General features: G+C 36.9%; 2 protein-coding genes, 1 long non-coding RNA gene and 1 pseudogene across 4 annotated transcripts; 2 read left to right on the plus strand and 2 right to left on the minus strand.

The window, feature by feature from the left end:
* Positions 1-27,536: 27,536 nt before the first annotated feature.
* Positions 27,537-30,843, minus strand: LOC133822950 (uncharacterized). Its single transcript, XR_009888076.1, has 2 exons — positions 30,708-30,843; positions 27,537-27,868 (listed from the first exon to the last, which is right to left on the minus strand). It is a non-coding gene; the product is annotated as an uncharacterized LOC133822950 (long non-coding RNA).
* Positions 30,844-30,993: 150 nt separating this feature from the next.
* On the plus strand, positions 30,994-37,727 carry LOC133822947 (ubiquinone biosynthesis protein COQ4 homolog, mitochondrial). 2 transcript variants are annotated; one of them, XM_062255426.1, is made up of 4 exons: positions 30,994-31,135; positions 31,794-31,873; positions 36,276-36,465; positions 37,056-37,727. In XM_062255426.1, exons 3-4 carry the CDS (start codon positions 36,283-36,285, stop codon positions 37,545-37,547), a joined length of 675 nt encoding a protein of 224 aa, XP_062111410.1. In that variant the 5' UTR covers positions 30,994-31,135; positions 31,794-31,873; positions 36,276-36,282; the 3' UTR covers positions 37,548-37,727. The 2 variants fall into 2 exon arrangements, with proteins under 2 accessions (XP_062111410.1, XP_062111409.1); XM_062255425.1 differs by lacking the exons at positions 30,994-31,135; positions 31,794-31,873 and adding an exon at positions 32,036-32,214.
* Positions 37,728-38,376: 649 nt separating this feature from the next.
* LOC133822948 (protein SPIRAL1-like 1) lies at positions 38,377-40,676 on the minus strand. The gene is made up of 3 exons (XM_062255427.1): positions 40,528-40,676; positions 39,249-39,553; positions 38,377-38,804 (listed from the first exon to the last, which is right to left on the minus strand). Exons 2-3 carry the CDS (start codon positions 39,519-39,521, stop codon positions 38,715-38,717), a joined length of 363 nt encoding a protein of 120 aa, XP_062111411.1. The 5' UTR covers positions 39,522-39,553; positions 40,528-40,676; the 3' UTR covers positions 38,377-38,714.
* Positions 40,677-50,706: 10,030 nt separating this feature from the next.
* Positions 50,707-55,073, plus strand: LOC133824634 (F-box/LRR-repeat protein 4-like; annotated as a pseudogene).
* Positions 55,074-72,089: the final 17,016 nt, after the last annotated feature.

Genomic DNA, 72,089 nt, shown 5'->3' on the forward strand with positions numbered 1-72,089 from the left:
TCCTCTTCTTGATGTTATTAAACAAGTACCATGCTATGCCAAGTTTTTGAAAGACTTGTGCACTAATAAGCATAAGTTGGGGGGTAATGAAAATGTTAGTGTGGGGGAGAACGTTTCTGCAGTTCTTCAAAATAAGCTTCCACCAAAGTGTAAGGATCTTGAAACTTTTACTATTCCTTGCACTATTGGTAATAAAATGATTGAGCACTGTATGTTGGATTTGGGAGCCTCTATAAATGTCATACCCTTCTCCATTTATGCTTCATTGAATCTTGGTCCACTTGAAGAAACAAGGGTGATTATTCAACTTGGTGATAGATCAAATGCTTATCTCAGAGGTGTAATAGAAGATGTTTTAGTTCAAGTGAATGATTAAGTGTTTTCGGTAGATTTTTATGTTCTTGATATGGAGAATGAATCCACTACATTCTCCACAGCGATTTTGTTGGGAAGATCATTCATGAAAACTGCAAGAACCAAGATTGATGTGCATGAAGGAACATTGACCATGGAATTTGATGGGGAGACAATTCGATTCAACATTTTTCAAGGCTATGAGGTATCCAAGTGATGTACATGTTGTCTATTCTTTTGACGTTTTGGATATCCTTTCTCAACGAGTTTTAAATTTGCATAATGAAGACTGCTTAGATGTTGCTTTGAGAGAACATCTTATGTTGGATGATGAAGACTATTCTGGTGAAATTATGGATGTCATAGCCACACTTAATAGTGGTTTTAATGAGACTTTTAAGAATGTTTCATTCTTGGGCTTACCGATCTCTAATGAGAAATTGCAACCATCTATTGTGTAAGCACCTACACTTAAATTGAAGCCACGTCTGGAGCATCTTAAATATGTTTACATGGGGGAGAATGAGCACTTCTAGTTATAGTTGCAAGAAATCTCAACAAAGTTCAAGAAAATAAATTGACCAGAGTGCTTCGGGAGTACAAAACAACCATTGGGTGGTCTATCGCTGACATTAAAGGAATCACTCCTTCTATGTGCATGCACTGAATTCTACTTGAAGAAGGGTCTAAACCAACACGTGAGGCACAAAGGAGGTTAAATCCACCTATGATGGAAGTGGTGAAAAATGAGATATTGAAGCTCCTTAGTGTGGGTACTATTTACCCAATTTCAGATAGTCAATGGGTGAGTCCAGTTCAGGTAGTATCAAAGAAGTTTGGAATTACAGTGGTAAAGAATGAAGACAATGAGTTGGTGCCTACAAGAATGCAAACCGGGTGGTGAGTTTGTATAGACTACCGCCTGCTGAATGCGGTGACTCGTAAAGATCACTTTCCATTACCTTTCATTGATCAGATGATTTGAGAGGTTAGCAGATCATCCTTATTATTATTTTCTTGATGGTTATTCGGGATATAATCAGATTGTTATTACTCCTAAAGATCAAGATAAGATGACCATCACATGCCCTTTTAGTACCTTCGCTTTCCGATGTATGCCATATGGGTTATGTAATGCTTATGCCACCTTTCAATGATGTATGATGAATATCTTTTCATCATATATTGAGAACATCATTGAGGATTTTATGGATGATTTTAGTGTTTATGGTGACTCATTTGATTGATGTCTTCATAATCTCACTTTGGTACTCCACTGGTGTATTGAAACTAACATTGTGCTTAATTGGGAAAAATGCCATTTTATGGTAAACCAAGGTATAGTTTTGGGTCATGTAATTTCAGTCAAGGGAATAGAGGTTGATAAGGCAAAGATTGATTTAATTCGTTCTCTATCGCCTTCGACTAGTGTGAAAGAAGTGAGATCATTCCTTGGGCATGCTGGATTCCATAGGAGATTTATCAAGGATTGATGTCAAGTTTGAGTTTAATGAAAAATGTTTAGTGGCTTTCAACTTATTAAAAGAGTCTTTAACTACAATCCTATAATTCAGCCACCAAATCGGGAGTTGCCTCTTGAACTCATGTGTGTTGCGAGTGATTATGTCATGGGGGTTGTTCTTGGGCAGCGAGTTGACAAGCTTCCTCATGTTATATACTATGCTTCTCATACTCTTAATGATGCTCAACTCAATTAGTCCACCACTGAAAAGAAGCTATTGGCGATCATTTTTGCATTGGAAAAGTTTCGGTTTTACTTGATTGGAACTAAAGTGATTGTTTTTACCGACCATGCTGCTCTTCGCTATCTATTGGCAAAGAAAGAAGCCAAGCCTCGACTGATTCAGTGGACTCTACTTCTCCAAGAGTTCGACTTAGAGATCAAGGACAAGAAGGGCTCATAAAATCTGGTGGTAGATCACTTGAGTCGTCTTATTCGGAATGAAGACAATTTACCTATGGATGAAAATTTTCCTGATGAGCAACTACTAGCCATGAAGGAAGTCATTCCTTGGTATGCCGACATTGTCAATTACCTCGCTACAAAGGAGTTACCAAGTGATCTCACACAAGCACAATGGAACAAGATCAAGCATGAAGCTTATGACAGTCAGAATCTCGTGATCCGCAGGGGAAAGACCGGGTAAAAGATGTGCAATCCCACACCGCCTGGGGAAGGTCAAGTGTGATGATTCTAAGACTGTGTAGGTAGGGGACTACACAATTAAAGAAGGCTTAGATGGATTTATGGGTACTACCTATGCCAACAAGATGCATCTTCTTTTCGATAGCCCATCACTTGAGAACTCCAAAGTTAAGCGTGCATGACCTAGAGTAGTCTCATGATGGGTGGCCTTCTCGGAAGTTTTCCTAGGAAGCGTGCGAGTGAGAACAAAGCACGCTGGAAAGACTCGTGTTGGTTTGCTGGGTTAGTCATCATTCCAGGAAGCAGCCATAGTGGTGTGGGCGTTACAATGCTCGTCACTACATATGGGATGAACCTTATCTTTGGAAGCATTGCACAGATCAAATCATTCGAAGGCGTGTCCCCGAATCTGAATTTCGTTCCATCCTTGCTTTTTGCCATGATTATGCTTGTGGTGGACACTTTGGACCCAAGAGAACAACTCATAAAATATTTGACAAAAGTTTCTATTGGCCTACAATTTTCAAAGACTCTTATGCTTATTGTAATGCCCCAAATTTCCTAATAAGGTCTAGGACCTTGATTAGGAGGCCGGGAGGGCCATAATTGCTTTATTATGCTATTTAATGATAATATGCATGTTTAGGTGTATTAAATATGCATGTGAACCCATTTGTGATTAATTGGGTGATTTTCATATTTTGGCCATTTCAGACATTTTTGGCATATATGTGAAATGGGCGTGGTGCTTTGTTATTATCAGGTTATGCCAGGGTTACCCAGCACAAGACGATCCTAGGAGGTAAGCTAGTGGGAAAGTCACAACGGTATTTAAGCTTGACTTGGAGTAAGTCAAGGGGTATTTATAGCATTACCGGGTTATTGGGTAATGGGAATTAATATTTGGTGATAAATTGGGAGTTAGTAAGACCAGGGGGAAATTCCGGAAGTTTTGACTATAATGTCCCCGGGGGTGTTTTCGGGATCTCGAGCATTAGGTTTTATTGGAAGCTACTTAAGCTTGAAGTAACCTTTTAAGGAAATAAAAAGAACGTTCTGTACGTTCTCTCTCCCTAAAGTTCCCTTTTCGTTCCCGATCGCATTTTCGAAGGTATCTTGAGTTCTAGGACTCGGAATCAAGCGAGGATCGAGGCATAGCAATCCTAAGGAGAATTAGAAGCTTATTAGCAGGAGGATTTAGTTGGAAACAACTCAATCGGAGGTAATTCAAGTTTAAGTTTTAAGTTTTTAAAAGTTTTTAAGCTTGAATTGGACTTTGTGAATCGTTGGGTTTTTAGTTTGTTTGAACCTCGGGTTTTGGTGGTTTTGGACCATTGGGGAGTTTGGGAACTTTGATTTGATGATTTGGGAATGTTTAGACATGTTTTTGGGAGGTTTTAAAAGGTTAAAGCGAAGGAAAAATGGCTGCCCCGAAGTTGGGCCGCGGCCCTGTTCTTGGGCGCCGCAGCCCTTGCTCGATGAAGCAGGTGCCTTCTCTGTCCTGCTGGGCGCCGCGGCCCTTGGGTTGGGCGCCGCGGCGCTTGCTTCTGGTAGTGCTGGGGGCCGTGGCTCAGGGTGCCAGGGCCGCGGCTCAGGCAGGCTTTTGAGCCCGTTTGGGTATTTTGACCCCGGAAACATGGTTTTGGGCCTCGGGATCATTCCTACTACCCGGATTAGTGAGGATTGATGTCCTGGAGGCTAAGTTTTAGTTCAAGGGTTGGTTTTAGAACTTGAACTCATTGGATCATCATTTGTGGTTGTGACTAGGTTAACACTAGAGGCTTGGATCAGGATCGTGCTTGTGGCTCATTTGTTGGTAACCTGTGCTTGGACCTAAGGTAAGAAAACTGCACCCCATATGTGACATGCATGGTTATGATTGATGCATGTTGAATGTTTAAATGTAAACATTGATAGCATAATGAATGCTTGGCAATCTTGCCCATTTACATATGATTATTGTTGAGGCATGCTGGATGATTAAATGTGATGCATGTGATGCACGAGAAACATGTGACTAGGGCATGCCATGAATGATGAGTATGAGATTGGTCAGAGCTTGAGTCTCTGAGTTTGTGCATGATTATAATTATGCTAGCAACTGTTTAGTAAGCATGCTGAATGCCCTATTCTTGGATAATTGGCATATGATACACATTGATAGCATTGCTTACCTGTGCATGGTACTGACTAATTAGTCAGAATGGTCTTAGCGTGTATCACGCAAGCCATCAAAGATGAGGTCTATTTGACTATCAGCATTGAATGACTCAAAGAGCATTAATGCCAGACCGACCCCGAGGGTCGATGAATGAAATAAGCGCTTGGAGGCTAGTGGCTTACTCAGCAGCCACTCTCCCATTTGAATTAGTGACGTGCTTGTCAGTCACTCAGTATGGTTTACCAGAACTTATTGAAGGTTAGAGGCTTACCCAACAGCCACCCTTCCATTTGAATTAGTGACGTGCTTGTCAGTCACTCAGTATGGTTTACCAGAACCTATTGAAGGTTAGAGGCTTACCCAACAGCCACCCTTCCATTTGAATTAGTGGCTTGCATGGCAGACACTCAGTATGGTTACCAGAACCTATTGAAGGCTAGAGGCTTACCCAACAGTCACCCTTCCATTTGAATTAGTGACTCGCTTGTCGGTCACTCAGCGTGGTTTATCGGAACCTCAAGTGTTGCGACACTCATTTGATGAATATTATAAGCGCTTGAAGGCTAGTGGCTTACCTAGCAGCCACTCTTCCATTTGGTTAGTGACTTGTTTGGCAGTCACTCATCTGATTAGGATCGACTTGATAGTCCTCCAATCAGAAGGCCAGGATTTCTCATCCTGGATACCCCAGCATCTGTTTGAACTTATTTGCATGCTGAATAGAGCTATGATAGCTAGGCATGCCAGATATGATTTGATATCATGATATGACTGTTTATGAGCATATGAGTTTTCTTGCTGGGCTTCGGCTCACGGGTGCTTTGTGGTGCAGGTAAAGGCAAAAGGAAGCTGGACCATCCTTGAGTTGGAGAGCTTAGGTGATGACGTGTACATATGCAGCTGCTCGACCAATACTTGGGCGAGGTTTGAAAGTGGAACTAGGGCTGAACCCTGTTTTGCCGCTTAGTACGGCTTGTTGTAAATAATCTTTTGTAATAAACTCTGAAATTATATTTTTGGGATCCCAATGTATACAGTAAACGTTCTAGTGAAACGTTTTATTTTAACCAAAGTTTTTAACCCCTAAACCGTTAATCATACTTAGTTACACGTTTATGGCCAAATGACTCGATTAGCGAGTTTAGCACTGTTTGCAATGTGCACTGTAGCGGTCCCTGGAGTTGGGGCGTTACACTTATTGTAAGACATGTCATCGTTGTCAACGGGTTGGTAACATAACAGCTAAAGATCAAATGCCTCAAACTCCAATTTTAATTCTAGAGATCTTTGATGTTTGGGGTATGGACTTTATGAGACATTTCCCATCTTATTTTGGCTATGAATATATTCTTTTGGCAGTGGACTATGTGTCTAAATGGGTAGAAGCTATTCCAACTAGAGCAAATAATTAAAAAAACAGTGGTGAATTTCATTCGTTCCAACACTTTTGTGAGATTTGGTACACCCAAGGCTATACTTAGTGACCATGAAGCATTGTTTCACCGCTATAGTGTAACTCACAAGGTGACAACTGCTTATCACCCACAAGCCAATGGGCAAGTGGAGGATACTAACTTAGAAGTCAAATCGATTCTTGAGAAGACTGTGAACCCAAACCGGAATGATTGAAGTGAAATGCTTGATGATGCCTTGTGGGCTTATCGTACGGCATATAAAACACCTATCGGTATGTCACCGTATCGGTTGGTGTATGAGAAGCCTTGCCATCTACCGGTAGAGTTAGAGCATAAGACTTGATGGGCTGTGAAGAAGTGTAACATGGACATGGTTGCTGGAGGACAACAACGATTGCTTCAAATACATGAGTTAGAAGAAATTCACAATGAGGCATATGAGAGTTTTAAGATCTACAAGGAGAAGACCAAAGCGTTTCATGATAAGCATATTCTTTGAAAGAGTTTTGTGGAAGGCCAGAAAGTTTTAATGTATCACTCTCGCCTTAAACTTTTTCTAAGGAAATTAAAGTCTCGATGGTTGGGTCCATTCAATGTCACCTAGGTCTTTCCTCATGGAGCAGTAGAATTTACAAGTCCAAGTATCTGAAAGTCTTACAAGGTGAATGGTCACAGATAAAGCCCTATTACGAGCCAATGGAGGAAGAACAAGCTACTATGATTCACTTCGTCGATCCAGAATATGTGGATGAATAGTGAAGCTTCAAAGTCGAGATATCGATGTTAAACTTAACTATTGTGTAAATTTTAGTTTTAATTTTCATTTATTTTTAGTTTGAACAATTTTTGTTTTAGTTTTAGTTGTAAATTTAAACCATAAAAAACGTTAAAAAAAAATTGATTTGGTGTTCCAGGGCTCCAGGTCACGGCCAGCAAAAGTGCTAGCCATGACCTAATTCCACAAAATAACTACTTGGGGAAACAGGGGATTTTGGCCGCGGCAAGGACTTTTTCCTGCCGTGGCATGTACGCATTTGTCACCCAGGCCCTACGCATCAGAGGTCCAAGCCACGGCTAGCCAAAACCCAGGCCGCAACTAGGACCCAAATTCTGCCTATAATTATTATTTTTTCTTCAGTTTTTCTTCTTTTCTCCTTTCTTCTCAAACACAAACACTCACATAAACTCTATTGCACATTTCTCACACTCTTCCACTCAAATCCGAAAATCCCTACTCTCACTTCACCATCAAATTTCCCAAACTCCCAATCAACCATCTATCATCTCTTCTCATACATTCAAGTTCAATCCCCCATTTTCAACCCCAAATTTTCTCCAAAACCCTAAATCTAAATATCCTCATTACAAGTCAATATTTGGTGATGTTTTCCTTGGATTTTGACAACTTTATCAAAGGAACAACTCCTCATATTAAGCTTGGAATCATCTTGTTCAAGTAAGTACATTTTCTTCATTGTCACTTGAAGAATATTTGGGCTTATTTGGGGATTTCAGAATTCGATCTTTTGTTTGAAGATTTGTGGTATTGTGGATGATATTGAGCATGTATTGAGACTCTATAGGTTGTGAGTTGTGATTTTTGGGAAGGTTGTTATAATTATATACTTGAAAATTTTCCGCACACAAGGTGTTCGATAAAATGCTTCAGTGAATAATTGTTGTGTTTAGGAGTGAAGTTGGTAGAAATATAGCAAGAACATTATTGTGAGGTATATTGGTGAAGATAGTTGTTGTTTTTTGCAGTATTTTGGCTATCACCATTGGGATTTCCCTAGGCTTAAACTACAAATAGTAAGCATCTTTGGTAATTAGTTTTGGAATGGCACCAAAAAGATTTCGAAAGGATGAAAGTGCATCCTCTTCTGCTCCTGAAGTTACATATGACTCAAACAAGTTTGTGTCAGAAAAAGCTTTTAATGCTTATAAGGAAGCTCTTGTGAAAGGCAAAGCATGGGTTACAGAAAGATGATTTTATTTAGATATGACTGATTTCCCATCTATTATGGCACAAATTGAGAAAAGGAAATGGCAAACATCGTGCTCTCAACCACAAGCGGCAGTTCAGCCTATTGTTCGTGAATTTTATGCAAACGCTGTGGAGCAAGCTAACAATAAAGGCATAGTTTGTGGCGTTCGTGTTAGTTACTATGTTGCTGCTATTAACAAATTCTACAAACTCCTAGACATACCTGATGACAAGTTTAGTCAACTAGAGAAGGATCCAGACCTGGATGCTATCATAGCCACTCTTGGAGTCCATCCAGGTGCTAAATGGCAGACATTTGAAAATGACCAACCGAGCAAGTTCAAGGATAAATTTATGGATTTAAATTCTAAGGCTTAACATAGGTTCATTGGGGCAAAACTCATGCCAACGAAGCATTTTGGTGATGTTGATATTGCGTATGGCGCACTTATCTATGCTATCATTACAGGAAAATCAATTGATGTGGGGAAGGTTATTAAGTCTTCCATCATCAAGAGCATGGAATATGTGCATAATGCCTTTTATCATCCCCAACTCATCATTGCACTTTGTGCTAAAGCTGGGGTGGTATGGGATGAGATTGAGGAACTGTTGTTCCCTATGCATATATTGGATAAATCCAACATCCTTCACCTCATTCCAAAGGACAAGACTGAAGCTAGTTCTTCTGCACCAACACCAATTCAACCTCCAACTGGGAAAGGAAGGATTCTCATTGACTGCGTGGGCACTGTGGAGAAAGAGTTGTACTACATTCCCCTTAATTTACAAGCCCATCGCACAAAATGTCATGAACATCAGCATAGAATGATGGAGTGAGTCAGTTATCGAGATCTATGTTTTCGGATGCATGCAACTAGTATCAGAGTAAACATGTCTGATTATCCTTCTACACCAAATTGGTTGCAGTCGTATCCTTCACCGATCCCAATGCCACAAGAGACTGCCAATGATATCCATGATGAGGAGCAACCTAGAGACATTATTGCTCAGATGGACATGCCTGACCAGTGACATTATTTTGAGGGGGTTTTTTTATCCCCTTTCCTTTCCTTTTACTTTTGTTTGTAATAAGTTCCATTGAGGACAATGTGTTGTTTAAGTGTGGGGGAGGGGAACAATTTCATTTTGTCTGTTGTTAGATTTATTTTTTCTATTTTTCGTTTTTTTAAGTCTGTTTTTTTTATTTGTTTGTGTTTTCTTGTGTTGGTCTTGTTGAACATAATGGTCAATTATGAAAACTATGAATTGTACTGAATGTGATGCTAGATAATGATGAATTCTGTATGATTTGTGTGCTTAACCCATGTGTGATTGCTACTTAAGCTTGAGCTTGTATTTTGGAATTTATGTACACAATTGATTTTACTTCTTATTTATATTGGAAGCAATTTTCGCATGTTGGAAATTTAAAGTCCTTATCACTCTAGAAAGCGTTGATTAATTATTTGAGGTGAAATCATGAGTACACATAGTTAGGGAGATGATTAAGGCAAGTTCTTTGAAAGGTTTGAGCCTTTCAAGCCTACCCTTGATTTGTTATTCCATAGTTGTCCATTCTTGAGCCATAATGACTATTCTTTTCTTCTATGAACCTAGAATCTTGACCTTTGCAACTTTGAAAATTTTAATCCTTTCTTGTAACCCATTGCACCATAGTCATAAGTGAGTGTTATTTTGTGGGATGGAGATTATAAAGAACAGAGGAAAATTATGTAATGGTTCTTTTGTTTGGGTTGTGTTATGAATGAAAAGAATCTCTTATTTCCTTATGAACTGTGAATTGAAAATAAAAAGTTTGCAATGAAAAATTTCAAAAATATATATTGCAAAAGAATAAGTGTGGGGGAAATAGTGAGATTGATGTGAAAAAGAAGAAAATAAAAATATGTTTATTCTAGATTGGTATGGGAAGTTTGTGGGAAGATCTAAAAATTAGAAAAAATGTATGCTATGGTGTAAATTGAGACTAAATGTAACTTTTTCATCTACCTCTAACATTAGCCTTACATTACAAGCATATAAAGACCTTTTGATTCTTGGTTATGTGTATTTATATTAGTGGAGAATAATTGGTGAATGTCTATGGAGTGAATGTTCTTCCATGATAAGTATTTTCTATACAAGGGATACATATGTATATAAATATTTGACATGCATGGATTGATTTTGATACATTTAAGTGGGTAAGATTGATTGTGAATGAGTGTATAAAGATTGAATTTAAGTAGTGATTCACTCTGGGGTTGAAATTCTAATGAGTATGGAATTTGGATTTATTATAGCATTATATATTTATGTGATTCTCTGAGACAATCATCACTTTCAACAAGGTTGTTGCTTAGTTGAGTCTAGTTTATTTTATTTGATGTTATATTTATTTTATTTTATTTTTAGTTAGTTTGCTAAGAGACTAACAAAGTTCAAGTGTGGGGGAATTTGATAAGTTCATTGTTTTATTTATATATATTTATATATATATTGCAAGTTCTTTCGTATTTGGATGATGCTAATTTTGTGTTTTAAGAGATTTTTGCTTCATTTTGTAAGTTTTCGATATTTAAACTAAGTTGTAATTTTTGTTGATAATATTGATATATTTGATGCAATTTTGGTTTAAGAATTTTATAGGCTACAAAAAGAGTAGCAAGATGAAGTTGAGATGTAATTCTAATGTGTTTTGAAGTCTCTAAGCATATATAGTGATGTTGCAGTGAATGAAGCTTGAATAGTGGCTTACAAAATCAAGTGAAGTGAAATTTGGAGTGTTCGTTGCGGCTCAAAGAAGTGCTGGCCACAACCTAATTACAAGGAATTAGAATTATGGAAACAACAAGTTTTGGCCGTGGCGAGTACTTCTTCAGGTAATGGCCTAAATCCAAATTTTTAAGAAATACGTGCACTGGTTGTGACCACTACTTTTCCATGCCGCGACTCAAGGCGGTTTTTCTCAAGCATCAGGCACACTGACTGCGGCAACCACTTTTCCAGGCCGCGACCAGTCAACTTGATTTCAGTTTTTTTTAATTAGATTTCTAAGAGGATTAAAAAGGTTTTAGGGCTAATGTTTTCATTAGTTTTTAATTGCGAATTCTAGAGATCAGAAGAGAGGAGAGGACACCAATCTTTCCTACATTAAACTAGTTTTTCCTTCTTCTCTTTAAAACTCTTTAATTTCAATTATGATTATGTTATTGGTTATGTTTGTGATTATGAAGTAATCTTCTCTTAGGATAAGGGTTATTTCAAAACCCAAGACATGAATTATTGATTTTTAATAATGAATGTTATTTCTTGATTTCTCCAATGTTAAATTGCTTCTATTCTTCTATGATCAATGTTATGAATTATGTGCTATCTTGTTAGATGACCAACTAATTAGGATGTTTCATTATTCTACTATCATCCTAGAATTACTATTCACCCAATAGTTTAGGGTTCTAAGTGTATGGGATAATTTGCAATTGATAGTATTGTCATAGGTATTATTGATTTTGATGAAGTTTAGAGCCTGGGTTAAACAAATTATATGTTAAATTGATTTGTTGCTTAGATTAACCTATCTCCAAATAAATTAATGTTATTTCTAGGTTAAATAGATTACATGCTTCATGGATTCATTGCTTGGTATAAAGATTTAATTATTGAGCGCTTCATCTTGATTAATTGTAATTGAGAGATTAAGATAATTGATTGTTTCAACGTTATCTACGGAGTTAATAATTTAATTGGGAAATCAAAATAATGTTTATTATTGTTGGTCTTGAATGGTTGTGGAGGGTGGAGAATGACTCTTAACTGTTTCTTTAAATCGTAATATTAACTCATTATTGTTTTTATGTTGATGTTATTTAAATTTCACCTGGACAAAAAAATTCATTCTTTAATTTTTGTTGTTAATTCTTGAATAATAATTTGAACGTAGTCCTCGTAGGTTCGACTCGTATTTACCATTATACTAATATAATTGGTGATACTGAAATAAAATATTTAGTAAATTTTGTACGACATACGATACACATCAGTACCCCTAGTTACAACATGGTAAAGGATATCCATCAAGAAAATGTATTTTTAGACCATATTATTTCATATACATTTTGGTTAGCTCCAAAACTTATTTGTAGAAAATTTGTTATCTTAAAATATCGATTAATAATTTTTAGATTATATTATGATGTCTTATTATTTAAGATACTTTGATGTAACCTTTAAGCATATTTTAAAAACTAATGCGTAACAATAAAGTATAACAAATTATCATATAACTTATTAGGAGAATTTTCTTTTAGTATACTACACAATAAATAAATAGTTTTAATACACTTGTAGTAATATGATCTAAAAATGAAACTTTTTTATGAAAGTAACCAATTAGTTTGTTATCGATATCGTAAGCAACTAAACGATTGCCTTTGAAAACCCATAAAATTGAAAAATATGGTATTCTGTAAATTTTTCAATTTCAGATATATTATTTTTTAAATCTGATATTTTTTTTTATGATGTAGCATATTATTTATGTAAATAAAATATCTTAGGTGATTTTTGGAATTAAAATGCAAAAAAACTATAAAAGATGTAAATTCTCAAAAAATGATGGGGGATAAAGTGGTATTTATAAGTTTACTGTTAAGTAAAATGGAGATAATTTTAGTAGGGATATTGACGGCGATAATACACAAAAATTTTCAAAAGTTACACTTTAATACCCAAATCTTTTTTTTTTTGCGGTAATAATACCTAAGTCTACAATTTTGGTGCAACCGTTAGTACTCACTGTTAACTGTCCGTTAAGTATCCACGTGACACATTTTTATACTCGTAAATTTATGTATTAAAGTGTAACTTTATAAATGATTTGGGTATTATCGTCGTCAATATCCCTAAATTCTTTAAATACTATAAAAATCATTTTAAATTTTAAAAATCTAAAAGATTATTAGAAAGTAATTAATAAAATTAAAATATGCAAATTCGAAACAACCCAAATTAAAATTGAAAATCAAAATCATCCCAAAATCCATATTATTAATTAGTTTTTAATAATCTTGTAGAATTTTTAAAATTTAAAATAATTTTTATAATATTTAAAGAATTTAAATAATTTAGTCTAAAATCATCCCAAAACCCATATGTGCCACGTGGATACTTAACATGCAGTTCACGGTGAATACTAACGGTTGTACCAAAATTGTAGATTTAGGTATTACCGCAAAAAAATTGGGTATTAAAGTGTAACTTTTAAAAAGATTTGAGTATTATCGCCGCCAAATAGACTAATAAAAATGTGTCACGTAGATATTTAATAGACAGTTAACAGTGAGTACTAACAGATGTACCAAAATTATAGATTTAGGTATTATTATCGCAAAAAAAAAGATTTGGGTATTAAAGTGCAACTTTTGAAAAAATTGAGTATTATTGCCACCAATATCCCATTTTAGTAGGGAAATTTGAGTTTTTATGCTTAATGAGATGTCCTAAATTAAAAAATGCTAGGCCTTCTAATCATTTCAAAAAAATGCCAAATCTTTTGACAATAGCAAAAAAAAAGATTTTGGTATTAAAGTGCAGCTTTTGAAAAAATTGAGTATTATCGCCACCAATATCCTATTTTAGTAGGGAAATTTGAGTTTTTATGCTTAATGAAATGTCCTAAATTAAAAAATGCTAGGCCTTCTAATCATTTAAAAAAAACGCCAAATCTTTTGACAATAGCCAAAATACCCCCCCCCCCCCCAATTAATTTTTCTCATCCACTTTCTCTTATCTCTTCCCTCAACCTATTCCTCTCAACTCTCACTCTAGAAAAAAAATTCATGGGTAAGGTAAAATATAAGAGAACTCAATGTAATAACAAGCATTCCTTACTTAGGGCACTAAAATACTACATTTCGAACAGATATGTGCATGATTTTTGGGATTTTTTTTTTCAGATCTGAAACTTTGAAATCTGCAGAAAATCGACGTGGTTCGATGGTGCTCGATGCCAGCTCAATGGGGCCTTCAAAATCAAGATTTTCATGAAAAAATCGATGTTGCTCGATGGTGGTTCGATGATGTTCGATGCGATTCTTGCAAGATAAGTAAATTTTTCACTCGGGTGTCCCTTTGTGGTTTTTTTTTTTTATCTTGGGTATTTTTTCAAGATCTACATGTTTGAGATATGTATATACACATTTGGGAAATGTAAATCTTGAAATAAATGCAAAATGCAAAACATGCCTCATGTTCAAGATATGTTTTGGTATGTTTTCAAGTTATAAACTTTGAAAATGTGTATGTGAACATGTTGACCCTGATTTTGGCCAACTGACACGGAGTCAAATATGCTTGATGTGGACAAACACGTTGGAAAGAATATGATGACGAAATGATAAAGAACACAAGGGATTATAGTGGTTCGACCCCAGAATCTGGTAATAACCTACGTCCACTTGAATTGTTATTGATATAGGATTCAAAGGAGTGATCAAAGAACTAGGGTTCAATGAGTTTCACCAACCTCTGAAGAACAAGACAATATATAAAAAAGAATCACTCTAGTCTCAAATAATTCGAAGGCCCAAAAGTCCCTTCCTTGAGCTATCTTTCTCTATTTATAGGCTCAAGGGGGATTACATTAATTTGTTACAGATATTCTTTCCTAAATAATCGGATACTCAGGAAATCATGGGAGTCAATTTTGGGATTGACTAAGATCTTTATAAAAGTATCATGAGGCATGCGGAACCTGCGACCATACTGGTCGCAGGTAAGCTTCAACTGCCTTTTGCTTGTAATATCTCTTCTGGTCAATACCCTAGCAGAATTCCGCCAAGTGTCAGCCACGTGTCCGGGAATCACTTGCCACATCATTCGTGCCTGTTTTTTGGATAACATTTTCCCCCAAGTTTATTTATTACGAGCAATAAATAAACTTTTGAGGAAACGACCCTTCGGTTACCCCACCATACCTGTCAGAACCCTTCGTGTGTTCTTGGAAAAAGCAACCTACCCTTGTCTAATCACGGCTTTTCGCTTCCCAAGTAACGCTTCGACGGCTATCACTCTTCCCCATACTTCGAAAAAGGGGAAGTTGATGATTACTTCCTTTTAATGTTTTCGAACAAAAATATATATATAGCCTCTTCAAAGTTTCCCTTTCCTTTTTATGCAAGCCATCACTCTTTAAAGAAACCCTAACACCAGAGCTCTTGTTTCCCTCTGAATACCATCCTTCGGTGTTCCAAGATTCAGTCCTTAAGCCCTTTTACGCCCGAAAAGTTTCTCAAATTTCCACGATCTTCGTCCTGGTAAGTTTCTGGATTCTTACGCTTCATATTTTTGCCGTGCATGCTTCTGTAGATCGATTGTTGGGTTCATTCGTTTCTGGGTTGAGATGCATGTCAGTAGGGGGGTTTAATAGGTGAAACTGAATGTTGTGTGATATTTCTCTGTTACTAAGGAGTTACGAGTTAGTTTGATAGTTAAGATCATGGCCTTAGGACGTAAAACCGAAGTGAAAATTCGATTTTTATGCTAGCTGAAAAACTAGGTTTTTCCCGCCCTAAGAGGAGTTGAAAAAGCTTTTTTAAAAAAAACTTTTTGCTTTCACTTTTGATCTGTTTATCAAATTGTTCGCGTGAATTTTTTTTTTAGTTTTTTGTTAGAATGCTGCTGTATAAAAGCTTAACTTTTATACTCGACCAGCGTTATTCTAAAAAACTTTCAAAATTCTTCATCCTCACCCCCCCATTCTTCTGTTTGCAGACTTTAATGCCAGATTTGTGGGGAGGTGAACGGCCCATCGACGACGATCTTCTTGCCCAGCTGCTCGAAGGCGAAGAACAACCGATCGACCGAGTTCACGAGATTCCATTTTCACGATCTTCTCCTAGACCTCGTCCATCACCACCTCAAATGGCCCGCTCTAAGTCCTTAGGCAAGAAAAGACCTGACTCCGAAAACAGTCCAAACTCTCCTGCCCAGCCTGATTCACAGGCTAGGGTTCCCTCAACCAGCGGTCGAGAAAATGCCGCCCCAGACCCTCGTATCCAAGTCAGGGTCTGCCCTCGGCATCAAAACCTTCCTGATGTCGAGTGGTATCTCTCCCCCACTAGCCAAGTGGCTCCTCAGATGCTTGCTAATTATCGCAGGAAGTATCCTCTTACAGGAGTCAATCTCACAATCCCGGCTGCTGACCAAAGAGCTAACCTTCCCGAGGGTGCCTATAGCGCTTGGTCCAGGTATCACATAGAGGCGGGGGCTATCCTCCCTCTACATCCTTTCTATCAGGGGGTGGCCAACTATCTTGGTGTCACCCCCTTTCAAATTACTCCAAATAGATACAGAATGCTGGCCGCACTCTATATCCTGTATAAACTTAAAAAATGGCCAGAACCTACCCCTCATGAGGTCAATTTCCTCTTCGACCTTAAGTCCAACCCTCAACAATACGGGACAGGCTTCTTCCATCTCTGTCACCAGGAAACTAGCCGAACTTTCCTAAGTGACACTACCCATATTTCCAATGTGGGGTAGTACAGTAGGGAGTACTTCCTCACGCCGGACATGACTACGAACAACCTGGCCTTCGCTCGTGGAGGTAAATGCTTTTTTCACTGGTCGCTACTTTTCCTTAACAAATTCTCTTGAACCTTTCTAAAGTATATTATGCCTTTCAGGACCATGGTTATGTCCGAACCCAACACCAGACATGGTGTTGAGGTCCAACGCACTGGCCAACATGGCAGACGCAGAAAAAAGTGTCAAGTCCCTGGTCACTGATGAAAATCTGAGGCTATCTGGCCTCCTGGCTCCTCGCCATGAAACAAGAGGACCTGTGGTAGCAGATGCCACGGCCGAGGGGGATCCCGAGCAGCAACCCCCGGCGTCTCCTCCCCGCAGGAGGCCAACGGGGGTTACGATCAGGGAACCCACTGGCGTCCCTTCAGCAGAGAGGCCTTCTGCGCCCCAAGGCAAGGGGAAACAAAAGGCAACAGAGTCTGTCATAGACTTGGATGAATCCTCAGATGAAAACGGTACTGTTGTTTTGCTTTTAAATAGCTTGCCAATTCCCTGTCACTTGTTTGACGGGGACGGCAATTTTACATATACTCCAAATCTAGGGCCAGACTTCTTCGTGCCAGATAGTGAGTGTATGACTAATAGAGTCAGTAGTATAGCGACCAGTAGTTGTAGCTCGGGTATAAAACTTTGTGACCTCTTTTCTGTTTTACCAAGAGTTTTCATCCGCCTTTATCTTATCATCTGCATATTTTTCTTTGTACGCAGAGATGGCCACTCCCAACGTTTTCGATTTGTACCAGGCTGAAGAGGAGGTAGAAGTCCCCCTGGTTCGATGAAAGACATCCAGGAGGCATAATGACGAATCAAGCCAAGGACCTCCGACCAAGAAGGGTCGAACAGAAGATCCTTCCAAGGATGCGCCAACTGGGCAAGCTTCTACTCCTGCTGAGAAGGAAGCTGCTCCTGCTGCCAACCCTCCGCCTACGGCCCGAAGGGAGCACACTCCGCGAGCAGAACTTCCCGGGGAAAAGCTCTCGAACCGCTCCCTGCGATCAGCTAAGGATCGCCTTACTCATATCTTGAAGCATGACCGTTACAGGGAGGCAATGGCTGAAGCTTAGGGCATGTGGGTTAACCAGATCCTCAACAGGGCTCTTAACAAAGTGGCCAGCGTAAGTATTTTTTCTCTTGAATTTTACTTCTCCTTTTTGTAGTGTAGTCTAACTTTTATTTCCCTGACTACAGGCCATGCTGACAGTAACTGCCGCTCGCACCCGTGCCCTTGCCACCATCGATCAGGCTCGGGCCAAGGCCGTCGAGGAGTTCCAGTTGAAAGCCAATGAGGAGCTTCAGGCTGCAGAAGCCAGGCATGCTGGGGAGTTGGAGGTGGTCACCCAGCAGAAGGATGCTGCGGTGGCAAAGCTGGTAGAGGCTGAGTCTTCTAAGGCAGCTATGAAGAAGCAAAGGGATGAATACCAGGATTCAAACTGAGTCCAATATCATGAAGTCAAGAGGCTCAAGGAGGAGCTCCTAGATAAGGACAAGGCCATAGCCGTTCTTGAGAGCCAAGTAGAGCAGCTGAAGCTTACCAATGCTAATAATCTGGAGAGGTACAAGAATGCGACACTTCGGTGTTTCTACGATTTTTGGAAACACAACCGGGGTGCCAACTTTAACTACCTTCCAGAAGATGCCAGGAATGCTGAGTTGGCCCGCTGCACTGCTCGATTGGCTGAAGAAGAAGAGAGAGCAAGGGTTCCTGCTTCCCCAAGCATCCAGCTGGCCGCTGACGCAGAGGAGGGAGGAGCTGTTGAGAATGCGGCCAATCAGACTGCTGAGCAAGACCCTCCTGCTCCTTGAACTCATTTCTCTCTTTTTTCTTTCTTCGATTACACGACCCACGGGTCGTGTTGTAAAGACAATTTTTACTTTTAAATTTAAATTTGCTGCACGGGCTGCAAACTTTTCATTTACTTTGAACAATTACATCCAAGCAGTACTGCTTGCGGTGTAAAAGAATGCCATTTGATATTATAATATTTTTATCTATTATAACATCTATTCGCATGACCGAACTTAGCATAGTACTTTGGTTTGATTCAACAAAATATAAATTTTGAAAAATACTCTAAGTACCGTAGCATGCTTTCACTTATTTTGTTCATGTGTTTACATACCTCTTGGTATGCTTTGCTATCGATGTATCTTATATGCCCCCTAAGTGATCGAGGAGCTTTAGGTCCTTGGTCACTTGCCTTGACCACGACATGTGCGAACATTGTTGCTCGATAGGAAACGTAACACTTAAATACAGCAAAACAACACACGTAATGAACAAATACTTGTAAAATAAATTTACAAAGGTTGGCAAGAATGACTGGCTATGCACAGTCCCTTATAATCTCGTATTAAAAATGGACTAATCATGTCTTTACGAGTGATCTTAGAAAAGATCTTACACTTATAAGCGATTAGCCATACAACGTGGCTAACCCTTTTTCGAAACTTGTAAAAAGTAAAAATTAATACAAGCCAGTCCTTTAAAAATGATTGTTTATTGGTAGTACTTGCGCAGGTGTTCACCGTTCCAATAGCGTGGAACAAGATCTCCATTTAAGCGTGCAAGTTTGTAGGTGCCCGGATGAAAGACTTCTTCAATTTGGTAAGGTCCTTCCCAGTTTGGTCAGAGCACTCCAACATTGGGGTCGCGGGTATTCAAGAAAACTCGTAGTAGCACTAGGTCACCGACGTTGAATTTCATTTCTTTCACCTTTGAGTTAAAATACCGGGCGACCTTTTGCTGGTACGCAGCAACTCGGAGTTGGGCTCGTTCTCGTATTTCTTCAATTGAGTTTAGGGACTCTATCATTAGTTGGCTATTCTGGCTCTGGTCGTATGTAATGCGTCAATGTGAGGGGGGATCTAATTCGACAGGTAACATAGCTTCATACCCGTATGCCAAGGAAAACGGGGTGTGACCCGTTGCTGTTCGATGAGAAGTTCTATACGACTAGAGGACTTCAGGCAGCTGTTCTGGCCATGCTCCTTTAGCGTCTTCAAGTCTTTTCTTCAGGGTGTCCTTAAGCGTTTTATTCACTGCTTCGACCTGCCCATTTGCTTATGGATGCGCGACTGAAGAAAAGCTTTTGATAATCCTGTGCCTTTCGCAGAAATTAGTGAATAAGTCACTGTCAAATTGGGTTCCGTTGTCTGAGAAAATCTTTCGAGGCAAACCATATCGGCAAACAATGTTCTTGATGACAAAGTCAAGAACTTTCTTGGTCGTTATGGTAGCAAGTGGTTCAGCTTCGGCCCATTTGGTGAAGTAGTCGACTGCTACAACTGTGTACTTCACTCCGCCTTTTCCCGTTGGCAGGGATCCAATCAAATCTATACCCCATACTGCAAAAGGGCAAGGACTCTACATCTGTTTTAACTCGTTTGGAGCTATGCGTGGGATTTTGGAAAATCTTTGACACTTATCGCACTTTCGCACAAACTCCATTGAATCTTCGTTCATAGTCGGCCAGAAATAACCCTGCCTTAGAATCTTTTTCGCCAAACTTTGCCCCCTAGCGTGATCCCCGCAGAAGCCTTCATGTACTTCCCTCATTAGCTCCTTAGCTTTCTCTGGTGTAATACATCTGAGCAGTGGCATGGAATATCCCCTTCGGTATAGAACATTATCGACCAGTATATACCTAGCAGCCTGCCTTTGAAGAGTTCTAGCCTTGTTTCTATCTGCTGGTAGTACACCATTTGTCAGATACTCCATGTAAGGCGCCATCCATGTATCTTCCATTCGAATTTCCATACTAGCTTCAATTGCTCGCATGCTTGGCTCACTCAATCTTTCTACTGGCACAATATTCAAAGTATCAGCATCTTTCACGCTCGTGAGTTTGGCTAAGGCATCTGCGTTCGAATTCTGATCCCGGGGTATTTGCTGGAGGGTATACTTCGCGAACTGGGCTAACAGGTCTTTAGTTTTGTTCAAGTAGGCCACCATTTTTAGGCCTCGCGCTTGATATTCCCCTAGAACTTGATTCACTACCAGCTGTGAATCACTGTAAATATCCAGCACCTTTATACTCATGTCTTTTGCCATTCTTAATCCAGCAAGGAGTGCTTCGTATTCAGCTTCATTATTCGACGCGGTGAAGTCGAACCTAATGGCGTAGTGAAATCGATGCCCTTCTGATGTTATCAAGATCACTCCTGCTCCTGCGTGAGATTCTTTTGACGACCCATCTGTGAATAACTTCCACGAAGGAGCTTCATCTTGAGGCTCAGGCTCACTAGGCTGTTCGCACTACTCGCTGTCCGGGAGTTCAATGAACTCTGCAATAAGATCAGCCAAGACTTGCCCTTTTACTGCTGCTCGCGATGAATATGTAATATCAAACTGCCCCAGTTCGACTACCCATTTTAATAAACGCCCAGCCGCCTCTGGTTTTTGGAGGACTTGCCGAAGGGGCTGGTCAGTTAAGACCGTAATGGGATGGGCTTGGAAGTAAGGAGGTAGCTTTCTTGAGGCCAAGATTAAACAGTATGCTAACCTCTCGATGGGAGGATACCTCAGTTCTGCTCCGATCAGCCTTTTGCTTACATAGTAAATCGCTTTTTGTACGCCTTCTTCCTCTCGTACTAGTACCGCACTAGCAGCAACTTCAGTGATCACCAGGTAAATGAACAAAGTTTCTCCTTCGATAGGCTTTGATAAAATAGGAGGCTGTGCCATATGGGCTTTCAAGGCCTGAAAAGCTTGCTCGCAGTCTCCTGTCCATTCAAATTTCTTATTGCCCCTAAGTAGATTGAAGAAAGGGACGCACTTATCCATTGACTTTGAAATAAATCTACTTAGGGCTGCAATCCTCCCAGTTAAACTTTGTACATCTTTGATCTTCTCTGGAGATTTCATGTCGACCAGGGCTTTTATCTTGTTGGGGTTGGCCTCGATTCCTCTTGAATTAACAATGAACCCCAAAAACTTCCCTGATCCAACTCCGAAGGAACATTTGAGAGGATTTAGTTTCATCTGGTACTTGTTCAATACATCGAAACACTCTTGCAAATCCTTCACATGTCCTTCTGCCTTTTTCGATTTTACCAGCATGTCGTCCACGTATACCTCCATGTTTACTCCGATCAATTCTTTAAACATGTGGTTAACCAACCGCTGGTAAGTCGCACCTGCATTTTTCAGTCCGAAGGGCATTACTTTATAACAATATAATCCCGTATCGGTCCGAAATCTGGTGTGATCCTCGTCTGGGGGATGCATGCTGATCTGATTGTAGCCTGAGTATGCATCCATGAAAGAGAGGATCTCATGTCCTGCAGTAGCATCGACCAACTGGTCGATCCTTGGGAGTGGGAAGCAATCCTTCGGGCAGGCTTTATTGAGGTCTGTAAAATCCACACAGGTTCGCCGTTTGCCGTTAGGCTTGGGAACCAGTACTGGATTAGAGACCCACGATGGATAAAACGCCACCATGATGAACCCATTCTCCTTTAATCTCTCAACTTCTTCTTTTAAGGCTCTCGACCGTTCCTTATCGAGCAGCCTTCTTTTTTGTTGCACGGGCGGAAAACTCTTGTCTATGTTCAGGACATGGCTGATAATTGCAGGATCTATCCCAGCCATGTCTTTGTGCGACCAGGCAAAGACTTCCTTGTTTTTCCGCAAAAACTCCACCAGTGCATGCTTCGTGGTTGGTTCTAAGTTTTTCCCGACCTTCACGACTCTGGTCGGGTCTTTCTCGTCAAGTTGGACCTCTTCCAGGTCCTCGACGGGTCCAACGTTTTCTTCAAAATCCCTAAAGCGAGGATCTAAATCTCTATCCTCACTTTGGGCAACACCCTATTTGGTGACTTCATCACTGGATTGGGCTTGTGTATCAATTTCCATCTGCAACCTATCTGGGGGAGTGCTCTTTGACGTTTCTTTCTTCGCCTTCGTGACTGAGGCGTTGTAGCACTCCCTAGCCTCCCTCTAGTTTCCCAACATGCATCCTACCCCTGCGTCTGTCGGGAATTTCATGGCTAAGTGCCACATAGAGGTGACGGCCCATAGATCAACCAGTATAGGCCTCCCAATGACGGCATTGTACGCCGAAGGACAATTGACTACTATAAAAGTAGCGAGTAATGTCCTGGTAGCAGGCGCTGTACCTACTGTCACTGGTAGTCTGATTGACCCTGCGGGGGCGAGTCCCTCACCAAAGAAGTCGTATATTGTTTGGTTGCAGGGCTCTAGGTCCTTAACGAACAACTTCATGCGTTCTAGTGAAGACTTATACAGGATGTTCACCAAACTTCTTGTATTAACCAGCACTCTCTTCACCATCATGTTGGCCATTTGGATATCCACGACCAACGGATCGGAATGTGGGAACCGGACATGTTGGGCATCGCTATTAGAGAAGGTTATTTCGCCCTCTTCTGATCGAGCCTTTTTCGGCGCGCGGTCATCCACAGTCATCATCTCGATGTCCTGGTCATGGCGCAGAGTCCGAGCATATCGTTCTCTGGCCTTTCCGCTGTTTCCCGCGAGGTGTGGGCCTCCACAGATGATTAACAATGTGCCAGTCACGGGGTCAGGCTGCAAAGGTGGCGAGCGTTGGCGTGTGGGCGCTTGCTCGTTGCCACCTGGAGCTTCTCGTTGGGAATTTCCTGAGGCCCATAATTCTCAAGTGTCCTTGTCTAATAAGGAACTTGATCTCATCCTTCAGCTGGTTGCATTCGTTGGTATCATGTCCGTAGTCGTTATGATAACGACAGAACTTGGTAGTGTCTCTTCTCGAAATATCCTTTTGAATGGGGGCAGGCTTCTTATAAGGCATGCTGGAGCTCGTGGCCTGATAAACTTCTCCCCGAGACTCAACTAGGGCAGTATAGTTAGTGAACCGAGGTTCATAACGGTTACCCTTGGCTCGTTTATTATCAGAGGTGGAAGGTTCATTGTGTGGCCGTTTCCCCTCATTTTTGCCATTGCCGTTGCCGTTCTCGTTGCCTTTGTCGTTGCCGTTGGGCTTGGACCCATTGGCGGCTTTGGCGGGCTCGGTAGTCCCCTTATCCTTGCCTGGGGGCTTTCCTTCGTCGGCGATGGCATCTTCGAGCTTGATGTAGCGATCAGCCCGATCCAAGAATTCCTGGTAGTTCTAACCCCATGTTTTTGGAGGCTGTTTCAGAGAGGCGTGAGGCGCTTAACCCCTGCGGTTATAGCCATCATCTTGCCTTCGTCTCCCACTGTTTTTGCTCCAGCAGCTGCTCGCATAAAGCACTGGACGTAGTCCTTCAGTGGTTCTCCATCTTGCTAGCGTATTTCAACCAGCTGGTTTGCCTCAGTCGGGTGCACGCGACCCGCGTAGAACTGTCCGTAAAATTCCTTTACAAAAATTTCCCAGGAAACTATACTTGCAGGAGGGAATTTGAAAAACCACTCCTGTGCGGCATCAGAAAGTGTTGCAGGGAAGATCCTGCACCGAGCGTCTTCGGACACTTTCTGAATGTCCTTTTGTATCTCAAACTTGTTGACGTGAGATACCGGGTCACCATACCCATCAAAGTTTGGAAGCGTAGGCATTTTAAACTTGCTAGGAGTTTCTGCCATAGCTATCCTCTGGACGAAAGGAGTGTCTTTCCTCCTATCGTGGTCGATGTAAGATGTTCTTCCCCCGACCAGCTACTGCACTGCCTGGTTGAGGGCATCTATCTGGGCCTGCACAGCGCCAGGAATTGTCGTGGCCTTTGGTGCTGGGGGGACGTATTCGCCATGCCGCTTGCGGCGATCGTTGAGTACATCTCTTAAGTTCTCATCTCTCCTCCGCTGCTCGCTAGCTGCGAGCCGGTTGAAGACGTTATTTTGTCTGGGCTGCCCCCTAGCGTCCCGTTTGTCGGGTTAGTCATCCTGTGGTGGCTGGCTTCTGCCTCCACCTCTTTCTTCATTCCTCCGACTGGCATTCCCTCTGCCTGAGTCGGCCTCATTATAACCATGGCCATCTCTAAACCTTGATTGGCTATGGTAGGATCGACTGTTCCCTCGATTGCCTTCCCGGGCTGGAACCTCCCGAGCATTAGAGGGTGGTCTGCGTTGGTCGTTAGGTCCCCGTGCATTATCATGCCGTGGGGGGCCTCGGACTGCAGAGCCTAACTCTGAGTTCCTCCTGTTACCAGGAGGATGCTGTCCTCTGCTCGGAAGGTTTGGCTCGTCGCCCCTATGGCGTCTAGGACTGCGAGGCTGCTGCCCGGTCCTATTCTGCCTCTGTTGCGGGGGATTTCCGCGACCAGTTTGGGATGGAGGCTGTGCTTCAGGGTCTCCTAGCGGGACATCGTCCTGAGGCGCCGGTGGCTACTCGGGCCTTTGTGGGCTCGAGGGTTGGATAGGCGGGCTAGGATTGGGACCCCTGTGGGGTGGCCCATTCGTGGGTTGATCAGGCTGTGAGGCAGGTGCAGCCTGATTCCTAGCCAATTGCAAGGCTGCCTCGAGGGCTGGCATGGCCTCCCTTTGGCGACGGTCCATCTCCGCCTGCCTTTCACTCAGTTCCAAGCGCTGCCGTTCAATTTCTTGTTGCTGCCGTGCCATGATTTCAGCAGCACTTTCCTGGCCGGCCCTCAGATTGGCCAGTTCCTCATGTAATGCCCCTAGGGTACTCTTCAACGTCGCGTCGTCCATTTCTTCCTCATCAAATTCCAAATGTGGCTCATCCTCAGCCACGTTGGGAGGAGGAGGAGGGGGGTTAGATGGTGCTGCGCCGGCCGCCTGTCCAGTTTTCCTGGTAGTTTTCGCCATTGCTCTTTCAACGATAATGTATCAAGCTCTCAATGAAAGCACTATAATGTTGACCTTGATTTTGGCCAACTTACACGGAGTCAAATATGTTTGATGTGGACAAACACGTTGGAAAGAATATGATGACGAAATGATAAAGAACACAAGGGATTATAGTGGTTCGGCCCCATAATTTGGTAATAACCTACGTCCACTTGAATTGTTATTGATATAGGATTCAAATGAGTGGTCAAAGAACTAGGGTTCAATGAGTTTCACCAACCTCTGAAGAACAAGACAATATATCAAAAAGAATCACTCTAGTCTCAAATAATTCGAAGGCCCAAAAGTCCATTCCTTGAGCTATCTTTCTCTATTTATAGGCTTAAGGGGGATTACATTAATTTGTTATAGATATTATAATCGGATACTCAGGAAATCATGGGAGTCAATTTCGGGATTGACTAAGATCTTTATAAAGTATCATGAGGCATGCGGAACCTGGTCGCAGGTAAGCTTCAACTGCCTTTTGCTTGTAATATCTCTTCTAGTCGATACCCTAGCAGAATTCCGCCAAGTGTCAGCCACGTGTCCGGGAATCACTTGCCATGCCATTCGTGCCTATTTTTTGGATAACAGAACATCTAAAATGTGTATATCTAAAAAAAATACCAAAAATAAAAAAAAATCATCCCAAACGGACACCTGATTGAAAAATTATGTCTCGATGCAATTCTTGTAAGAGACATAATTTTTCACTCGAGTGTCCGTTTGGGGTGTTTTTTTTTATTTTGTGTATTTTTTTGAGATCTACACGATTTAGATGTTCACATACACATTTTCAAAGTTTAGAACTTGAAAACATACCAAAACATATCTTGAACATGAGGTATGTTTTGCATTTGTCATTTTTCAAGATTTACATTTTCCAAATATGCATATACACATCTCAAACGTGTAGATCTTGAAAAAATACCAAAAATAAAAAAAATCACCTAAATGGACAACCGAGTGAAAAATTACGTATCTTACAAGAATTGTATCAAACACCATCGAACCTCCATTGAACCACCATTGATCAACATCGATTTTTTCATGAAAATCTTGATTTTGAAGGTCCCATCGAGTTGACATCGAGCACCATCGAGCCACGTCGATTTTTTGCAGATTTCAAAGTTTTAGATCTGAAAAAAAAATCACAAAAAAATTCCAAAAATCATGCCCAGATCTGTCTGAAATGCATTATTTTAGTCTCCTAATTAAGAAATATTTGCTATTACATTGAGTTTTCTTATATTTTACCTTACTCATGAATTATTTTTTCTAGAGAGAGTTGAGATGAATGGATTGAGGGAGAGAGAGGGAAGAAAGAAGAGAGAGTAGGTGAGAAAAATTAGAGGAGGATTATTTTGAGTATTGTCAAAAGATTTTGACATTTTTAAAAATGATTAGAAAAACTACATTTTTTTATTTAGCACACCTCGTTATCCATCAAAACTCAAATTTACTGTTAGTATTATCTAAAAATAAAATAAACAATAAAGTCTGAAATTGGAATAATAAAATAATTTACACTTTAATTATTAAAAAAAAAGAATATAATGGCGGTATATAATAATTCATAGATATTACAATTTTGGGTACACCTAGGTGGCGTTTGGTTGGAGGTAATGAAAATAATGGAATAGGAATAGGAATATGAATAGTAATGGAATGGAATAAGAAATGCAATGTCATTATGTTGTTTGGTTAGAATAATGGAATCAATGATTGAATACCTATTTTTATGTTTGGTTGACTATGAAATGGAATGGAATAAATTTATTTTGGACAAAAATACCCAAAGTGCTTAAAATATGATTAATAAATTAAAATAAACATACTAAATATATATATATAGATTTACCAACAATGACGTTACTTTTTTTTCATATTCTTTTTTTACAAAATAATATTTAATAATCCTACTTTTTTTAAGCATAATAATTCCACTTTTGAACACTACAAAATATTAAAATTATCAATAAGAATTTATTTTTGTGAAGTATTTTTTTAATGTCAAATGCAATTTACTTTAATTATCACTAAACACTATTTTATATTTTTAAAAAATAAAACAATATAATAACATAAAAATGTTAAACTAAACATTATAACATATTTATATTCTAATAATCAAAAGAGTTTTTGATTACTGAGATCAAACTTTGTCCATACACATGAAATATCACTAGAAATAATATAAGTATTCATGTCCAATTACTCATATCTATGCTCAAAGACAATCTAGTTTGCAAAATTATGAGCATAAAACATTACATCATATCCAAAAGATTATAATTTGTATACTACTGAATGTCAAAGGCAATATAAATTGTCCTGCAAATTGTAGTAGAGCAAAGTGGACTAAACATGATCTTAGAGAGAGCCATCAAGAAGAAGTGTCACCCATTCATCCTTCTCATTATCTGGGACACTGAAAAAGTAAGAAACTAGAGCATTATCTTGCATAATCATGCAAGCTACCTTATGACGTTGAGCTGTGGTAAGTGTAGTGGTCCTTTCTAACTCTTTCCCAAACCACACTGCAAAAAATGGTCTGGTTTGGTCGGTTTGGTGCAACCAAATCACACCGCACGGTGTATTCTAACTACTACACCGCACTTGTGGCGTGGTATATTAAAAAGTGTTCAAATCGCCCAAACCACACCGTGCACACCCCTACTTTTACGCAAGGTATGGGAGCATTAAAAAAAAGCCCAAAAAATATATTTAATAAGATGAAGGAAATGAGTGTAGTTTCTTGTTAATGGGTTTGGCATACAATAATTGAATTATGTCTTAGCTTCATGCTTGGATCCTTTATAAAAAATTTCCATGCTGTTAATCTACATTTGTGTTTGATAATTTTGCTTTTTTTCTTCTTCATTTTTTTGGATCCTTTTTAAATAATTGAGAATTGCTTAATTATTTTTTAAAAAATTATTGAAGAGATCTGTTTTAATATGTCAATTCAAATAAATTTATCAGCCTTAAGTTTAATTTTCTTGCTAAATAATTTATGTACTTTGACCCAAAAAAAAAGATTGTATAACACAAATGCTATTATAATATTACACACTGCACAACATCAGAAGCAAATTGCATTTGTATGCATATGAAGAGCATAATCTCTAGCTTTAGTTAATCTTACACATAATAAAGAAAAAACCTTAAACAAACAACATCTGTTAAGCAAAAAAAAACCCAAATATGAGGCCAATAAGGTATAGGCTTTAGGCTACATCAAATTTTCAAAAATGTACTCTCTCTTCATTAAAACAAAAAACACAACCTAAATGAACAGTTAAGTCATATTGAGCTAAGCAAAAGTCAACTTAAAAGTGAATACAAACCACCTACTAACATGTACCCCCCTTATCACAAGCATATAACTTAAAAAAGTTTCATACACAGAACCTTACTTTCTGATCTTAGTCATAACAGCCTATTGAAATTATCTGATTGGATCAATGAGTGACATGAGACCTGTCAGTATTTATATGTTGTGAAGACTAGCTTTAGCTCCTAAAAAAATAAAGTTATACTCATCAAATTCAGATATCGGATAGGAGTAGAATAATACTAAAACAATCTTAAGAAAAAATAAACTTACTCATATTTTGGTTACATTCACTGAGTTTTTTTTTTTCTTATAGAATTTCCTGCTTTTTATATGTTGAAGAATGAGCTTTGATTTTCAGATGCTATAAATGATCTCTTTCAGTTCTTTTAAAAAAAGAAGATTGAAAGAAAACATAGACATTGGAGAGTAAAAATGTAGGGAAGTTTTTAATAAACTAACTTATACAATGATTGTATCTTGGCTGCCTAGCTACTTTGCTCTGCTATGACCTATGTTTGATCTAATTTCTGGTGCATAGTAAGACACAAGGTTCATTTATAATATATCGTGAATGGTGATATGGAAACCAAAAGTAGTTACTCAAATTAAGATAAATAAAGAAACAGGATGGTCTTAGTATTACTATCCAGTTATTCAATTTACTATTTCTTATGAAATATGAGCTCAGCACCTGATTTAGATGATTTTTTCTGCAATATTATTGGCTAGTCTGTAGAACTCTTTAGAAAAAGCCATCGAAAACATGTGTCACTGCTTGGATTACACCTCTGTAGTCTAACAGAAAAAGGATAATCATGGAGCCAAGGTTACAAAGTTCACACAGTTCTCAAGTATTGATTGAATTTTCACAAATTGTAAGAAACAGAACAAAAAGTTGGGATACATATAGTGGCTCAGATTTCTCCTGCTGCTTGTTGGTAAACGAGGACTCATTCTAAGATAGGAAATTTTCATTACTTGATCATGTCATTTTCCATTTTGATTGATTTCTTTGAGTTGTGTCAAGATGACCTCTTTAACTTGACATAAAACTGAATGTGTGTAACTAGATAATACTTGGGTATTGTGAGTTTTTGCCTATTTTCCACATCTACAATCCTTCCCACTATATGAAAATTCTTCTAACAAAGTGTTTTTCTTTCAATGCTCTTTCGAAATTTCAACTCATATTGTGAGAGAGTGAAGCTATCCCAAACTAGAAGCTCTTCGAATGAACTTTTCTTATTGGTTTGTGATTCTATAATCCATACAAACGAGTATATTTTAGCATATTTAGCTTAATATATATACATAACCATGTATGATCCCTGCTACTAAAAAATAACCCCATTTGACAGATATACCAATTTATTAATCATCAAAACATAATAAGAAACAGGATCAAAATATTTGATTATATGAAAATGAACAAGATGATTAGGCATATTATCAAGATATCAATGTAGGCATAAGAGCAAGAATCACAAGAAGCTAATTCAGATTTCGGTTCTATCTGAACTTGTTCTCAGCAACAAAACATCTCATTCAACATTTTCTTTGAGCTATGTTTGACAACCAAGAAAATGAAGGAAAAATCTCGAACAGTTACTAAGCTACGAGATACTCTAAATCTCTTTAATGATTAAGTAAATTCATCATTCCATGTTTGAAACGAGTACTTTTGGCTTATTTTCACAACAGAATTTCCCTCTCTCTCTCTCTCTCTCTCTAATCTCTTTTCATTTCATTTTCTCAGCAACAAAACAAGTTCAAAGCCACAAAACTCAACTCAAATCAAATAATTTAAACAAGAGAGCGAGAGAAACTAAGCATAGAAGAATAATGTGCCCTAAAACCAATTTTGATATAAAAATGGTAGAAATTACAGAAACTGTTAAATAAAAGCTAGAGTGAGAAAGGCATAGCCAACCTGATTCGCAATGGGTAGAGCTAGCGGCGATGGCGACGAATTGCGGAAGCTAACCTCAGAGACCTAATCTCAAAATTGTGTAAGGAAGATCTCCGGCTAAAGTGGAAGAGAGAACCATTTTTATCAATCTATGAATAATGAAAAGTCGATATGTGAATAATGAAAAGAAAAGTAAGGAAAGGTATGCAGTGGAATAGAATTATAATTCCACTTACTCAAAAATAGAAAAGTTATTCCGTTAGTTTAAGAAATAAGCATAACAAAACAATCCGGGTTATTAACATTGCATTCTTTTTCTTTCTGCCCATTATCGTCAACCAAACGGCCCTTCTCCCTCTCTCGAAACCGTCTCTTTCTTTCTCAGTTGTAGCTGTAGTTATTCTCTCTCTGGTTCGGAGTTTGGGTCCAGATCTGATCCCACCAACGAGGTATCGCTACTGTTACCCTAGCCCTAGATCTTACTCTCTATGTGCGTATTTAGGGTTCCATACGCGAGGTTATGTTGTCAATTTCACATGATCTTTCATCCATCGCTATCGCTTATTTTGAAAAAATAAAATACAAAAAATCGATGGTTGCATAAATTGATGTTTTCTGTGAAATAATTTGTGGGTTTCTTGTCAAATTATAGGTAATGACTGATATGATCGCATGCATTTTCGTATCTTAGATCTGTTAGTGTTTTTCATGGTATTCTTGTTTCCTTTGAGATTTACTGTCTTTTGTCCTTTGATTCTTTCCTGGGTATAAAAAATTGAAGTTTTTCTGTGTCTTTGGTATAGTGAGCTTAGTTTGCTTGTTAGCTTGGGCATTAAGCTGTCCTATAGTGAATAATCCACGAATAAAAATGATTTATTCAGTAGGTTTTTTCTAGATCCTGATAGAAGGGTGGAAAATATCTAGATTCTGATGGGTATAAGCTCCAGTGTCTGTCTTTGACAAAATTTTATAGTACTGTTTAAACAAAAATAATGGCCATATTGTATATTTCTGTTAAAAATTAATAAAATGAAATCAAAGTATTAAAATACCATTAAAAATGAAAAAATAATAATGTTATTTTTATTTTCTTTTCACGTCTTGCAGAGGGACGGTTTGGTAAGAGGAGCGGCTGCCTTGCAGCAGTCTGGGTGGGTGCGGGTGGACTTGGCTTCGTGACGATCCAGGTGAGTAACACGACTGTCGGTGTTTTGCGTCTGTCTGCTATTTTATTTTATGTATTTATTAATTTCTGAATGGGCAAAGATTGAGGCTCGAGGTTACAAGAGCTGGTGGTGGTGGTGGTGATGGTGATGGTGATGGTGGGTGCTGGGTTGGGCGGGGCGGGGCTACTGTGTCTGTGGGTGAGAGGTGGAGTTTCTAGTTTTGCAGTTGTGATGTTTTCTGAGATTTTATGATGGAGTTTGAGTTTGGTGGTCTGATGGGCTTGGTTGGGTTTGGTTCTGGTTCTGAGCGTGAGATTAGAAGAGGAAGAATGAAGGGTCTGCTAGGCAGTGGTGACGATCATGTAAGGGCTAATTTACAATTAGCATATCTTGATAGTTGACTTGTGTGATTCACCATTATTTTGGTTGATTCCATCATTTTCATTACTTCTACCTTCTGAAAGTTTTGAAAATGAAATTGAGTTTGAGCGGGTTTACGTTTACCCAAACATTATGAATCTCTATTGAATATATTGATTGAAAATTCAATTGGCTTCTGGCAAAAGAAAAATAGCTGTAATTAGAGTAGTTTCCAATCCGAAACCAGTTTTATGTTTTTCAAAACTTGAAAATGTGAGACCTACAGTAATTCTTGATTGGTTGGTTGTTTCTATAAACCTTATTCAAATGCCAATTCTAATTTTTGCTTAGAAAACACCTAAATAACCTTTTCTCCAAATCCTAACCAAAAAAAAAATCCAAAATTCGGTTTTCTTCTTTTATCGTTCTCTCCCTTTTCTCATGTTTCTCTTCAGCACACACCAGTCCCCTGTTTTAGTCATACGATTTCTGGGTGATCTCTCAAGATTCTCTCTCTCGCCCCCCTAGTTGCCCCCTCCGGCCAACCCACTTCCCCGCTGTCAGGTATATCTATAGTTACTCTCTCTATGTATATACACACATACATATTCGTATATGGTAATGCAAAGATCCATCCCTATCCAAAAGGTTTTGGAATGCAAAATCGTGAGGCGAGGCGTTTTCCTTTAGTACCACGAGGCGTAAGCCTCGAAGCGTAACGAGGCATACGCCTCAACAATAAGAACAAATCTACCTAAGATATTATAAAACACATAACAAACAATATATAATTCCATAATAGAACCATAAAATTCATGAAATTACTTGTTACGAGTCTTAAAATCATAAACTAAATTTATTAATGGTTCAAACTTAACATAAAGAAACATATTCCAAGTCAAATGTCCAAAAAAATCATCATTTTCATATTCATCATCACTTCTGCTCATTCCATCTTAAATTCAGCTGCTAAAAAACTAAAATAAACAATATTTCAGCAACTTAAAAACAATATGTAACAAAAAAACTAAACAGAGTAGCAGCAAAAAATAAGACTTTTTATTGCTGGATAAGATAAAATAAAGATCTATGAGGTGCTGCTGTTGCTGTTTGCCGTGACTGAGTGAGGAATTTGGAGAAGAGAAAGATGTTGAGAGTTGAAGGTCAAAATAGTGTTTTTAGGTTTTATTTGGGTCATTAATAACTTAAAAATCTGTTTTAAAAAGCCCAATAAAAGCCCCCAAAAAAGGCCCAGAAAAGTGATTAAAAAAAGCCCTTGGCTGTGTGATTGATGAGGCGTAAGCCTCAGCCGCTTCAGTGATGCCTCAAAAAATTAAACGTCTAAGATGTGCGCCTCAGGGGTATGAGGCGTAAGCACCAGTGAACACATGCAAGGCGTAGCCTCAGAGGTGTTTTTGAACCGCCTCGCCTCAAGGCAAGGCGTACGTCTCAACCGATTTTGAAAACCATGTCCCTATCTACAAGTATATATAAAAAAATCCATCTGATTCATGAAAATTCTCAAGATTTTTTAGAGCAAAATTCTAGTCTTCCTAAAAATTGTTCAGCCAGGTTTTCTACCGAAGGAAGTTGTAGAATAATGAATGATTGGAAAGTTGTACTTTTTAGTAGTTTTGAATGTTGGGAAATCAAACAAAGATGAATTTTTCAATCTGAATAATTTTTTATATATGACATAGAATAGTCCAGTATTTACTTTTTACTTCACTAGAAGGATTATGATTGCTGTTATCTTGTGTTCTATTCAATTATGTAAGTTATTGTTTTCTTTCAATGTTTTAACCTAAATATAATAGGTCTCTCATGCAGTCATGAGGCCATGTTATATTGTAATGCAACAATTACCAATTTCGATGGCAATCAAAGGAACATAAGCTCATTTTGTCCAAAAAAAAAGGAACATAAGCTCATGGTGGTGGTAGTGGTAGTGGTAGTGGTTTGTAATCTTTTGGATGGGTTTAAGTTGCTTAACATTGATGTTGTGAAGTACTATTTCTATGTATATCTCTGTTTTTGTGTGGTGAGTTGAACTAATTTATTGCCCGTATAAAAGTTATAGTTCTTGAAATGTCTTGATTGACCAAATCAAGAGATTGAGAGGACTCATTACATGCCCACCATAACAGAAGTGATGTTTCCTCTTCTTGGAAAAAAGAAAAGAAAAAACAAGATTGAAAATCTCTCGAAGCATATACATTTGGGGACAATTAATGAGTCATTGGTTTTAAAAAACTATTGAGGCTCTCAAAAAACGCCCTGTAGCTAAGCCTCAGCAGGTTTAGTCGAGGCTTATGCCTCAGAGGCTAGGCGTTAAGCCTCACATTGTTGAAGTTTTTTGGGTTTTTATTTTAAAAATGTATTTAGTCTGATTGAGTTTTTTATTTGGACTATCTAACCCATTTTTGGCTTTTAAACTCGGTCTATATGACAAAAATAAACCCAAACTGCAAATAAATAAGATATCTTTTTCCTGCCCCTATTCTCAGCCTCCCCTACTTGTTATATTTGAGTTCTTATTTTCTCCAGCCTCCACTTTTAGAAAATCTCAATAGCGATGATAATGATCATGAATGCAGCAAAAAGAAAGAAGAAAGATAATGGTCGTGCAAATGAGGGCTTCTTAGTCTTTTAAGTTGTTTAAGACTTTAAGCTCTACTCTTATGTTATTAATTAGGTTTTTAATTTTAAACATTTGATTAATTTAGTTCGTGGTTTTATGACTTAGAACAAGTAATTTCATGAACTCTATGACTTTTGTTATGCAATTATGTGTATTTTTATAAATTTTGTGATGTTTTATGTAGTTTTTGTTCTTAATATTGAGGCTTACGCCTCGAGGCCTATGCCTTGCCGAGCTAAAGCAAAACGCCTCAGTTCCCAATAATTGATTATAATTTGTATGAACCTAGTTCTTACCCTTTTACCCTCCTATATATTGTATGTTGTACCAAATTCATTCCCCTAACATTATAAATCAATGAGAATTAATATAAGTGAAACACACACCAGTGGTTTGAGAATTTCGGACTAGACGTTTGGCGTACATAAATACTACTAGTTTCCATCAGTAATGTTGTCATATATTTTCCACAGATTTTAATCTATGATTGTGTGTTTCTAGCTTGATTGCATGGCACGTCTAGTTTGTTTTGGTGTTTAGAACTTTATATTATACATTATTCTAGCTCTTGATGTAAAAGTTGTTACGTTTTGTAGATTTGTTGTAATGGGTTGTCTGATTAGATTTTGTTGTATATGCTGAAATATGCAGATCAGCTTGAGTTAATTCTAGCAATTACACAGTGGCGGCCTTGTATTTTTAGTCAAAGGAAAGAATAGTTAGAGTTGTAATGAGAATATAATGGAGCACAAAGAAATGAGAATAAGCTGTCTTGGTTGAACATAACATTGTATTTGTACCAATTAATGTACAGATGGTTCTTTTGAAAAAATAAGTGCTTATGAGAGAATCATGATGTAAAGTTATGAATTTAATTTAATGTATTAATTTTAAATTTTAATTAATTAAATTAAAATTTAATCTCTAGAAATTTTGTTTTTAGATTCAGTTTATCAATCAGATATTCTGATTTCATTATATTTTCTGATTATTAACCAATCAAGATTCAGATTCTGTTTTTTTTTTAAATTTAAAAATATAGTACAACCAATCACATTTTTATAAATGTATTTTTAATCACTAAATTAAAATTTTATTTCAGATTAATCATTTTTAAAAAATACAGTTTTCAAATCGCACCCAAAAAAAGTTGATACTATATTTGTTCATTTTATATTTTATATTACATTCACTGAATCTCATCACAAGTATCCTCCGAAAACCACTTATCTAATCAAAGAATATGTAGCCTAAGACCCAATTAACTAGTTGTTTACTATAAAAATTATTATGATTCACTTAGCTGCTTGTGAAAATGCTCAATTTTCTATGTCAATTTGGAGCTTTATTTATTAGCTTAAATTATTTTTATTGGTTTAGATTTTGATGTGTGTGTCTCTCTCTCTACATATATTTATGTAGGTGTTCCATGGTAGGAGGTGCTCGAATTCGGCTCAATGGGTGGCAGCGGGCAGCTGTGGCAGTTGGTTCGGCAGTGGGAGCATTGCTAGACCCACGGAGAGCAGACCTTATTGCGGCTCTTGGCGAGACAACAGGGAAACCTGCTTTCGAAAGAGTTCTTGAAAGAATGAAACAGAGCCCCGAAGGCAGGGTAGCTCTTTTATCTACATCTATTTTGATTTGTTTATATCAATGTTGAGTTGATTATGAACTTTTTGAATTTAAATTACCAGATATTTCTGCTATGATTCACTTCAGGTTCTTGTATAGCCCATAATTTTATTGTCATTGGGGTTCCCAATAGCTATTATTTCATAAAGTTGGAGGTGTTGGATTTTCAAGGATGATATTTATATACAAACTTGTTATATTTGTCATGCTCTAAAGACTGGAAGTTCTAAGATTGTAATTCTAGTTACTTGGTGATTAATGGAATGTTGAAGAAACTTATTCGAGTGGTCACATAGAGTTGACAATAATTTGTTTATTTTTTTCAGCAAAACTAGTAGACAATTCAAAATTTGCACATAATTTGATCTTCTTTTGACAATGAGACTTTTAGCCTTGGGTTTTTATCAAAATTCAATATAAATTCTTCCATTTCTGAGAAAATTTTGCATTTGTAAAGTGCATACATTGAAGTATCTATAGGGTTTTTTTTTTTCTCAAGGTTTTCTTTTTTCCTCTTCTCATCTGTTTTACTGCAGAGTTTTAGACCATGCTTGTCTGTTTCTTTTACAGGCAGTACTTCTCGAGCAACCGCGAGTTTTATCTTCAAAAGTGGGGCACGCATGGGACTTCCCGGAAAACACATTTGGTGCTGCCTATGCAAAATTCATGGGATCAAGGAACTTCTCCCCGGATGACAGACCACCGGTGCGGTTCATGGAGACAGACGAGCTTGCATATGTTGCCATGCGAGCTCGAGAAGTGCATGACTTCTGGCACACCCTTTTTGATCTTCCAACCAATTTGATTGGCGAGTCAGCTCTCAAGGTGATTGAGTTTGAGCAAATGTACCTTCCAATGTGTCTGATGGCCGTCATTGGGGGTACAGCTAGATTCAATGAGAAGCAAAGGAAACTGTTCTTCCAGCACTACTTTCCTTGGGCCATTCGGGCTGGTGCTCAGTCCACCGATCTTATGTGCGTCTATTATGAACGACACTTTCATGAGGATTTGGAGGAGGTGCGGAGAAAATGGGGGATAATACCTGTTTCTAAGCAAGCCTGACCAACAAAGATATTATTAGTTTTGTTTGTATAATTTTAAATAAAAGTAGTTTCTAAAAAGATTTTGATAAATATTATTTTTTATTTTAATCTGGTGATGTACCAAATGATAGATTATTTTTCTAGTAGTTTTATCCTACGAGTATCAAATATAGTATTAGAGTCAGCATCATTTAGAGTACTCTTTCTCTTTCTAAAGGTTTTGGTTTACTATTTGCATGCACTGCCTCAGCTCTAGACACAAGGACACTCGTCTTCTATTCTATTGACAAAACTCTTGGAACTTAGTTTTGTTATTAAAATGTTACATGAACCCCATATTTTTCCTGTTTTATATGATTGTGTTATAAATTTAGTTATATTTCTTGTAAAAATAAACTCATATATTCGCTTGAAATCTCAAGTCAACTGGCTGAAAAGAGAAATATAGAATTCAGTAGTCATGCACAAAAAAAATCAATCTGTGGTTTTTTTTAATTAAAACAACATAATGTGGTTAATCGCAGGATCGCACCATTAAACATCATAACCACTAAATCGCTATTGACGACGCAGTTAAACCGTAAAGCTAGAAGTCAAGAATGAATGGTTCAAAATTTTATGTTACTTCACCAAACGGCATTGCACAAACCCCAAAAATTCAGCATATTGTTGTTGCATACATATCCGTCGACCGACGATGGCACTTTTAAAATTACAAAATGACAATTGCCTGGAATTTTAGTACAACTTACTTTGTAGGTCGTTTTCTTTTCCTTCATAGTTTATAATCAGTGTCAAACAGAAGTCACGACAAATAACTCGGCAGAAGGAAAGAGATGAATATGATATGAGAAGAAATGAAAAATTGCATTAGGCAGGAGATATTATTTCCACTGCCAAACATAACATACTAAACAGATTGTGAACAAAGAACATGCACTAGAAAATGTCACTTTGTCCACAACAAATATAGCTGTGTCGCAAATGTCTCAAGCAAGCATCTGAAACAGAGTGCCCTTTGATTGAACAATCCCAACAACCACCACGATTATATTACATTACAAGTCCAGATTTTATCCATTTATATAAAATAAAAAAAATAAAAAGTTGAAAACGACGCCTCATCTAAAGTAGATGATTCCACAAAAATCGATGTAACATTTTCCATTGTGAAGATTGCATTATCTTAGTTACCACCACCACCACCGTCACCAAAGAGGTAACCCAGTGAAGATCCACCGCCAGGGGCAGCGTGGACCTTAGTTGAGGGTCGATCCTGCACCGAGGGGTAAAAGAGATTCAGAAACATTGTTATAATCACATGGTTAAACAGACGCAGGATAGCTTAATTGCATATATAAAACGAGAAATTTTTAAATAAAATTATATTTATATATATACATATATAATTTGAATTTTATTTATTTTAAAGAAGAAGGGGGGGCAACTCCACGTATTTCATAAGAGTTAATCTCGCTTGCAAGTTGTGTTAGCTTACAATATCTCAGTGGAATTTGAAACATGGTTGTTTTTTTTGAAGCAAACCAGATTTTGTTCAAGTTCAGACTTAATGCTTTGATTCAAATAAAACCCACTCAATCCATATCAATAATTCCTTTTAAGATACACATATATAATATATGACTTAAGCAGTTCAAGGACTTGAGAGGATTTATAACGAGCTTATTGTTAAATAGTAGGCATGCAAGGAAAAACATACCGTGATAAAGTTGCCAGTGTTCTGGCCATCAGCCCGCATGTAGTTGTTGGTAGATGTGCTGTGAATACCAGCCGGAATCTGCTTAGCAACATCCACAGGAGGTTGAGGAGCAGGAGCAGGTTTGGCAGCAGGCACACTAGTCACAGCTGGTGCTTCACTTGGTGCAGCTGGAGCATTGTTTGTGGCTGGTTTGTTGGGACTGGGAGCCTCTCCACTTCCAAAAAGATAACCCAACGAACTTTGGCCACCACCACTGCTAACTCCACGACCCATATTCTCTTGTTCTAAGTAGTATCCTCTGAACTCTGGTTTACAAAAGATGAAAATGGCAAAAACGCATGAAGTTTAATCCAGACTGAATTTCACGCACTAAATACCAAACACACCCAGCTCATTTCTTAAGCAAGGCTCAAACAAAACCATGATTTAGCGACCAGTAAAGAAACATTCTCAAAATTCACAACAACCATGTCGTTGTTGTCCCCAGTGTCATGATTACCAGTACCACATCTTATATACTTTCACGCTGTAGTCAAATAATACAATTACAAAGCTACACTCCATGATACCAGACTGATTTGTCCCTAAACCATCAAAGACTTGGTAGACGACACTACTAAACTTTCCTTAAAACTTTAACATTATCGGGTATTCCAATCACGCCAATAAATTATTATGATTAAGGAAGTTCTCTTAGTTGCTTCACTTTAAATCCAAAGTGTTGAGATAATTATAGATATGACTTATGAGGTCGTCACAACAACAAACAACACCCATCAGAGACACAGACACTGGAGCTAATACCCATCAAAATATAGATATTTCTATCAGGATCTAGAAAAAACCTACTGAATAAATAATTTTTATTCGTGGATTATTCACTATAGGACAGCTTAATACCTAAGCTTACAAGCAAACTAAGCTCACTATACAGAAGACACAGAAAAACTTCAATTTTTTATACCCAGGACAGAATCAAAGGACAAAAGACAGTAAATTTCAAAGGAAACAAGAATACCATGAAAAACACTAACAGATCTAAGATACGAAAATGCATGCGATCATATCAGTCATTACCTATAATTTGACAAGAAACCCACAAATTATTTCACAGAAAACATCAATTTATGCAACCATCGATTTTTTGTATTTTATTTTTCAAAATATGCGATAGCTATGGATGAAGGATCATATGAAATTGACAACATAACCTCGAGTATGAAACCCTAAATACGCACATAGAGAGTAAGATCTAGGGCTAGGGTAACAGTAGCGATACCTTGTTGATGGGATCAGATCTGGACCCAAACTCCAAACCAGAGAGAGAGAGTAACTACAGCTACTACTGAGAGAGAGAGACGGTTTCAAGAGAGGGAGATATAAAGGTGTACCCAAAATTGTAATATCTATGCGTTATTATATACCGCCATTATATTCTTTTTTTTTAATAATTAAAGTGTAAATTATTTTATTTCCACCCCTATTTGGCTATTTTTGCTTCTTCCCGTTATTATTCCTATTTTAGAGTTTATTGTTTATTTTATTTTTAGGTAATACTAAAATTATCTCCATTTTACGTAACAGTAAACTTATAACACCACTTTATCCCCCATCATTTTTTTTTTTAGAATTTACATCTTCTATGATTTTTTTTGTATTTTAATTCCAAAAATCACTTAAGATATTTTATTTACATAAATAATATGCCACATCATAAAAAAAGTTATTAGATTTAAAAAAATAATATACCTAAAATTAAAAAATTCACATAATACCATATTTTTCAATTTTTTGGATTTTTAAAAGTATTAGTTTAGTTGCTTACTATACCGATAACATACTAATTAATTACTTTTTCATAAAAAAATTCATTTTTAGATCATATTACTACAAGTATATTAAAACTATTTATTTAAAAGTTACTGTGTAGTATACTAAAAGAAAATTCTCCTAATAAATTTTATGATAATTTTTTATATTTTATTGTAACGCATTAGTTTTTAAAATATGTTTGAAGGTTACATCAAAATATTTTAAACAATAAGACATCATAATATAACCTAAAAATGACTAATCGATATCTTAAGATAATAAATTTTCTACAAATAAGTTTTGGAGCTAACCAAATCGTATATGAAATAATATGGTCTAAAAATAAAGTAGTTTATTAAAAAAAAAAAAACCAATCGTCATCGTAAGTAACAAAAATATTATTTTTGAAAATCTGAAATTCCGTGAACTTTTCTATTTTAGGTATATTATATTTAAAATCTAGTATTTTTTGATGTTGTGGCAATGTATTTTTATAAAAAAAATTGTTAAGTTATTTTTGTAATTATTTAATGTTATATGTATCTTAATTTAAAAATCCTTTATTTTTTTTATAATGTAAATTGGCAAAATAATTATCTTTTGATAATTATTTGCAAAATGATCTTTGTCTCGAATTCAAATAAGGTGTCAAAGTGTCTAAAATGTTATTTTACAAAAATTTATCAAAAAAAATTACTATACAAAATGATTATATATATAACTATTTTGCCAAAGTTCCTTTTTAAAAATTAAAATATATATTTTTGTTTTGAAAAGTACTAATAATATTAGATGTCCATCAATTATTATTTTTAAAATATATTATTTTGATCCACTAAGGCTAGTTCATTCAAAAATTAAATTAATACTTAAATTTTTTGTAACGCTCTTCTAATCCAAGACCGTTACACTGTGTAATTAAAATAGTACTTAACTCGCGAAACGAGCCATTTAGACTTAAAACGTGTAATTGAAACTAACACAAGGTTTTAAGTACTAAAATTTTTGCTCAAACAGTAACCACTTCATTAAAAGAGTTTAAATTTGATACACATGATCCCAAAAGAGTTTATAAACCAAACTAGCTAAAAAAAATACAAGGGTCGACTAATGGGTGTCGTATGCCGTATCAAATTTAAATGTTTATTTTATCACTCACTTATACTAGCTATTTCAATATAGCGGTAAATAAGGGCCGAACCCAGGAGGACTATGATCAAATTACTATTCAAAATAAGAACTAAACTGAAATTAGAAAGATATTTCAGTTTTAAAAACAGAAAACATAAAATGAAATAGTGATCAAAGATTAAATAAATAAGGATAAAACAATATTAAAGAAATAGTCAAGATTTACTCTCCACAATCACAAATAATATTTCTTATTCCCAATTAAACTATTAACCCCACAGATAACACTTAAGCAATCAATTATCCCAGTTTCCTTATTATAATTAATTAAAGCTAGACACTCTTAATTAATTCTTTCTACCCAGCAATAAACCCATTAAGCACGCGATCTATTTAATATAGTAAAAGCATTATACTCGATGGAAACAAGTTAATTTAGGCAACAAATTCATTAAGCATGCACTTAATTTAACCTAGGTTCTATTTTTCATCACAACCAAGATACCCGTCACAATATCCTAATTGCAATTTATCACTCTACTTAGAATCCTAACTATTAGGTGAATAGTGTTGTACCCTAAAAATTAGCATGAGCTTAATTACTCAGCTAGGGGTACAGTTGGCAGATAGAAATGTGAAAAAGCAGCCAAGTAGAACTTCTAGTTAATAATGATGTGAGCAGCTCGAGTTGGGACTCGGAAATACGGCATTCAGGTTATTATCAGGCCGCCTTCTAGGATAACGATCCAGTTCGAGACCTATAGTGGCCATATCCTCCTTTGGGCGCTCTGAAGTTAATTCGAACTAAGGTTTGGATAATCTTTGATCACCAGCTCGATGAAGATATTCAGCTCGTGGTAACCTGGTCAGAACGCATATGAAGGATCCCAAAAGACTCGGAGACTCTTTATACGCTCATTAATGCCCAGGATGTATTGCATATTTATCATTTATTATTCGAGATAGCAGGAGTATATTCTATTATGTTATCAAATCATATCCCAATGTAAATAAGAATAATCTGTATTAAATGTATACCATATTTATTCACTCGGTTACCCAAACCTGTCCAGGGAATTCCCCTATAAATATCAGGGATAATGGACTGGGAAGGGGACTGCCTTTTTGCATTGCTGAAACTCTGCAGAAATTGTGAGAGAAAAGCAATAATACTGTCTCGTGGACTAGGTGTATTTTAACCACCGAACCACGCAAAAGTTGTGTGTGTATGAAAGGGTTCTTATTATTTCATTACGGTTTACAAATAAGCACTAACATCCTTATTAGATTTCTAAATCTACTATTGGCCACAGTTTGGTGCTTTCGTTGAGAGGAAATTAGTGCTTTACAAGTTTCATTTGACATTCATCATGGTGCTTACTCGATCGATGTATGACAATTAAATGGAGTAGCCTGGTGGGCAGGAAGCAATACCGCTTTTCCCACTGAAAGGGGCCCAAATGTTCAGCAACATCCTGGGAAGCAGCTGGTGGGCCAAGACGACGCTGGGAGTTCGGCGTCACTCCCACCAAATCCTAATCTAGGATATTTGACTGCCGTCGAGATGGAGAATGCCCAATTAAGGAGCCATCTCGCTAGGGAAAACAGACATATCGAGGACGTGCTGGCTTGGTTATACACTCTTGTAACCAACGTTAATGTCGGAAAGAGGCAAAGTGGATCTTCCAAACCTAGTCGTTCTGTCAGGATCACCACTCCGAGCTCTATACCTTCAGAGCAAAACCACCGAAGTGCTCAGCCCACTGGTCACCACAGGAATCATCATCAGCATGTCAGTTGGTCGGTTATAACTGCGACCCCTAGCTCTGTGCCTTCTGCACAGATTCCCGGGAATGCTCACAACAAACGGACAGGGCGAGCTGGGACAAGTTCATGGAGACAAAATGCCCCAGCGAATCCACCTGTGCCGCGAGTAGAACCCTAGGCACAGAGGACTCGTGACATTGGAGTAGAGCCAAGGCGGGCAAATTTAGTTCGTCTTGATGAAACGAGGATAGCCTCACCAATAAGGCATCCGCCATCACTGGTTAGACTTCCTACACCACCACGCCCAAAACGATATGCTCTAGCTCGTGGGAATAGTAGGAGAAATCATCCCCCGTCAATAGATACTTACGCCCCATAGGCACGTGTTGAGAATCCAGGTCCTCGATCTCAGCCACGAGCTGTAAGTTTTGCAAATGGAAGTTACTGGACGAGGAGCCAGCTTGGAGACAGGTTAGAGAGCAACCTAAGAAATCACCTTAGCTCAGCACAAAGTCCTCAGTACGATCCACAGCCCGACCTACGTGATCATTTGAATTCACAAAGGAGGTATCCATCTCGTAATGAGGATATGAGTTATACTCGACATGAGGATGGTTCGTCTATCATACACGACAATGGGAATGTCCCACCTAACCAAGCTCGGACTTGGAGGGACAACAACCCATCAAACACATACAATAGGATGGGAGCTGGTGAACAACCCCCTACTAACCTAGAGACCAAAGACCTAACCCTTAAAACAATTGGCCTTGATGGAGGAGCAAATGAAGAAGCTCTTATCCGAAAAGGGGGTTGATGATTGTGACTCCGATGAGGAGCTCAAACCTTTGCCCCAAATATTGCACCAGTTGTGTATCCTATTGGCTTCAGGATGCCGAACATGCCAACATTTGATGGAAACACAGATCCATACAGCCACCTCGGGATGTCAATACAATGATGATGGCCCACAATGTTGGGTTCGTTCTAAGATGTATCTTGTTCCCCGCGACTCTGGTCGGACCTACCAGACAGTGGTTTAAAAAGTACAAAAAACATTCGATAAGCTCATGGAAGAAGTTGTCTTCCGAGTTTAAGAGAGCATTCCGAGCTACACAGGTAGCTCGTGGAGAGGTCGACTCATTGGCCAATGTAAAACAACAACCTAGTGAATCCTTGAAAGCATATCTGAGCAGATTCACCAATGTTGCAGCACGAGCTAGGGACGCTGATGATAGTTCCAAGCTCATGGCGATGAGGACATGAATTATGGTGGGAGGCGACCTATGGCAAGAACTTCAGCGAAAAGGATTTAAAAGTGTAGATGAGCTATTGGTCCGAGCTCAGGAGTGGATAAATCTGGAAGAGGCGCGATCTGCTGTCGCAGGAACCAGCCAGGGCCCTATCCAACCTGCTGGAGCGGTGACAGGTGTTGCAGCTACGGCTCAACCTGTTACCCAGAATAACCAGGTGGGAAACAACAAGAGGAAGGAGAATGGTGATGGCGACTAGAACGACATGAAGAAGAACAAGTCTGTGGAAAAGTTCAAGCCCGTTTATGCCACCTACACTGACCTAACAGATACAAGGGAACATATCTTCCTAGCCAATTCTAATCACCTTCCGTGGAAGAAGCCAGAACCTTTAAGGCATCAGAGAGATCCCTCAAAGTTTTACCGATTCCACGATGAAATCGATCATAATACCGATGATTGCCGACAGTTGAAAGATGAGATTGAGACTCTCATTCGGGCTGGACCATTAGCCCAGTATGCCCAAAATCGGGTTGCTCCCAATCAACCTGTTGGGCAGAATTCTCATCCAGCTCTAAAAGCTATGGTAGGTTAGCCGAGGACTCAAGTGGATTAGATGAATCAGGGCGACCCTCCCCCGATAGTAGGAGGAGATATGACTAATATTGTTAGAGGACCTCATTTGGCGGGCATGAGTAGTGGGGCCCAAAAGAGGTATATAAAGGAGCTGAAAACTCATAACGGTGTGGAATTTGTCCCAAAGAAGTGGTTATCAAAACAACAGCGTTTGGAAAAATAACCAATCATTTTCACGGAAGAGGTCGCTAGCCACGTTCAATTCCCGCATATTGACCCGCTGGTGGTAACCGTGCAACTCGCTAATTGAAGGGTGCGAAGGATATTGGTAGAAAATGGAGCTCAGTAAATGTGCTTTTTCAGGTCCACCCTAGAGAAAATGGGATTGTCCATGACCGATTTAAAGGCGACCTCTATGATGTTATACATATTTTTCAGGTGAAGGGATGACGGCCATATGGACGATCAGACTGGTGGTTACGCTGGGAGATGAGGCACAAACTGTTTCTAAAATTCTTAAGTTCGTGGTAATCGATTGTTTGGCTGCATATAACGCGATTTCGGGACGACCCACACTGATGGCTTTTGAGGCCATCACCTCGATCCGACACTTGACAATGAAGCTCCCCTCAACCTCGGGGATATGCACCATAAGAGGAGACCAGATCGCTGCCAGAGAATGCTACAGCATTGCTATGAAGGGAAAATCACAACCCGGACAACAGGCGATGGTCATAGGTGAAAAGGTGAGGAGTCCCGGGTAATGGAAGTTATCTGTGGGATGGAGGAACCTCGAGAAAGGAGATGACGAGGTCGCCCAACGGGACGAAATTAATCCATGAGTAGGCAAAGATAGATGTGAGCTCAAAGCAATAGAAGAGCTCGAGGAAATAAATATCGATCCAGAAGTACCTTTAAGAGTTGTAAGAGTCGGAAAAAATCTTGAAGCCGAAAGAAAGAAGGAGCTGGTCGAATTCCTAAGGAAGAACCTGGATTTCTTTGCCTGGTCACATGAGGATATGGTGGGAATCAGTCCGAGTATAGTAATACATACTTTGAACTTGGACAAGAATGTGCCTGCAAAGTCCCAAAAACGAAGGCTTTTGGGGATAGTACGATCTGAAGCATTAGAAGAAGAAGTAGCTCGCCTACTCAAATATGGATTTATCAGGGAAGCAAAATACCCGATTTGGGTTGCTAACCTCGTGCTGGTCCTGAAGCCAAACAGAAAGTGGAGAACTTGTATTGATTTCTCCAATCTCAACAAGGCTTGTCCTAATGACTGTTTCCCACTACCAAGAATTGATCAATTGGTAGACGCCACAGCCGGTCACGAGCTCATGTCTTTCATGGACACGTATTCTGGATATAACCAGATCGTGATGAACCTTGCAGATTAAGAGCATACCAGCTTCATGACTAAGCATAACGTATATTGCTATAAAGTTATGCCATTCGGGCTGAAAAATGCCGGTGCTACATACCAACGGTTAGTCAACAAAATGTTCGCTAACCAGATCGAGAGAAACATGGAGGTGTATGTCGATGATATGCTCGTTAAATCAAAGACTGCTAGTAACCATGTATCTGACCTGGAAGAATGTTTTGGCATATTGAGAAAATATGACATGAAGTTGAATCCCCAGAAATGCACTTTTGGAGTTTCGTCGGGAAAGTTTATGGGGTTTATAGTCAACACAAGGGGGATAGAGGCGAATCCAGAAAAAGTTAGGTTGTTGTTAGAAATGCCTTCCCCTAGGTTGCATAAGGAAGTACAAAGCCTAACTGGAAATGTGGCGAACTTAAACCGCTTCGTTTCAAAATCCACTGACAAGTGTCTCCAATTTTACAACTTGCTCAGAGGAAACAAGAAGTTTGAATGGACTGAAGAATGAAAACATGCATTTCGCGACCTGAAAATGCATCTAGCTGAACGTCCAACACTATTAAAACCGACGTCCGGAGAGTGTCTGTTTCTATATCTGGCTGTGATAGAAAATGCACTCAGTGCTGTGTTAGTTCGAGAAGAAAATCGGGCACAGAAACCCGTATATTATGTAAGTAAAAGACTTCTCGGAGCTGAATCATGGTACCCATTGATAGAAAAGCTCACGTTATGTCTCATTTTGGCTTCAAGGAAGCTCAGGCCATACTTCCAATCCCATTATATTCACGTCTTAACCGACCAACCTTTAAGGCAGGTTTTGCAAAAGCCTGAAACGTTGGGACGCCTATTAAAATGGCCCATCGAACTCAGCCAGTTCAAGATATTATATATGCCACGTGATGTCTGGTATATGCACGTTTATATTGGGTGGTTGACTTTATAAGGATTTGGGGGTGTCAGACCTCTGATGCACTACGAGCTTAGTGTGGCACTAGCTCGTGGCTTCTATTATGTCGACACAACGGCTCCACGCACAGAGCAGCTAAATGATCCATCAGCTCGGGCTGGTTGTTTAGGGGTCCGTAACAAACAGCTCCGGGTGGACGGTTGACATGTGGCAGACTAATTTAGGCCCTTTTCTAGCTCGCCAAAGTGTGTGCGAATATTCAGGGTGTACATTTATATATACATATTTGTTGCATGATTAATAGTACTGTATGATAATGTTTTTGGATTGTTTTCTAAGTCATATAAATTGTTTATATGATTAATGAAATTTTTTGATTGTTTTTGTTCTGTTGTTCATAAACAATAATGGGCCCACCACGCATGAGTTTTCGCTGCATGCTCTGAATGGTTTTCCAACACAAACTTCAAAAGGGCACCATTCCAAAGGTCAATCGATCACCCAGCCACGACGCAAGCGAGGTAAGAAGTTATATTTGTTAAATAAATTGTAATTAAATTTCTAGTTTGTGTACCTTTTCCTGAAAGTAAGCCTTCTTACATTACAAATTAATTCCAGTGAGTTATTTACACTATTTGTTTTAAATTTTCTCATGTCCTCGTTAATAAAGGATGGCCTAGACGAAATGAAATAAAAGGGTTCGAAGGACCATCTGCTCAACGAAACAAAAAAATTGCATTGCCTGTAACCATTTCCTCTTCGGAATCAAGGTGTCTGATCTGAAGATTTACATGACCCACAACACTTTCCAAAATCTGATGTTAGCATGTTGTTTAATTTACGGAGTGACATCGAGGAAATGAAGTACAAAGGTTGTAGCCATTGTTGTCATCAAGCACCGATTGAAGCCACTAATGAAGTTTTTTCACCATCTCCACCCTGTCGTTCTTCTAAGAACAAGTAAGCGAGGTTCGGATAACACCGCTTGTCTATTCTCTACAATGTTCTTTGATCAAGTTAAGTTATGGTTTTTTTTTTGTTAGTTTAAGTTGTGGGACAAGTCCAAAAAAAACAAAGAAAAAAAATCCTATCTTCTATGGAGGTTGTATTTTGAACATGTTTTTTAGCATGTAGAACAAATGTACTGATGTTAAACTGAAAGGTATGCCTTGTTCATTTCGATTTCAACATGTGCATATAAATTTATTTTGCCTTCTTAATGCTTAGGATTAGATATTTCATTTTTTTTTTGTGAAGAGCAGTTCAATGTCTTAGTGTAAAAATGCAATTTAAATTACACAAATATGGTAAAATAGAAATATATATAATTGACCTTAAATACAATGGTATAGATTACAAAAGTTATAGGATTGAATTTATTTTCCTCCCACTATAAGAATATGATATTGAAAATTAATTTGTATTATAATTCTGTATTGAAGTTTATAAAATGAAGCACATGGATTTCATGGAAACTTTGTAGCCACGTCTGTGCTATTTAAGAATATGTACTTGTCAAGGTGATTAAATACTTATTCATTCGACTAGTACTTAATTAAATTGGGTTGGTTAAATTGGGTTGGTATTCTGAACACTCTTTAAACATGTGGGAATACAAAACAAAATAAGTAGCAAATACATGTTCAGTTGACCGATATCAAATATTGTATTCAATTTTTAATTCTTTATATACATGGGTATATTTATTGGCCAAAAAAGATCTTACTAATTACTACATATGTCTTGTATTTAATATGAATGAGGCAGTTGACCAAACCAAAATATAACCAACACGCAAGTAAAATAAATATTGAAGTAGAAAAAATTGATTGCTATATGGTAGGTGAAGCTGTCCTAGTGCACCTTATTTAAACCATGAAATTCCTTATACCAGGTTAAAAACCATCAATAGGAAAATACAAAGCTCTCCATTCGGGTAGAAGGTGGTCCAAACAGTGTTGTTCATTTGCCGAGAACAGTTATTCGAAGGTTAATCAATTCACATTTTACATTATTTCAAATAAGGTAAGCAACCACTCAAATCATAAAAGGTCACATTTTAATCACTTCCCCAGTTACTTGACACACAATCTATTTCATTATGGTACACTTTGCTTTCAGGTAATTTAGAAATTGAAAAATATCATATCACTACACTAAATACCCCTTTCCATAACACATGAATATAATAGTATTGAAAAAGTATTATAATACATCAAATAATAAAATAACATGTGGGAAAAAAAAATTGGCTGTACCAAAATTTAGGAGCCAAATTATCTTCTACTTTTTACTTTTTTATTTGCCTCTATTTTTTTTATTTCCAAAGCTCTAAACAGTTTTCTAACACACTTCTGGCCATCCCTCAAGCGATTCCCAGTTAGGGTTTCAGTATCAGCCACCTTCTTCCTCTTCTTCTTCTAATAACAATGGTGATCCCAATCCTGAAACTTCTGATCTCAGTCATGGGGCGGTCGAGAAGGAGAAGGAAGAGGAGGTAAGCGGAGCTTCTATTCATCAGGAGCTTGCTGGCAAAACACTCTTAACCCAACCCAACCCAACCCAACCGCCTACTATACCAATTCCTTGCTTCCTTCTATTTGTGTCTACATACATACGCACACCTTCTATATCTACATACATATACATATTTATATGTATAGATAAATATAAAATTTCCCAGCCTTTTATTTAACTTGCTTTCCTTCATTTTATTTTCCCGGAAAATTCTTCTCTAGGATTTCCCATAAAGGTACAGTTTGGACTCATAGAAAGGATTGATCTAAAACCATAAACCAAAAAAAATGCGAGGTCACGATCAGATCAACACGTGTCTACCAGACGAATTGATCGTAGAGATCTTCTGCCTGCTTGATTCTAAACCCAGTCGTGACGCCTGTTCCCTCGTCTGCAAGCGGTGGCTAGCCCTAGAGCGCCTCAGCCGCACCACGCTCCGGGTCGACGCTACCGGCAGTCCTCACCTCTTCGTCAAGCTCCTTGCCCGTCGATTCTTCAATGTTCGTAATGTTCACATTGATGAGCGCTTGAATATTATGCTCCCCGTTCAGCTCGTAAGATATTTTATTTACCCCAAACTAATTGACCTTCAGTTTCTGCCCGATTCTAGATTTTGATTCACCCGTTTCTTCCTCGTATAATTTTTTTTCTCTAATTCTGGGTCGTATGATTGGATTGAATTAGGGCAGATGTGGTACAAATAGGGCTAAGCTTGTTCTTGTTTATCGATATGACCCAGTTTATTGTTTATTATTTGATTATGGGGATAGGGAAGAAGGCGCGGGAATAATAATAATGTGGTTTCGTCTCTTCAACTATATGCTACTGAGAAAAAGGGCCTGAAGATGTTGGATTTGAGTCATGTAGTTTATCTGATATTGGGTTGATTGCCCTTGGCGAAGGCTTTCCGAAACTTGAGAAGCTGAGCTTAATCTGGTGCTTTAACATCTCAAGTTCTGGCTTAATTGCACTCGCCAAAAAGTGCTCATTTTTAATAGCTTTAGATTTACAGGTGAATTTTTGGTCTACTATACTTGAAATGTGAAGTGTTTTATGTGGGTCTTATCTGTTTCTGTTAAAATAAATGAAAATATATTCATCGTTTACCTCATTTTTCCCAAGTTTTTGTGACATATCATTTTGGTATGGTTTTCTTTAAGGGTTGCTATGTTGGAGATCATGGTCTAGCTGTTGTTGGACAGTCTTGTAAGCAGCTTGAGGATTTAAATTTGCGATTTTGTGAGGCCTTAACAGATGCAGGTTTAGTTGAATTAGCTCTTGGTTGTGGGAATTCATTGAAAGCTCTTGGTATTGCTGCTTGTGCTAAGATAACTGATGTCTCACTGGAAGCAGTGGGCATACATTGCAAGTCTCTTGAGACCCTTTCTTTAGATTCTGAGTTCATGCACAACAAAGGGGTGCTTGCTATAGCCCAAGGATGCCCATTTTTGAAAGTATTGAAGCTACAATGCATCAATGTTACTGATGAGGCTTTGAAAGTTGTAGGAACTTCTTGTGCGTCATTGGAGTTATTAGCTCTATATAGTTTCCAGAGATTCACAGATAAGTTAGTGCCATTTTTTAATCTTTGTCGCCTCAGTTTTTACATCTTTATTTGATATGTGTTTTTGGTCATTTATTGTCGAGCAATGTGCTATCTCATTACAAGTATGAAGAATCTGTAACCATAGAACTCGTTGGAACAAATTAAATCTTGTGTACTTTTTTTTTGTCTATTTCATTTGCTCTTAGGTTCATTTTTCAATTTTTCTATTGATTGCCTCTAAATGTTATTGGGTACCTTAGTTTATAAGATAGAAGAGATGTGATAACAGCTTGGCTTTTTTTCATATCTTTATTCTATTTTCTAGTAAGTTCAGTACTTATTCTTTCATTTCATCCTGATTTTAAAACTCAGGGGTTTATGTGCCATTGGGAATGGATGTAAGAAGCTAAAAGATCTCACTCTAAGTGACTGCTATTTCCTAAGTGACAAGGGTTTGGAAGCTATTGCCACTGGTTGCAAGCAACTTACTCATCTTACAGTTAATGGGTGCATCAATATTGGTACTCTGGGACTAGAATTCATTGGGAAATCTTGCTCGTATGTATCTCTCCCAGCTTGAATTAAAATTGGTATAATAGGAGGTAATACTATGAGTGAATAGGATGGAGTTCACGTTTAAGTTACACACATTGACTATTCTTGAGTTATGTTTAGTTCCATGATATTACTAGTGTATTAATAATACGACATTTCCTCCTTCCCATGATATGTGAACTATTTGTTTAAACATCTTGATTGGAGAAGTAATTATAATCTTTGCTTTGTGCCAATTAGCTGTTCTTATTTATCATTTTATGTAAAAGTAGATTAATTTGTGTTAGGATAAGCTCGGTTATTTGTTCCACTAAATTATGCTTGTTCTAGATAAATTTCTAGTTCCTCTTTCTCTTCATGCCAAAGGCCCTCGGTTGTACTAATATTGACTTCTGTTAACATGATAGTTATATCTGTTCATTTGATTGCTAATCCGTATATCCTGGATAATTGCAGGCTTCTTATTGAATTGACTTTGTTGTACTGCCAAAGGATTAGCAACCGTGCACTTCTCGAGATTGGAAGGGGTTGCAAGCTCCTACAAGCACTTGATTTAGTCGATTGCTCAAGTATTGGAGATGAAGAAATTTGTTATATAGCCAAAGGCTATAAGAATTTGAAGAAACTTCACATTCGTCGATGTTATGAGGTATGTTCTCTGTCTCACTTATTAATTACAAGGTTTATAAGTATTCCTTCTCCCATAAGATCCATTTGTATACACCTTCCAATTTTTTATTTAATGCTGTTTAAACAAAATATTTAAAGTAAATATGATACTTGTTGACAAGCTTAATACTGTATCATTGTTACTAAAGAATGCTTCATTGTTTATACGATGTATTTGATTGACTTCTGTTAAAAAGTTTTCTTTTAGTGGTCGGTCTGGTAGTTACCATGTGAATTATTTGTGACAGCATGTATATCCTTCTTTGTGGTTATAGATTGGAAACAGAGGAATTGTAGCTGTTGGAGAGAATTACAAGTCCCTGACAGATCTTAGCCTCCGATTTTGTGATAGGTGAATTCTTCTTTTCATTGTTTATAGAATTAGAAATATTTGAGTATGAATTACACTTTGATTTCTGTCTTCACTCGCATATTAATTATTAGGGTCGGGGACGAGGCACTTGTTGCCATTGGTAAGTGTAACTCCCTACAATATCTAAACGTTAGTGGCTATCATCAAATTGGTGATGCTGGAATAATGGCCATTGCAAGAGGTTGTCCTCAACTTACCTACCTAGACGTGAGTGTTCTCCAGGTGTGTTTCTCTCGCTCTCTCTCTAAACCAAAAAAAAACCCAAAAATCGTGAAAAGGGAGAAAACCCTTATGTTGATTTTGATTGGGCAGAATTTGGGGATATGGCAATGGCTGAGCTAGATGAAGGGTGTCCTAATCTGAAAAACATAGTGTTGCCTCATTGCCGTCAAATAACAGATGTTGGGCTATCCCATCTTGTAAAAAACTGCACTTTGCTTGAATCTTGCCATGGTGTATTGCCCAGGCATCTCCTACTTAATAGCCACCAATTACCACCACTTGATTATATGTACACATAGACCCACTACTTTAGTGCAGGTTTGTCTTGCTCACTGTGGTAGAGCATAATTTTTCTGTTAATAATGCTTATTACCATCATTTGTAATCTCGTTAAAATAAACCTTTATGATAACTCATTGATGCCAAAGTATGTCTAGGTTGACTTTGCTCTGTTTGCTTGTATATTTTAGGGGCTATCAAAATTTTTAAAGATTCTATGTTTTCTAAGCTTAGTTTTGATCCAATTCATACCAGCCATCTAGGGGACTCAGGAACAAAATTAATCAATAAAAGAAGTTATAAAATCAGCTTACATGTTAAAAATGAGTTCATTGTGCCCTGTTTCACTGTGTGTAGCAAAGGACATGGTTTAAAAAGTTAACATGTGTTGTTAAACATGCTTTTATCTGTTATCTACCTGCTTGGTTCTTTTACTGTAAAGCTATTAGATAATTCTTAGTCCTTACCTTCCTAGTGACACATTTCTATTTATGCTATTACTACTGCTTGTTGCATGGGTAGAGAGGTGTTTGTAATTCTAATTTTAGTAGATTAATATTTTTTTCCTCTCTAATTTGTATATTTAATGATATATCTTATGTTTTATATATTAACTATTTCTTATGTGAAATATATGGCATTACAGGTGATCGCCTTGATATGATCAAAGGGATTCCTCAGAAGATATTGGCCTTCAAAAAATTCCTCGAGGAAAACCCTGATTGGCGTGACAAAGTAGTTTTGTTGCAAATTGCTGTGCCAACTAGAACAGATGTTCCAGAGTGTATACTTCTATCTAAATTTGCATTGCTTCTTCTTGTGTTTGTCTGATTTGCAAACAGTTTTTATTCTTTATGTTTCATGATTTCTTTTTGTTTCCTTGATTAATGCAAGCCCTGGCAGAAGGACTAGCGTCTGTTGCATTTTAGGAATTCTTCTTCTTTAGTATGGAGAGAAAAACTCATTAGAATGTCTAAATTTAAGTTGAATTCCTTGTGCTAGATCCTTTAGTAGTTTAATGTGTTTCTATGTCTGAATTTGAGCTATAAGCTTTATGTTTTGAGTTCTAGGTTACTTCTGATTGTAGCTTGGGGTTGATGCAGAATAGTGTTCTATTTTGTCTCTCCATCTTATTACTGTCATTGTTTTAAAATAATTTACTCAGTCAACAATGGTTAAGATTTTTTTTTTTCAGAGTTAAACAACTTACCTTGCTTGAGGAAGTGCACTTCAATTCTAAGTGCATTTTGTTTGCTTTGTTGCTAAAATTCAATTAATACACTGTTTCATATTGCATTTTCACAGATCAAAAACTCACAAGCCAGGTCCATGAAATTGTTGGATGAATTAACGGCAGATTTGGAACATTGACAGCTGTTCCAATACATCACTTGGTTCGTTTATGGCCATCTTAGTCAGTAATTACTATATGAATGGACAATTTATATCTCACTATATTCTTTTTGGGCTATTTGGTATTTGAACATATGTTTTAAGTGTTGTTGACAGTTGTGTATTCTGAACCGTATCTTATCATTGTTAGATTAAGCAATCACTCTTTTAGACACAATGGTTCTATATTTCAAATGGTATAGGCTTACCTGGTATGATTAAAATAGGACCTTGAGAGTGTTAAGCTTGGTGTAGATCACATCAGTGACCCATCTATGTGGTATCATGATGAGTAGGTCACATCATTGTGCCCCATCTTTGTTTTTTTCTTGAATTGAACCTCAGTTTCTGATGCCAATGCGTCAACTAAATGTCTAAACATAAAAGCTAATAAGCTATATGTATTTTCATTCATATGATATTTATACACTCCAATTTTTCTATGATTATTTCTCACATGTTAGATGTAACTTTCTAGTACCTAAGGAGTAACGATTGTGTACTCTTTCTGATCCTATCTTTCTTTCTTTACAGGATCGCTCTCTTGATTTCCATGCTTTATGTGCTCTATATGCTGTCACAGGTACAATTTTTTGTTCTCCTTTTTAATCTACTCTCGGATTATTTTTACTCCGCAATGATGCATTCCAATTTTCTTACTTAATTTATTTCTGCATACCTTTTTTCTCTTGATTTCCTTATTGTAAACTTACCTGCTCCCTCTCTTTCCCTACTTCCTTTGGGGTTTGAAAAACCTATCTTAGAAGTCATCTTTTACATCATATTAGCTATCCGTTTCTTTGGATATAAAAAATATCTCTGAATACTGTTGCTAAGAAACTGAGAATGAAAGACAGAGTGCTACTATAACTGAAATTAGTCCTTTTTTAGTAAGCTTAATCACATGTTTGCCTTGCACACATATAATATGAGTGTCATCTAGATTCTAGGCCATTGGATCTTATATATATCTTACATCATGCAGCTATGTTTATATGCACACAAGCATATGTAGTGCTTTTTATTGCTTCTTACATTATGCTATTATATTTATATGCACAGAATCATATGTTTATGATTCCACTGCTCTTAGGACCATTGAGATTTATTCAAAGAGTGAATTTATAATAATTTAGGATCAAAATATTGTATTATTCTGTGATTCTTTTTGGTGTGTTTCATTTTCTTATCTGAGTAATGGCCTGATTAGTGCTCAAAAATATCATTTTATTAATCTTAAAGTGTAAAATTAATTAAGTTTTAATTAATATTTTCACAGATTTATTGTCAAATATTTTATATTTGAAAATATTAATTTTAATTTAATTTGTGTTTAATTTTCAGGAAATAAAATATATTTTTGACACAAAGAAAAAGAAATGAGAAAGAAATAATTAAAATTGAAGAAATCATGAAGAAAATAGTATTTTTGAAGGAGAAATAGGCCCAAAATCAAGCCCAAAATGGAGCCAGCCGCCACTGCCACGCTGACATGATCTGCCCCCTGACGCGCCTGTTGAGCCAACCGAATTTCGCCACCTGTCCCTGTCGTCAGTCTTTGTCTCCCACGGCTGAGCACCAATTTCCCCACTTTGCACCTATTTTTCAGCAATTTCCCCATTATTTTATACACGATTTTTACACGTTTTTTAGCTCTATTTACACTATAAATAGAGGACCAAATGGGGTAAAATTTCATCAGATTGTGCAAGGGAATAGTAGAGAGTATTGGAGAGAAAAACACTTAGTTTGTCTATTTTTCTTTTACATTTTTGTGAGTGAAAACAATGCCTATTTTAGGCTAAATTTTCTTGTGGAAAGGCTAGAGTGGAGTTCATGTTTAATATTATATTTTTAATATATTGATTCTTTATTTTGTTCTTCATTTCTATATATTTGTTACAATTAAATTTATTTTCTTCTAATTTTTATTCTAAATTTATTATTATCTTTTACATAAGTCTAGTCATGCTCTTCTTATGTAATTTAGGTTTTTAATTTAATTTAGAATATTTGTTATATTATATGCTTTTTACTGCATTCTGCCATTGGTATTTTGTCACTCTAAAGTATATAATATGATAAGTTTTTAAAATTAGAAGTTAATATAATTTAATTAAAGAACATATTTTAAGGTGAGCTTTATTATATATATTTTCCAACTATAATTAATGGTGTAGAATTATAGTTGAGTATAATGAATCAATTTTATTAAAATATATATGTGTTTGCATGAATGAAACTTATGCCTTCCATACTTTCTTTTTGATTCTAATTCCTCGATTTTATTCATTTAATGTTTATATTCTTTTTCAAATTCACATTTTTCCAAAGTTTATTATTTTTAATTTACTAATCTTTCTTTTAATTTTGTATTTTACCTCTCTGTGGATACGACATAGCCCGATTACTACTGCGACCGCTTAGGAGTTTATTGGGTGATATCATGGCCCTTGAGGTTATGTTGTGTTGTATTCTACTTTGTTTTAATGAATTAAGTGTGTGGCCTCTGTCTAGGAAAATACCATTTTAAATTAAAAAAAAATCCAACATAGTTGTTTGAAAAGTGCACTAATCTATCGAGTCCATGTGCCTAAGATGATGCCATTTGCAAGTTTCTTCTCTTTTTCCACTTGCTGCCCCTGTTTTGCATTATGAGTGAAATCTGAAGAAAAGAAAATAAAGGGGTTTATTCAAGCAAAAGATGGCAGAGATATCTGAAGAAAAAAAAAAGGGGTTTTATTTAAGCAAAAGATGGTAGAGCTATCCTTATGAATTTATATATGTATATATATATTGTCTTTAGATATTTGCTTGCTTGTTGAATTATTGACTTCGCACAGCTAGTGTTTAAGTTTATAGCATCGATTAAGTCATTAAAGTATACTCAAAGTTTTGTTGCATCTATTTATTGATTTATACTTGTGTCATTGATGCATCATTCTTGATTATATTTCATGCATTATAAAGCTGAACCACGTAATTTTAGAACAAAGTCTTCTCTTTTTTCAATGCTCATACCTTATTATGACTTTCTTGCTTTTGATATATGGTAAATTTAGTATTTTATTATGCATATTTGTGTACTTATAGTTATAGTAGCTGTTAGTTACCAATTCTCTCTTTTATTTTGTTTATGTTTTGCTATATGTGTGTGTGAATATAGTGGTTTGATCTGAAAGATTTTTTGTTTTATTTTGTGTTTGATTTTTAGTATCTAGCTTTTGATTATTCTTAGTTTGATTTTGACTTTGGTTCTGCTTTCTTTGTACGGAGTTTAAAAGGCTTTTAGAGCTCATTTAGAGCATTTACTAGTACTGAGGGGACCTATTTTATGCTTATACCACTTCTTTTGAGTGATTAAAAATATCTAGAAATGCATCACTCTTAAAAAGTAAGTAGTGTGAGTACAATATGTAAGCAAGGAAAATGTTCTCTGTTGGTCTTCTGGAGGAAAAGTGTAGAGAAATGTTATAATATGAGGTATTATTGCTAAATAATGAGATATTCTCTATGAAGGTTGATCAATGTGATGTGTTAACAGTGTCTGGTCCATTCAGGTGGAAATTATATTAAATGGTTAATTGGCCCTGTTAAAGTTCTGTTACTTATAAATCAGACTTAGTTTATCAATTTAACATTGAATGTTGTTGTATTATGTTGCGTTGCAGTCTGCAATGAAGACACGGAGTGTGTTGGTTTTGCTAGAATTGGAAGTGAAGATCAGATCATTGTGGCTGGTACAATGAAGCAACTTCAATTGCATGTTTTTTTCCTATCAAATAGTACTGTAGGAGTGTGCAACTACTCAAATTTTGACGTGTTATTATGTAAAAAATTAAACTCTTCAATATTTTGTGATGAAAGTAGTAACTTTTCAATATGTTGAATATTTAAGACTACTTGAATACTTAAAGAACATTTTGTTGTTGATGACAGTGTTGAATGTTTTAAACTAATTTGTGAATTGTTAATACAATGTTGAATGTTTTTACTTTTTGTTATTTGAAAATCAAGTTCATTTGATGATGCTAGTATATATTAGAAAGTTAATTTTAATTATATAAATACAAAATAAAAATATAATAGAATAAATTAGTGTTATATAAATGAATATATAATGAGAATTTAAACTTATCTAAATATTAAAATAATATGAAAAATGTGTTATAATATCTATTACAATAACACTTTTTATAAGTAAAGAATTTTGTTACGCAAACTTCATTTTATAACACAAAAAATGTGTTATACTAGAGTGTAGTATAACACAAAAAATGTGTTATACTAAAGTGTAGTATAACACAAATTTATAAGTATTGAAATGTGTTATATAATCGACTATAAATAATATAATTAAACACTTATCTATTTATTAAAATAACACAGCAAGTGTGTTCTCGTTGACAGTATAATAACACATCTGTATAACAATGATAAAGTGTTATGTAAAGTACCCTGACCTACGATAACATAGTCGGTCTTAACACATCAAAAAGTGTTATGGTATGTTTTGATAACACATTTTTGGTGTTATTAAAAGCATTTTTTCTTGTAGTGTATTTGCTTATCTTTATCCAAGTGCAAAATTGATGGTGGGACTTAATTTGGTAGCCCACATATATGCCAAAGTTCTTCATAGTTAAAGCAAAATGAGTACCCTTCCATGTCTGGGCTAAGGAAAAAAAAGCCTTGTCTAAAACATAAATGTTGTTGTAAATTGAAGAAATTATTTGAATCTCTAACCAATGTTCAATGGAATAGGTTTTCAACTTGTTTATGAGATGATGTTAATTGAGTTAGAGTATTGATAACTTCTTGATTTGCCTAACATTTTTCATGCTTGTCCTAATTGCATCACATGAAACTACCTGCGAAAGTTGCAGTGTCTATCAATGAGATTAATTAATGGTCATGTTTCATTTTCAAAACATCACATAGAATCGTATCCTTTGCCATTTCCATCTGCGAGATAATCAAGATTTAAAAATAATAAGGGAAGAAATGCAATTTTTTTGTTTGGCGAAGGACAATGTGGTACATACAATATTGTTACAAATTCAGTAAGTTGCCAAACTCATTTCTTCAGATTCAAAGTATTGATGTACCTTAACATTGTGAAAACCATTTTATCAAGAGACATTCATACATTCTGATCCAACATAAATCATTTTTTTTAAAAAAAAAATGCTTTATGATATAGGCCATGGTATAACAAATTGTTGCCTTTTTTTATACAATTAAAGCTTTCAATGAGGTATTGTACAAGCAAACTTCTATCCTCTGACATTTGGAATGGAGTAGCAATCACAATGACTGGTCACTCTAATCAATATGAAATTATAACTATGTACACAAATGGCTTCAACAAAATCGCTGGATTTGCAAGCTGGGAAGACCACCCATTCAAATGCCTTTCCGCATATGTACACAACAATTCTACTGGAGAAAACCAACCTAATCCAGAAACCTATCACTGCCACACGATAAATTTATAAGATTATTTGATCTGAGAAATGGAGATATTAAAATGCAGAGCGATGTGGGACTACCCCTACAACCTCTCATTTTCTCACAACCAATAGGCTGGAGTAGCAATGAATGCGTTATATTGCACTCTATGGACGAATTACGACTGTGGGACATAGGTCGGAGTTAGGCTGTTCAATTAAGTCATCTTCCATCAGTGGAAAAGACTATAAACGCATTCACAACCATTAAAGATTTCAACGACAACTAAATGGAGCCCCAAAACAGGTAATATTAAGATCTCAGCCTATTCTCAAAGATTCTCATTAAAATTTCCAAAATGAAGTTTATTGTCCCAGCTAAAATAAACAGCTAAATTTGTCTTAATTGTATTATGTAAAACATTGGGAACAGGGTCACCATGAATGTTCTACATGCGGTACATTCTGCCAATGACATATTGTACTTGTTCGACTCAAGAAATCCAACTGGTATAGTCATTGACTTACCACCACAAATTAAAGATGTCTTCAGCATTAGCCTCAATAAAAATTCAGTCCTTCTCGGAGTAAAGACTTCGTCTATCTCAAAATATTATTATCACCGGGACAAGGTAGTCGACATAGACATAAGGGGAGGTAGTTCAATGAAAACCTACATACTTCCAGGATCAACGCAAGATTTACAATTAGATACAAGAATCAGGCAAGTATGATCAAATGGTGAAAGAGCATTAGCGATAAACCAGAACGGTGTCTTCGTTTTAGATCACCACATCTTAGATTACACAATCGTGATTGGGGATGTTATATTACCACCAATATGACATATTCATAATTGGCCCCATCTTCCATGCAATCAATAACAAAATAATAATTTCCTTGTCAAATAAGCCACCAATGTGGTTCCCAATTTAAACCTATGTAGTTCATTGTACATGTCAAATGAACTTACAAAAGTATAGTAGGAATAATTCATCAATTAATCATCTTCTAAATAATATCAGATTAATTTTTTTTCTCCATAAATTACTTTAAGAACTATGACTAGTTATTATTTATGACAGAAATATTTCAATCACACTTTTTTTAAGGAAGTAGCGACTCTTAATCGAGCAACCATATAATTATTATAACTTAAATATGGTACATTTAGTGGTATTATTATTATTATTGTACTCCTACTTAGGGGTGAGCATCTAAACCGGCAAACCGTAGCAACCGACCGCACCGCACCACAGTACACCGCAAACCGCGGTGTCCAAAGTGGAATGGTTCGGTATGGTTTATTTCTTAGCTAAACCGCAGGGTGTGGTGCGCAGTTTGGCGGTGTGAAATTTTGGTTTGCACCACACTGCACCGTATACTTACAAATATGTTAAAAAAAATTAAACATTACATATATACCATTTTTTAATAACCCAATCTAAAACCAGGATCCCACTTAAATTAGGAGCGCACTTAAATTAGGGTATAACCTTATTCTCTAACACATCATACACGACAACAACTCCTTCCTCTCTCATCTCATTTGCGCCTCCTCCCTATCACCTCTCTATCTCACACATATTTTTTAACACACTTACACCGTGGAAAACCACCCAAACCACACTGCAAAAAACAGTTTGGTTTGGTCGGTTTGGTGCAACGAAATCACACAGCACGGTGTGTTCTAGCTACTACACCGCACTTGTGGCGTGGTGTATTAAAAAGTGTTCAAACCGCCCAAACCACACCGTGCACACCCCTACTCCTACTTTGTACTCTAATTGTGTTACACATCAGGGGATTATAAAATTACGTATACAAAGGGAAAGTCTTACATACCAAATACCATATAATGGCCAAAATTCATTCTAAACTAACTATACAACCTAAAGCTACCTAATCAATGATAATTCATTCTTCTAACCATTAAACAAGTAAAACAAAATTGAAATATTTACTAAGACATTATTTGTTACTCACAAAAAAATAAACAATAATTACTTTCGGTTTTTTTACTTTAAGCTATTACGTTATTACTAACCACTCTATTGAATATTACTTATCGGCATAAAAAGGTTACTTATGCGCAAATAAGTTACTGGGAAATTCATTACTTTTAGATGCAAGGTTATTCCTGACTACTTCTTTAAAAATTACTAAGTGGCCTCAAAACATTACTGTCCAATATCGTAAATATGTTTGAACACAATACCAATTTTACCTTATTGCCCTCCACTAGACTTTTTTTTACTGCAAATTATTGTTTTGGCCATACTTATTAGACCATGCTAACAAACTTTTTTACAACCAGTTTACATAACCAGTTCATCAGGTATAAATCTTTAATAATAAAACACCAAAAAATTTCATAGCTTGACACTTGGCAACTTTTTTGGGTCCCACTTACTGGACTAAGTCCCGTGAGGGACTAAAGAATTCGCCTTATAATAATAATAATATTTATAACATTTGAATTTATATTAATATAATTATTAAATATCTAGTCTTGTATTATATATTATTATAATATTGATATTTTATAATATTTGAATTTATTTAATATAATTGATAAATATCTAATTTTGTATTATATATTAATATAATAATGATATTTTATGATATTTGAATTTATATTAATATAATTAATAAATATCTAGTTATAATAATGATATTTTATAATATTTGAATCTATATTAATATAATTAATAAATATTTATTTTTAATTTGTTTTAAAAATATATTCCGCTAAATATTTAGAATATTCCGTTAAAATTAATAAAAGAAACCGTTAAAACTAATAATTTGTGTTATCTACACATATTTTATATAGAAGAGATATAATCTATTTATTTAAAAAAAAAAAGAAAATTAATTAATTAATAAGAGTTTAAAGAAAGTAATAAGACACTACAAAAATATACGAATATGTTATTTTATTGTTATTATTTATTTCATATTGTTGAAAAGGAATAATGTATTTTGAAAGAAATACTTACTTGATATTCCTTATTTTATTGAAATAATATTTATTATAATACAATTATATATGTAATGCCCTGGATAACCAAGATCGTTACACTGTGTATTAAAAATAGTACAAGACTTGCTAATCAAGTCATTTGAATAAAAATGTGATCCTAAAGTTATAATCAGGTTAGGGTTAAAAGTTTTTTTTATCACAAACGATTAATTTTCATTAAAAATAGATGTTTGGTACATAGGATCCCAAAAACAGGGTTTAAAAAACAATTGACAAACTCTCAAAAGTTATATACAATCAGTGGCCACTCTAATGGCAAAATACAAATTTTAGGCTTCTGTCCCTGTACTTTCCCTCGGTCGTGGTGGACGAGCAGCTAACAATGTACACCTCGCCCCCAAAGCTCTCCAACTCATGGTTGGTTCAGCTTACCCTTGTCTTTACTTGTACCATGTAGCACTCGTGAGCCAAGGCCCAACAAGAAAACCATAGCAATAAAACATAATCAATGATGATAATCAATTAATTCACAAGACAGTTAACAAGATCTTCAACAAGCCATAGTATCAAGCTAACAACAGTAAACATTTATATCCAACAATTCATCTTAATCAACATGCAATACTCAGGGTCGACGCCCTTAGGCCGCACCCTCTGTTTAACCCACTGACTCTAGCTCGCTTAGGTCGAGTCCAGTGTTCATCTAGCTGACCCCAGCTCACAATGGCCTAGCCGCGTCCTGTGCGCAAATTATCAACCGCCAGTGTTCATATAATTACGTTAATATATGAATTTGTTGATTATGTGATTAGAAAATACATGTTTAGGTGAATTAAATATGCATGTGGGCCCCACTTGGCTATTACAGGCATATTTGTAATTTTATCCCATTGAGGGCATAAATGCAATATTTGTGTATATTGTGATTGATACCACGCGTGAGTGGTGATATATTTGTGATGCACGATCTGAGACGGTCCTAGGGAGCAATTTAGCTAGAAAGTCACAACGGGGTCAAATACCCGACTCGGGAGGAGCCTAGGGGTATTTTGGGAATATTATATGTGTTCGGGAGTTAACGAGTAACAGGTAGTAATTTAGCAATGATTTGGACATGTCGGGATTAAACAGGGATTTATAGGAGCATTCGAGGAATTAGCGGGACTTGGCAATTGATGAAACTGCCTTTGGTGGCACTTGAGGATTGAGGATAGGCTTAGGGGCATTTTAGGAATTATGGGACTTAGATAGTTAGGGTTACATTTAGTCACTACCACATTCTGGAAAACAAAAGGAAGCAAAAACAGATAATCCCTCTAGTTCTCTCTCTCTCGGTTCTTCTTCTCCCACTATTGAAACTTAAGCAAACTTTGGGAAATTCAAGTGGTTGGGGCTGTGGATTTGAGGTTGAAGCTTTAGGAAATCTGAAGTTAGTGGAAATTGAAGGTTGCTCTGGCCGAAGCTAACATAGAGGTGAGGATTTAAGCAAGTTTTCTGTCTAACTTTCTTGGTTTTTTAGAGTTTTGGGAATTGGAACTTGGATGATTGAATTTAGGCTACGATGAGACTTTTTATTGGATTTCTGGATGTTAAAACTAGTTATGTTGTTTGGGTATGAATCCTAGGCAGAATTCTAGGATTAAGGCTTGGAATTAATAAGTTTTAGGAAGTTTAGCTTGTGAAAATGCATGGGAAATCTTGGTTTGGAGGCTTGAGCCATGGCCTTGTTCTTCAGGCGCCGATGCCCGTGTGTGTCGAAAAGGCTGGAAAGCCTCTGTCAGCCTAGGCGCGTTGCGGTGAAAGGTATAGTGCGTCGCGACCCGTGTCCCTTAGCAGAGAGGCATTTTTCCTCTGACTTGAGCGAAACGCGACCCTTAAGGGGCTGGGCCACGTCTCAAATGTAAGATATTGGCTATTTGAAGGTTTTTATCTTGGGAACCCAAATGTTAAGGCTCGGTAAGGATTTTACCACCCGGTTTGGTAGAATCCAAGGTCCTGGAGGCTATAATTATATCTCGAAGTTATTTATTGGTTTAGAACTTTATGGACGGCTATTATGAATATGTTGTGACTAGGATTTCAACAAGGCTTGGGTTAGAGACTGTGCTCGAAATTGCGGTGCTGAGGAAGCTTGGGACACAGGTAAGAAAATTGTTGTACTCGTAGAGTAGGGCGTGGCCCTATCATTTGTATTGCAGGGCATGGCCCTATTGATTGAATTACAGGGTGTAGCCCTATTGATTGAATTGCAGGGTGTAGCCCTATTGTTTATGTTTAGTATATGTTTAAATATTTTTTGATATTATGCTATGTAATTCATATTTGTGAGTGAACGGTGAAGGCTGGGAACAGTGAAGGCCGAGAACGGCAGGAAGCCGAGTACGACAAGGGGCCGGGAATGGCGTTGAGCACGGGGCGTGCAGTCTATTAGGGCGAGACCCTCCTAGGATGCTGGAGACATCCTCTCGGTGAAGACCGCGAACCCAGGGCCTGGTAAAGCACCTGGGACGGCATGGTCGTTATGTGTTTAGCCTGTTGGCTGCTTTGTTACATGCTATTGATAGATATGCATATGTTTTCTGTTTTGTGTTGAGTTTTCTTGGTGGGCTTCAGCTCACGGGTGCTCCATGGTAGGGAAAGGGAAAGGTCAACCAACCATGAGTATGGAGAGCGTGGAGCGATGGGCACATGTTCGGCCTACCTAGCTGCCACGACCAGAGTTATTTTGGGAAGATGTAATGTATTGGTATAGATTTGTTGCCTAAGTCGACCTTAAATGTATTTTGAGATGTAAAGTATTTTCTAAACAGTATTTTGGGATCCCAAATGTATAACTCTTTATGTTTTCAATGAATGACCACTTTTTTTTTTTTATATTAAATGCCTTTAAACAACTTTTATTATAGTTTAACTACACTTTTAACCTAAAACCTCGATTAGCGAGCTAATGACACATTTTTAACTCACTTAGTAATGACTCTAAGGAAGTAGGACGTTACAGCTTAGGTCGAATCCAGTGTTCATCTAGCTGACCCCAGCTCACAGTGGCCGAGTCGTGTCCTGTGCGCAAATTATCAGCCCCTGACTCTCTTAGGCCTAAAGCCCATGATAATTTCGACCTAGGGCTGATTATTGGCTATTAATTTATTGATTTTTTTAATTAAATAAATGACATAATTGAGTCTATAAAAGGAATGCTAAGAGAGAGTTGAAGACATAAGTCAAAAAATAAGTTGAATCACAAGTTTCTAATAGGTTTTAGATTCTCTCTAAAGATAAGTCTTTTCCTAAGCCTCATTGTTCTTTTTCTCTTCTTCTCTCTCTGTACCTATCTCATGTGTTGAGAATTGCCCACTCTAGTCTAGGTGATTCTAAGGATACTTTGGAAGGCTGTGAAGAAAATTGAAGATCGGTTTAGTTTCTTGGTAATACTCTGCGACATAAAGGATACAAGGGTTAGAGAAACTGAAGGAAGGACTCTATTATTCCATTGCGTATAATGTAAGTATTCTTATCATTATTTCTCTTTGAATTCAATTTTAGAAATATGTTATAGGTTGTCTCATATTAACTTGTTTGATATTAGATCTGCATGAAAATAAATAAAGATCATGTATAAGTTTTCCCAATACCCAGCCATATACATCATTGAGTCCCCAAAACAATTGTTCTTAGCTTAATCATTCTGACAAACCGTAACGCATGAATCAAATGATCAAATGACATATATAGGAGTTCATAGTAACTTCAGGATTAAGATCAATTTGTAAATGATCATTAGTTGACGTGCTTTATAATACTACAAAATGGTATTTAAACAAGTATTATTAAATCACATCTGGTCCAGTTCTACATACTCTCATCATGCAAAGTACCTCCACTAAATTGTCCTACTACACTAGTAACCCGGATCTAGGTCACATGTATTCATAATACTAGTGGACCGTACTAGCAGTAATTATTCTAAAGATTTCATAACTTTATTTTACTGCGAACTATTTAAGTTCATTATCTCAATCTCAATCTCAATCACCTCATACCAATATGAGATTGAGACCACATAGATGAACTTGAGAATTTTCTCATATTTACTTAATATTATTGATAAGTATCGAATTTGTCTATTTTTAATTCGTTATTCTTCTATAAGTATGCACTTGATTATTTATTTATATATGTTGAATTAGTTTATTTTGTGTTTTTAGGATTTTCAAGACATTTAGATGAAACCGAATGAATTTTGGATGTTTTAGAAGTAATGCTTAAGCTCAAAATTACAAATCTAAAAATTTACACTTGATTTTGATAATTTTCCAATACTCTTTTTGAAATATACCTGGAAATATAAGTTTTAGATCTTTTTCTTAGTATTCCATAGCTTTTTGAATTGTCCAATTCCAAGTTATATAAAGGAAGTTATGCTTATAATACTTTTAGTTGCTGCAGTAGAAGAAAACCAAAAAATAGAAAAAATTTCTACGACCGTGGCCATCCTTATTTCAGGCTTCGGCCAGCAATGTCCCAGGTCGCGGTCGAAGCCTGATTTTTTGGAAAATACATTCTCTAGTGGCGGCGGCAGCCAAGAAACACTGGTCGCGGCCGGCGATCAATTTTTCCTTAAATTTCAATTTTTAAATGTAATTTTTGGTGGGCTATAAAAGGGATTAGGGTTAACTTTGAATGCAACTTTGGATTGCGAATTTTAGAGGCGGGAGCAGTAAAGGAGAAGAAAAGACATCAACATAAACATTCTTCAATCTAGTATTTCTTTCTTCTCAAAACTCTTTTATTTTAATTGAATATTTATGTTTATGAATATGAATATGATTATGGAGTAGTTTTCTTTATAGTTGAGGGTTATTTCAAAACCCTAGACATGAGATCTTGAATGCATTGATGAATTTTATTTCTTATATTCCCTTAAATTAAATTGCTTCTATTTTTCTATTTGAATGTTATGAATCTTGTAAAATCTTGTTTGTATGGCCACTAATTAGGTTTTGCATTGTTCTACTATCATCTTAGGATTTCTATTCACCTAATAGTTTAGGATTCTAAGTAGAGTGATAAATTGCAATTAGAGTATTGTGACGGGTATTTTAATTGTGATGAAGAATGGAACCTAAGTTAGATTAATTGCATGCTTAATGAATTTGTTGCCTAGATTAACTAGTTTTCATTGAATGTAATGCTTTTCCTGGGTTAAATAGATCGCATGCTTAATGGGTTTTTTGCTTGGTAAAAATGATTAATTAAGAACGCTTAGCTTTAATTAATTATACTAGGGAAACTGAGATAATTGATTGCTTAAGTGTTATCTCTGGGGTTAATAATTTAATTGGGAGTAGGGAATATTATTCATCATTGTTGATAGATTGATTGTCGAAGGTGGAGAATAATTCTTAACTGTTTCTTTAAAATTGTATTATCCATTATTCTTTGTTTATTACTTTATTTTGTGTTGTCAAATTCTTGAAACAAAATCCCTTATTTAATTCTTGATTTTATTTTGAATGATAAATTGAATAATAGTCATTGTGGGTTCGACCCTTACTACCACTTTACTAATAATTTAGTGAGTAGTAAGGAATAAATATATTTGAATTTTATACGACATACGACATCAATAAAATTTTTGGCGTCGTTGTCAGGGACTAGGATATTCAATTTCATAGGTAAACTTGAAAATTTTATCTTTTTCTATAACCCATTACACCATAGTGTTGATGCGGTTTTTCACCAACAGTGTATTAAGAAATAATAAGGTAGATTAGTGCTTAGTAATAAACTGTAATGAAAAATGAAATGAATTCACAAGAACACAAATCTTTTACGTGGTTCAGTGGTTAAAATCCACCTAGTCCACGATTCTATATTATTGGTTTTTTTCTCTCTATTTTGGCAGAGTTTCAGTATTACAGAATAATCGTCCCTTTTTCCTGTCCAATATTCTCAGTATATATAGATAAATTCCATGGACAGGTTCGGGTAACCGCGTGAGTCAATCACAGATTTACATATTTATTACATTTAATACAAACAATTCCCATTTATACTGGGATATGATTTGATCACAAAATAAATGGTCTCCTAATATCTAGGACATTAAATATGACAAGCTGGTCATAAATAATCGTATAAAAGTGTCAGAGTCTTTGGGGATCCACGGGTACGCAATATATCAGAGATACCATGAGCTGAGTATCTCTAATAGCTCATACTTCGACAACTGTTTGAATAACCCGAGCTCGTGCTTCACAACCTTCATGTCTGTAGCTCGAGTTAAGCCTAGGACGCCTAACACCACACGTACCCATGTGAAATTGGAGTTGCTTATATGGATAATAAGCATATATCATTCCCTTGGTTATTTCTCCGTATATTTATTTTCCAGCTATACCCGAACTGAGTGAATGACTCGAGCTAAAATTAAGGGTACAACATTTGCCCCCCAAGCTCCTGCTCGTGTATGACGCCATCATTTCTGACCTACATAGTAGGGGCTTTTAGTCTTCTGTTATACAAAACCATGCTTGCCCACTACTCGAGTACTGGATACGTTCTGTACTGTAATTGGCATCTGTTCGAGTTTCGAGGACTGCAATAATTGTCTTGTCACCTTTTTGCCACTATTTTTTCTTTTTAACCCTTTCCTTTCAATCTTGTACTAATCATATCGGATGACCCAAATTAATTTACACAGTTTACGTATAAATAGGATAGGCAATTTTTAGATTTCACCACCTTTCATTTGAAATTTTTCCTCTTCTGCATTTCCGAAATCTCCCTCTTCTTTCTCAGAAATCTCTAAAACTCATTCACTATATCCCGTTATTCAGGAGTTTTCCAAGAACTTTCCTCTGCAAATTCTTACGTCTTATCATCGAAGAACATACTATAAGTACCTCTGATATTTTGGTTTGGAAATGTTTTTTTACTGGTCTCTTTTGTTCTTCACCATACTTATCCGCACTATTCACTGTAGTCAATATTAGCCTATTTCCCGAATGTTTTTAGCGAATAGGCATCGACTTAGGTTCAACAAGTAGCTCCTAAAATATCTTTTGAACTATGACCTTCATAAAACTGGGAAATTTTTGGGTAAACTTGGGTAACCTCCATGATGGATTTAGAAAATACTCATTCGGGATATAGGAGACGAAGGGTTTTTAGGGTTCAAACTAGGTTGCTTAGGGGTCACGTTTCTTGGGTGGTTTTGCACTAAACCGCCTCCCAAGGAAAGTAGTGGTCTGATTTTCTGACACATGGATCCCTAAATATCAGGGGTCTGTTAGGAAATCGAGGCGCATAACTTAGGGTAGCGCGTGGCATCATGAGATGGGGCTGAGGCTAACTCAGTTCGTATATCAAAAGTAAATCATTCCCCCTCCATACTTCCACACCATAACCTTTAAATCCTCTTAGGTTGCCTACTAATTAGGTCGTTCTATTCGTTAGGCGATCTGATGGCTCCCAAGAAGAACGTACCCAAGAAGAACACTCCCAGCTTGTTTGCTCAGGAAAAGAAAAAGGGGAGGCAGATCGCCTTCGAATCCCCCATTCCCCACTTCGGTCCAGTGGTGGAAAAGGAGGTGGTGGTTGACCCCAACGCCTACTTCAAGGGTGAAAGAATTGTATCCAAGTTTACGACCCATGGGAGGGTAAACAAAATCATGCTGAGCCAAAACATTGAGGTCGGACCAGAGTGCTCATTGCCCGACCGGCTTTAGAAGGGGAATGGAGCTGCTCCCCTCTCCAGGATGACTCAGCGGCCTGGAGTGACAAACACCTGAAGGCAGGAGCCTTTCTCCCCTTGGACAAATACTTCGCGTACTTTTTGAACTTTGTGAAGTTGGCTCCATTTCAGCTCCCCCCAAATTATTATAGGCTTTTAGCGGGGTTGAAATATTTATTTTTGAAGCATCAGTGGGAGGTCCCCACTCCGGCAGATATCCTCTATTTTTTCTGCCTTAAGGCTAGCCCAAAACAGAGAGGTTGAGGTGATGGGTTCTACTATCT

The sequence above is a fragment of the Humulus lupulus genome, chromosome 3 (assembly GCF_963169125.1).
Source record: "Humulus lupulus chromosome 3, drHumLupu1.1, whole genome shotgun sequence".
NCBI lineage: Eukaryota > Viridiplantae > Streptophyta > Magnoliopsida > Rosales > Cannabaceae > Humulus > Humulus lupulus.

Coding starts and splice junctions, on each gene's coding strand:
- LOC133822948 (XM_062255427.1), bottom strand. CDS start 39,521: ATGGGTCGTGGAGTTAGCAGTGGTGGTGGCCAAAGTTCGTTGGGTTAT. Junction 38,805..39,248: donor ACACTGGCAACTTTATCACG/GTATGTTTTTCC, acceptor CCCTCGGTGCAG/GATCGACCCTCAACTAAGGT.
- LOC133822947 (XM_062255425.1), top strand. Junction 36,466..37,055: donor AACAGAGCCCCGAAGGCAGG/GTAGCTCTTTTA, acceptor TTTCTTTTACAG/GCAGTACTTCTCGAGCAACC.